Source organism: Ursus arctos, unplaced genomic scaffold (assembly GCF_023065955.2).
Source record: "Ursus arctos isolate Adak ecotype North America unplaced genomic scaffold, UrsArc2.0 scaffold_14, whole genome shotgun sequence".
In the NCBI taxonomy this organism is placed as follows: domain Eukaryota; kingdom Metazoa; phylum Chordata; class Mammalia; order Carnivora; family Ursidae; genus Ursus; species Ursus arctos.
Genome location: NW_026622808.1, coordinates 3,816,967 through 3,888,772, shown reverse-complemented (window position 1 = coordinate 3,888,772; position 71,806 = coordinate 3,816,967). Strand labels below are relative to the sequence as shown.

General features: G+C 45.8%; 1 protein-coding gene across 3 annotated transcripts; it reads right to left on the bottom strand.

The window, feature by feature from the left end:
• Positions 1-33,227: 33,227 nt before the first annotated feature.
• Positions 33,228-64,809, bottom strand: PMP22 (peripheral myelin protein 22). Of its 3 annotated transcripts, none has more exons than XM_048226898.2 (6): positions 64,572-64,768; positions 61,947-62,341; positions 60,138-60,249; positions 58,862-58,961; positions 42,452-42,592; positions 33,228-34,559 (listed from the first exon to the last, which is right to left on the bottom strand). In XM_048226898.2, the coding sequence occupies exons 3-6, from the start codon at positions 60,213-60,215 to the stop codon at positions 34,396-34,398; spliced, it is 483 nt and encodes a 160-aa protein (XP_048082855.1). In that variant the 5' UTR covers positions 60,216-60,249; positions 61,947-62,341; positions 64,572-64,768; the 3' UTR covers positions 33,228-34,395. The 3 variants fall into 3 exon arrangements, with proteins under 3 accessions (XP_048082855.1, XP_048082856.1, XP_026376819.1); XM_048226899.2 differs by lacking the exon at positions 64,572-64,768 and adding an exon at positions 62,636-63,026; XM_026521034.4 differs by lacking the exon at positions 61,947-62,341 and having other exon boundaries at positions 64,572-64,809.
• Between the last annotated feature and the right edge of the window lie 6,997 nt (positions 64,810-71,806).

Here is a 71,806-nt window from a genome sequence, read left to right as displayed (position 1 = left end):
GTGGGGCTCGATCCCGTAAGGCCGGGATCACACCCTGAGCCGAAGGCAGACGCTTTAACCGCTGTGCCACCCAGGCGCCCCCAAGTCCGTCTGTTCTAATGTGTTATTTCTTTATTAATTTTCTGTCTGGATGATCTATTCATTGATGTAAGTGGGGTGGTAAAGTCTCCTATTATATTGTATCACTTTCAGTTTCTTCCTTTTTATCTGTTCGTATTTGCTTTATTTACTTAGGTGCTCCTATGTTGGGGCATAAGTATTTACACATGTTATATCTTCTTATTGGATTGATCTCTTTATCATTATGCAATACCCTTATCTCTTGTCACAGCTTTTGCTTTAAAATTTATTTTGTCTGGGGCACCTGGGTGGCACAGCGGTTAAGCATCTGCCTTCGGCTCAGGGCGTGATCCCGGCGTTCTGGGATCGAGCCCCACATCAGGCTCCTCCGCTAGGAGCCTGCTTCTTCCTCTCCCACTCCCCCTGCTTGTGTTCCCTCTCTCGCTGGCTGTCTCTATCTGTCAAATAAATAAATAAAATCTTTAAAAAAAAATTTATTTTGTCTGGTATAATTCTTGCTATTGCAGCTTGCTTACCACTTCCCCTTTACAGAGGATATCTTCATCCATTCCTTGTCTTACGGTCTGTGTGTGTCTTTAGGCCTGAAGTGAGTCTCTTGCAGGCGGCATATAGATGGGTCTTGTTATTTTATTCATTCGGCCACCTTATGTCTGTCTTTTTTTTTTTTTTTTTTTAAAGATTTTATTTATTTATTTGACAGGACAGAGACAGCCAGCGAGAGAGGGAACACAAGCAGGGGGAGTGGGGGAGGAAGAAGCAGGCTCATAGCGGAGGAGCCTGATGTGGGGCTTGATCCCAGAACTCCGGGATCACGCCCTGAGCCGAAGGCAGACGCTTAACGACTGAGCCCCCCAGGCGCCCCATCTTATGTCTTTCTATCAGAACATTTTGTTCACTTACAATTAAGGTAATTATTAATAAGTATGTGTCTATTGCTATTTGCTAAGTGTTTTTGTAGTTTTTCTCTGTTCCTTTCTTCTCTTCCCTTTCGATTTGATGATTTTCTTTAGTGTTATCTTTGGATTACTTTCTCTTTATTTTATTTGTGTGTGTGTGTGTGTGTGTGTGTGTGTGTGTGTGTTACAGGTTTTTGGTTTGTGGTTTTCATGAAGATTGTATATAATAACCTATGTGTAGAGCAAGATATTTTAAATTGGTGGTCACTTAAATCTGACCACATTCTAAAAGTATTACATTCCCCCCTCCTATGTTTTCTGTTTCTGATGTTAGATTTTACATATTTTTATTCTGTGGGTCCCTTAACTACTTATTTTAGCCAGAGCTGATTTTATTTTTTTTGCCTTTTAACCTTCATTCTAACTTTATGAGTGGTTGTTCCACTAACTTGATTATATGTTTGCCTTAATCGGTGAGATATTTTTTCTTTTGCATATTGTCTTACTTCTAGTGTTGACCTTTTTTCTTTTCTTTTCTTTTCCTTTTTTTAAGATTTTATTTATTTATTTGACAGAGAGAGAGACAGCCAGCGAGAGAGGGGACACAAGCAGGGGGAGTGGGAGAGGAAGAAGCAGGCTCCTAGCGGAGGAGCCTGATGTGGGGCTCGATCCCGTAATGCCAGGATCACACCCTGAGCCAAAGGCAGACGCTTAACCCAGGCGCCCCTGACCTTTTTTTTTTTTTTCCATACTCAAAGAAGTCTCCTTAATACTTCTTTTAAAGCTGGTTTAGTGGTGATGAATTCCATTAGCTTCTGCTTCTCTAGGATACTCTGTCTTCTTTTCAATTCTAAATGATAAACTTGCTGGGTAGAATATTCTTAGTTATAAATTTGTTGTTTTCAGCAGTTGGAATATATTACCCCACTCCCTCCTGGACTGCAAACTTTCTGGTGAAAAATTAGCCAGTACTCTTTTTTTTTTTAATTTCAAAAAATTGTTGAATTTTTATTATACCTGTGGCTTCACTTAGAGAGATATAACTTGCCACTGAGATTTTATGACTATAGTGTAGATTTAACTTTTGTCTTATAATAAACACAGAGATGTTCGTGGAAAGAAGATACTTCCTAATCTTATGGAAACCAGAAGGAAGTAACTTATTACCAAGAAATAGAGGAAGCTACCTTTCATCAGCCTCCTAGTACAGGGGCTTTTAATCTTTGTCTCTTGTGATAGGCTTACCAGAATGAAGAATCAATTGTCTCATGGGATTTCCCTTATGTATAACTAATGGCTTTACTCTTTCAGCTTTTAAGGTTCTCTCTTTATCTTTATTTTTTAATAGTTTAATTTTAATCTGTTTTGGTGTAGATGTCTTTGGGTTCATCTTGTTGAAGACTCTCTGTGCCTCCTGGACCTGGATGTCTGTTTCTTTCTCTAGATTATGGAACTGTTCAGCTATTATTTCTTCAAATGAGCTTTCTTCCCCTTTCTCTCTCTCTTCTCCTTCTGGGACCTCTATCACGCGAATGGTAGCATGCTTGATGTTGTCCCAAAGGTCCCTTAAACCATCTTCATTTTTTTAAATTATTTTTTTATGTTTAGTTTGGGTGATTTTCACTACCTTATCTTCCAGATCCTTGCTCTGTTCTTCTGCGTCATCTAATCTGCTTTTGCTTCCCTCTAATGTGCTATTCATTCTTGTTATTGTGTTCGTCAGCTCTGGTTGGTACTCTCTTACATCTTCCATCTCTTTGTTAAAATCCTTACGTGTTCTCCATTCTTCTCCCAAGTTGGTAAGCATCTTTATGACCATGGCTTTGAACTGTTTATTGAACTCTAGATTGCTTATCCCCATTTAGTTTAGTTCTTATTCTGAAGTTTTGTTTTGTTCTTTCATTTGTAACAGATTTCTCTATCTCCTAGCTCCGTTTGTTTGTACGTATTATATATTACGTAGTTCAATTATATCTCCCAGTCTTTAAAGAGTGGCCTTATGTAGGAGATGTCCTTTGGAGCCCAGAAACACAACACTCTTCCTCACCAGAGCTGGGTGCTCCAAAGGTGTCCCCTATGTGGACACATGCACCCTATTGTTGTGGTGAAGCCATAACTGCTATTGGCATGCTGATTGCTAGGGTTATTGTCCTATTGACTACAACGCCTGGCAGAGGCACAGGATTGTTAGGGTCTCAGTAGGGTGTGACCCCTGCCATTAACGGTCTAGAGGGAGGATTCCAAAATGGTGCCCATCAGCACCAGGATTCCTCCTGACTGTGGAACACTATGCCTCAGGTGTGGTTTTTTTCCTTAGTGAGACTATGTCTCCCTTTTCTACCGATATTGCTGCCGTCCCTTGTTATGGAGGCTCTGTTCATCCAGTTTCTTGGTCCCCTTCAGAGGGAATCTTTCCATATATAGCTGTAGATTGGATAGTAGTTAGGATACAGACACGTGACCCACCAATACAATACCACCAAAAATACTTATTCCCAAGAGACTTCTGGATTTCGTAATGCAAAGGCATCATGCGTTTGAAAGCTATTTCTGGTGTACATTGTGGATACGACATCTAACTTTCAGAGGCTACATTTGTTCTAAAGGTTCTGTCCAGTGTCCAGTTTTAAGTAACACGTTGAGGTCTCTATGCTCAGCAGGGATAGTAAGAGTATCTCCATGAACACTGTTTTCATGTGGTTTAAACTGGTGGTTACTACTGACTCCGTACTCTTGTTCTCTGGCCGTCTTGAAGAATGAATGTGGTAGTTGATTGATATGAGCTGCATTGTGTGTGTCCCAAACTTTGTGTTGTTGAAGCCCTAATCCCCAGTACCCCAGGATGTGACTTCATTTAAAGATAAGGCCTTCAAAGAGGGGACTAAGTTAAAATGAGGTCATCAGAGAACCCCTTAATTCAATCTGACTGGTTTCCTTACAAGAAGAGGAGATTAGGACACAGACACAGGCAGAGAGAAGACCATGTGAAGACATGGCAAGAAAATGGCTGCCTGCACGTCAAGGAAAGAGGTCTCTCCTAGAAGAAGCCAATCCTGCCAGCATCTTGATCTTGGACTTTCTGACTCCAAAAATGTGAGAAAATCAATTTCTGTTGCTTAATTCACCCAGTATGTAACAGTTTCTTATGGTAGCCTTAGCAAACTAATGCACTGATACTGGTCAACATACTTATTTCTTACTTGAATTTACTAAAATTGACTTGGTTGTTGGAAACTAAGGACACTGAGTCTGCATATTATATAATTATAAAAATGGTTTCCACTTCTGACATGACTGAGTAAGTTCTTATTGAACCAATCTTCTTAGAGATTACAAGTATAAACTCTAAACAAATTAAACAAACAAAAATTAAAAACAAGAACTCCAACTAAAGACACTGGAGAGCAACCAAAAGCAAGCATGTTCTGGAAGAGATTTGACACTTGACAGATGGGAACAGCACTGAATGTTTCCCAGTTTTACAATTTCTAGCCTGAAAGCAGGGCCCAGTCTTTGCCATGTGGGGATGGCTAAAACTTGAATAGAAAATCTGCTGGGTTTTGGCCCACAAAACTGAAAGAAAGTGTTTGAGGAAAACTCGAGTGCTGGAAAGTGAGGAAGGAAACTTAGAAAGGACAGAGCCAGAGGAGGGAGCCCCAAGTTCTGTGCATAGACTTGGATCACATTTCTGGATAATTCCCAAGCCACACATGTATGGGACAGGCTCCAAGCAGCTTAGCTAAGGATAAAATAACAACTGAAATTTGAGCTGCTGCCCCAGAGACATAATTTGCTGTTTTAGCCCTACCAAATTAATTCCCTGCTAAAATAAACAGAAAGCAATCCTCTCCAGAGGAGTAGTTTAAAAATCCAGTCTACATAATACAACATTTATAATATCCAAGATACATTTCAAAATAATTTTACATATGAAAACAAACAAATGTGACCTATTCTCAAGAGTCAAAACAATCAATAGAAACTACTCCAATACGACCAGATGTTTGAGTTAGGATTTTAAACCATTATTATAACTATGCTCTGGGAAGTAAATGAAAATATACTAACAATGCATGAAAAGATAGTGATTTTCCGTAAAGAAAGAACAGTAATAAAATTTCTAAAGGGAAATTCTAGAACTAAAAAAATAATATTTGAAATAATTATGTAAATACATATGGAAAAATACAGAGACATACATGGGAATCTAAAAGAAGAAAGTGAGAAGCATCTTCACAAGGCAAATGTTCTTTTTCAGTCTAGATTGTTACACAGAACCTAGGAGAGAACACCTTGGCCCATGACCCTTCAAAGGCTGCCAGATACTTCATGAGAACGTGAATAGAAAAGATGGGATAGGTCTACTGAATTTGTTAGCAATAATTATCTAATTTTGACAAGATAGAACTTTTTTTTAAGTGAACGTCTACCACTACTATCATTTCTTTTGAAAAGAGAGACTTAGAGATGAAAAGCATATAATTTCAGATTAGATGACAGCCTTTCCCCATAAAGCTATAGTTGGCAATCTTACACTGATATGTCAAAAAGGGGGAGGGATGGAGAAGACGATTTATTTGAAAAACACTAATGCAATAGAACTACTAATTGAAATGTTATTTAATTGTACTGCATCCTATGTAATTGTTTTCTTGATACAAACTTGAGATCTAGGGACCCCTGGGTGGTTCAGTCAGTTAAGCATCTGCCTTCAGCTCAGGTCATGATCCCGGGGTCCTCGGATCAAGTCCCACGAGTCCTGCATCGGGCTCCTTGCTCAGCGAGGAGCCTGCTTCTCCCTCTGCCTTCCACTCCCCCTGCTTGTGCTCACTCTCTCTTTCCCTAAATAAAATCATTTTTTAAAAAATTGAGATCTATATTTTACATTATCATGTTTCGATACTTCATTTTTATTTTAATCCAGTTAAAATGTGAAAATCCAGTTTCACATTTAATGAAACAAAATCCTTAATACCATTTCACTTAATTTATCATTTTCTAAGTTAACAGAATTTTCAAGAAGAAAAACTCTTTCTTAAGTCTCATTGCCTATGGGATGGGAAGAAAGCAAGGGACAGCAGGAATGATTCAGATGATACAGGCTGCAGGAATGGAGCTAACGATACTCCCCAGGCAGTGGCTTTACACGTGTGCTCCAGTGTAGCTCAGAGCCCTGGAGACCAGTGCGAAGCCTAAGGAGTTAATTGCCTTGGTGAAAATTTTGATATGGGTCAGCCATGAGGGAATATTTAGTACCCACTGATCTAGTTCCTGAGGAAATATGACACACAGGTTCTGACTTGGTCTGTGAAATATGTAAACCTCAAGCTCGCATCCTAGAATTCAGCTGGGCCACCAGGGCTGATTAAAACCAATGAATTAGAGTCCAAGGACTTCCGGCCCAAGAGCGCTTCCAACTTTTCTCAGGGTCATGCATGGGATCCGTCAATCTTCCCCTGCCTACCAGACCTGAAACTGAGGTTTTAATTTTCCAGCATCAGCCAGGCCCACTTTGCTCAAGAGGCCTACATTTAAAATTTGTATTGCACTAAACCTCCTGAAATGGATGATTGCTTAATTTGGGGAAGATATATAGAAACTCTCCTAGGCCAGTCACCTGTAGCATTTATCTATTGCCTCGTCATTATCGTATCTTCTCATTCATGTCATCTAATTCTGATGATTTTCAGCCCAAATCAAAGTGTTTACTGCCTTCATTTTTTAACTTTGACAGTGGTTTCATCCTTACGCAATCTCACATTGTTGCCATAACTCACGTTTTATAGATGTCATGCCATCCTGAGTCTTATTAAAACACCAACTGGAAGATTTTGTTTTTTGAAAGTCTCTTCATTCCACAGGGTAATTTTGTTTTGAAGGAGAGAGTTGCTTTATACCATATTGCTTCTTTTCTTGAACAGCTATATATTTTCAAATGAATGTGATTTATGTGTTTTTTCCAACTTTTCAAAGGGTGTCGATCTAGTATTTGGAGTAGAGATGGATTGTTTTCAGGAATTGCTTTTTTAATAGTTTTACCCTTCTGGGAGAAAACAACTATTTAAATTGACTCCAGTGTCACTTTGCCAGATCAGAGACCCAGCAGCATGAAGCAATAAGGGAGCTTTATCCCTTAGTCATATAATCTCTCTTCATATTTGTTGTGGTAGCTGGAACTTGTTTCGCCAATAATCCCCAACTCTCAGTAATACCAGCTCCCCTTGTGCGGACCCATCCGTGGTAGCACCTGTGTTTTATGCTGGCCAGGACCACTAACCAAGTACGTGCTGGAAGCGAACACTACAGAGCGTTTCCAGCTGTGTGGTCTCCTGGAGGTGTAGCTAATGTTTGCATTCCAACCTCTCCTTCCATGACCACGGGCCCCAATGTCCACCCTCTTGACCTCTCTGATCTACATTAGAAGGCATTAAAGGATGCTTTCTTAAATGAGCCATCGTTTTGCACATGTAAGACGTACATTAGTTGAACATTCTCTTAAATTCATTGGATATTGAGCAACAGTGCTTCCCGGTTCCTAGTACGGGATGGCGTGCTATGTGGAGACAAGTTTTTCTTTATTTTTCAGTAAATTCGATCATCAAAAAAAGGAGAATTAATTATATGTGACCAAGTCTCTATCTTTACTCAATTATAATCTACAGTGCCCATATGATTTTGTCTGACCAACACCCCCCCTTTTTTTTAAGGAAATAACCCCTTCTTTTTTTTTATCCATCTAGGTTAGAGGGTTAACCCCATTCCCACTATTACAGAACTGAACATGTGACCCAGGCCTGATCAATCAGTTTTCCAGTCCCCACCCATATTGTTCCGGGGTGAACACCTGACCCAGGCCTGGCCAGCGTGCCCCCTCAGAACTTGGCTTTATAGGAGCGATCAGAAAAAGATGTACCCCCCTCTCTGGAGTCAGGAGCTCTAAGGGCCATATGGGCTGCTGGCTGCTGAGGCCATCTTCAACCTAGGGGAGGGAACTTATTAGAAAGTTTCTAAGCAGAGGCAAGAATTTTCAGGAGATGGGGAGAGACAGAGTTCTGATGATGTTGTTAAACCTCTATTATCACATGTGCCTGTGTTGGAAAAAAATCAGTCTTTTCTCCTGTGCTTCTCTACTCTCATACAACTACCAACTTACAATACTTCTTTTTTTTTTTATGATTTTTTATTATATTATGTTAGTCACCATACAGTTCATCCCCGGATTCCGATGTAAAGTTCGATGATTCATTAGTTGCGTATAACACCCAGTGCACCATGCAATACGTGCTCTCCTTACTACACATCACCGGTCTATCCCATTCCCCCACCCCCCTCCCCTCTGAGGCCCTCTTCTAACACCAGATATGTGGGGGTTTTCCTCCACCAAACAATTCTCTGAGATACCAGCTAGGTGTCCTAAAATTTAACTTAATTTGACACTTTGGGCCCATGGGGAGGGCCCATGGGACAAATTACCTCCTTGGGGCTGATCAGAAAAATTCCCGACTGACTGGTTCAGACTAGATTTCTGGGGGATTGAAACTGCAGTTTGCTTCGGTATTAAGTCTTGGTTTATTGACTTGGGGCCTTAACCTAAGTGACACCATTTTGGGCATGTAGTTTTCTTCTTAACAATATTTAAGTCTGGTTTCTTAAGCCACCCAGGGGAGTTACTTATTTCTCCCTGGTATCTCCCACTTATAGATGAAGTATGCATCTTAATAAAGTTGTTTGCTTTTCTCTTGTTAATTTGTCTTTTATTCAGTGGTCTCAGCTAAGAACTCATAATGGTGGAGGGAAAATTATTTTTCCTCCCTGACAAGAATAATACATCCCCTAGCCAGGGCATTGCCAAAAGAAGTCTTCAGTCCCCATTATCGTACAAAGGGTTCCCTGGAAGTGCCAGGATACTGAGAACTCAGAAGAGGAAAGGAACAGAGTGGGCAACTGTGCTAGAAGGGGAAAGAAAGACAGAAGACAATACACCTACTAGATCAGCAGAACTCAAGCCCAGCCATGCATGCCATTTCCTTTGTGCCCTCTACTTGATATTCTCATCAAAAAGAGATTAAGAACTTGGACTTAGAGCACCTCAAACGTCTTTTATGTAAAATACTATCTAACATTTACAGATTCAGGCTATTACAAAGGAATAAAACATCAAATCCAATAAACAAATGTAAAACCCACCGTTTATCTAGCTTTACTCCATAATTGTCTAGGAACAAGGTATGCTTTACTAGGCATATTCCATGACACAAGGCCCAGCCTCATATCACTATTGACTCTTAAATTACCATACAATACTACTTTATATTAATGTTTTTTCATTTATCTCATCTGATTTCCTCTGTTTTGTTGTGAGATAAGAGGGAAAATTTGATGGGGCGCCTGGGTTGCACAGCGGTTAAGCGTTTGCCTTCAGCTCAGGGCGTGATCCCCGCGTTATGGGATCGAGCCCCACATTAGGCTCTTCTGCTATGAGCCTGCTTCTTCCTCTCCCACTCCCCCTGCTTGTGTTCCCTCTCTCGCTGGCTGTCTCTATCTCTGTCGAATAAATAAATAAAATATTTAAAAAAAAAAAAGGGAAAATTTGATTACTCTCCTTTTTCAGCTAAGATACCCAAGGTAGATCTTCAAAAACTGTTTATTGGATAGATAAAAATGAAGAAATTGCAATTCAGAGATGGTATGTGTGCTCTGCTCCAGGTCGCACTGGGCATGAAAGGTGGAATCCATATGTTCTGGTATCAAGCTGGGATATTTTGCCTGCAAAATCAACCAGCCAGTCCTCCTGCTGAAGGATCAAAGTGAGCCCCAGATCTGACCAGGGTCAGTCCCAAGGTGACATTTTCAGGAATCACACAAAGGAGCAAGTAAATTCTTTTACAGCTCTGGGTCCGAGTCATATCTTGGGTGGGGCCTGTGGCATAAATGATGACTTTCAGCCAGATCACCATGCAGAAAAGAGGGAGGGCAGGAGAAGTCTGTCCTCTGGAGAGCTGGATCTCTTGATCTTCTGGAAGACGATACTTTTAATTTTCATCAGTGCAAGACTATGTCCCAAACCAGAAGGGGTTTGCCTAATTTATCATGCTCCCTGGCCACACAATGGGACCCCTGACAAGCAGAACATTGGGGAGTGAGAGAAATGAACATCGTGAATGCTCATGAATTGCAAATGCTTCTTCCTTAAACGACGGTCTCTTGCTTGGGACCATCTGCTTGATGTAACTGGGTCCAGGTCCTCGGGCTAGAAACATCTGCCACTTTAATAATTTTACCTCTTAATTAAAGCACAACCATAGGGGGCCAAGCATAGCTATGACCCCGGACATATCAGATGTTAGCCATACAGAGTGGAGAACGCATCTCCCTTGATTCAGCATGAATGAGAACACATAGGTCTGTAGTTCACCCAACGTACGTGTTCCCTACTGAGATAAAACAAATCCAGGCAAATGAGTCCCCTTTCCCCATTGACTTGGTGTAGTGCTTCCAAAATACTTTATCTTCAGATTTAATCGCTCTTGCACTGGTAGGGCCTCCTGACCAGTTGTCTTTATGCTGTTCTGCTCTGCAGCTTCTTGTCAGGGAGTTAATGACCTATAAATAAACACTTCAATACACTAGGAGAGATGCTATTTAAAGGAACGCTGCACAAATCCTTTTGTACCACGAAGAATTCTTTTATAATGCGAATAGTCACCCTTTAATTGATCTATTTCATAAGTTCAGATTTTCATACTAATTTCACATGCATCATCACAGAAATAACGTGTGGAAACACTCCAGTGCGTACACAGTAAAGCACTAAATAAATGGTAGGTGACACTACTCTGTCTCACTTTGGGATGCACCCACATTATCTTGAAGTTAGGTCAAATTGTAAGCTTGCCACAGAGATTATGGGTATATACCTGTCTACCCTTATCCCATTAGTCTACGGTCTCTCTACGAGCTAGACCTTCACATTGCTCTTATTTTGTTTCTCCTCTAGCTGTCTTGTACTGAGTTCTGGACCTTGGTAGCAAATGCTGCCAAAGAGATTACGTGAGAAAGAGAAGCCATCATTTCTATATCATTCATTCATTCACTCATTCAACGAATACTTATTCAGCATTGTTTTGTGCACTGAGAATGTAGCCATAAGCGAGACAAGGTAATGTCTTTGTAGAGCTCTATTCAAGTAGAGTAGAGAGAACTAACTATATAAACAGACTGCTCAATAAAATGCCAGTAATAAACATTACCTAAGAGGAAGAATGAAGCAGAAGATAGAGATGGAGAAGATATTTTAAGTAGGTTTGATCACAGAACACCTCTCTTAGGAACCGAGAAGAATGCTGAAGTGTGCCATGGGGGTGTCATGGAGAAGATACATCCAAGTGGAGTGGCCCTGAGGTCAAAGTGTGTTTGGTATCTTCGGGGAACAGCAAGATGGGACATACTGGATGGGACAGAGGAGATGATGGTAGGAAGCGAGGCTTAAGAGGTACATAGGTGTTAGAGCATGTCAAACCTTGTGAGTACCAGGGAAAGGATGAACGCCATGTCTCACTGGATCGTGAAAGAGAAGACTTATTATGTTCCTTCCAGTTCCTTCTCTGCAGGAAAAGAATACAATTGGATGATTATGAAACCCACAACAGCATTTACGAGCCTCAAAAGCCACCCAAGCTTCCAACGTGTCAATGAAGACCCTAAAGACCCAGCACCCTCATTTGACAGTTGTAACCTGAATAAATTCTGGTATTTTCTATGATCCAGGCTCAAGGAAATATCTGGCAACAAAAATAATTAAAAAGTCATTCAAATATTTACTTGAAGAAGTGTAAGGGAGATTAAATGCATACTGAAAGACTGCTTAAAGCCCCTCTCTTCTACCATTTGCTCACACCCCACCATGGCTTTATTATAGGTTCTTCTTTCCTGGTTTCCTCAGCTTTCTCCCCACAAATCTCACAAACACCCTGAAATTAGGTAGACACACTATTATGTCTTAGCAAAGAGCTCCTTCACCCAAATGCTCCACACAGCCTCCCAGCAAGAAGGCATCAATCCTGCCCCCAGAAGGTATTCTGCCCCTGCCTGCTGGCTGTGTAATGTCTGCAACGGCCGAAGAGACGCAGAAGCACCACACCCCAATCCTCCTTCCTTCGACACTTCCTGGAGAGTATTGTTCTTCTCCCCTTCCAATGACTTTTCTCTTGGGAATACCTTGCAGAGAATCTGGAACAGAAAATCATTCATTCTGTTCCTCGAAGGAGAAAAGACTGTGCTCAGAACAGGGAAGCAACATGTCTAAAGAGTAAAGCTAAGATCTCCCCGTGCTTTCAATATAGCACTTTTCCCAGGATGGGTAAAACACAATGTGTGTGCCAGATGCCAGGCTTTTACACTTGCCCCATCTCATGTGGTCTCCAACAGAGGAAAACATTCAGGCTCCGAAAGGATGATTTTACATTCCCAGTGACACCCAGCTGCCATGTTCAGAGTCTGGATTGGAAGCCATGGCTACGGAGCTCTCATCAAGTTCTCTTACATCTGGGCTTCTAATTTCAAGCCTGGTGCTCTCATACTAAGACAAAGGAAGAGATTCACTGTCTTCAGACTGTCAAAAGCGAGGCTCCCTTTTTCCCCCTGAGGGCGGAATTTGGGAGAATAGTATTGATTTCCTATTATCTGCTTTGCGAGTCATCTGTGTCTCACAGTTTATCTCTTCCGGGCTTGTTTGTTTCTGTGACTGGAGAATTCAGCCATGGTACCATATTCAAGTGAATGGGCTAACGTGAAAATCAAGCATCCCTATATATTCCACAGTTATGTAGGTCCCTTACCTACCTATCTTTCCAGAAGTATTCTGTGCATCTACAAATGACAGATTGATGTATCAGTGATAGAGTACTAAACTGATTTCCATCTTGTGGTTTTACAAAACACATAATGTTTCATATATTGTGTTTTCTAGAATAGTGTATCTTAGCTCTTGTTTCCTGTTAGGACACAAAGAGCTTTCTCATCCTTTGTGGGAGCTAAATAGTGTGCCATTGTGTGAATGCACCAAAACAATTTAACTGGTCCTTTGTTGACGGACATGCATATTACTTTCACAACTCAACTGTTACAAGTCTTGCTGCCATATTTAATTTCACATCATTTCTCATATGGGCAACTACATCTAGCATACACCAAGTAATTTACCTAGCTTAGAATTACTGCGTCAAGAATATTTTTGCATGTTAATAAATATTAAATTGCCAAATTGACCAGGGACTGTACCAATCTACACAGCAATCAGTAAAGTATGAACAGGTAACAACGTTTTTTCCTGAATTAAAAATCTTACTCTACGACAGACACCAAATCGTTTTCTTAACCATGCATAGGGCAGGTGATTTCACATCAAGCTTGAGAAAGAGTTAATTGTTTTGGAAAATCTACTAAAAAATCAACATGGGGCGCCTGGGTAGTGCAGTGGTTAAGCATCTGCCTTCGGCTCAGGGCGTGATCCCAGCGTTCTGGGATCGAGCCCCACATCAGGCTCCTCCGCTAGGAGCCTGCTTCTTCCTCTCCCGCTCCCCCTGCTTGTGTTCCCTCTCTCGCTGGCTGTCTCTCTCTGTCAAATAAATAAAATATTTTTTAAAAAAATCAACATAAATGTGTATACTTTATAAAACATTAGTATTTATGAAGAAAGGGAGAAGTGTTTTACTATCTAATTTCTAAAGAACTGCCCAATTCTGGGCTTTTAAGAGGACAGATATTAATAGATGATGTTTCTTCTTGCTAATGAAAGAAGTAGGGTGGAACGTTTTCCAACTTTGATGAAAACTATAAAGCCACGAACCCAAGGACCTCAACAGGCCCAAGCACAAGAAACATGAAAAACTATGAGGCACATTATAATAAAATTGCTCAAAACCAGTAATAAAGAGAAAATGCTAAAAAGTAGCTGGGGGTGGGGTGAGGGTGGAGATACGTTACCTACAGAAGGGCAAAGATAAGACAGACAACAGAATTTTTGTATGATACAACGCAAGTGGGAAGACAATGGAGTGCCATCTTTAAAGTAATGAGAGAAACTGATAACTTGGAAATCTATACACAGAATAACCATCTCTCAAAAACAAAGTGAAAAGAAAATTGTTGAAGGCCTAGAAAAGCTGAAGGAATTCATTTCTAGCTGACTGGTGCTACAGAAATATTAAAGGAAGTCCTTCAATCAGAAAAAATAACAGTGCCAGATGGAAAACAGATCTCTAAAGGGATGAAGAGCACTAGAAATAGTGACTGTGTAAATAATATTTAAATATAGAAGATATTTTCTTATTATTTAAATGTTTTTAGAAGATCATTGAGGACTTCCATTCTGGGCAAAATGGTGTAGATAAATGTTATCTGTCCCAGTCCCTTCCCAATAAGCACAACGACAAATCCCGGAAATAACACAAGAGACAGCCAACGGAGAATTCGGACAGGTGGAAAGGGAAAGGCAGACTGTTCAGAACCCCAGAGCTGGAGGAACAAGATAGTGGAAGAGCGTCAGATGACCCCTCCTCCCCAAAGCCCTTCACATAACAGAATAAGGTCATCCAGCATTTCCCAATCCCCAACCTACAGCAGAAGATATCCCAGGTAAGTTCATTTCGTCCCCATATCAAAAGGGGTTCCCGGTAACATTACCAGGAAGCTTAGCAGAACTGTCAGGGGAACTAACCGATCAGAAACCCCCATCCTGGAATTCTTAAATGACCAGATAGTAAATATTTTAGGCTTGTAGACATATAGTTTCCGTACCAATTACTCACCCTTAACATCGTAGTAAGAAAGCAGGCATATACAACACATAAACAAATTACACTGTGTTCCAATAAAAATTTATTTGCAAAACATGACTGGCCTGCAGTCTGTAGTTTGCCAATACCTACTCTAGATAGGGTGACCTGAAAAAGAGGGAACACAAGGAACCAGCATTGGGAATGAGAAGGATAACAGCCTGCATTATATCATGCAGGTAATAAAAGTAAAATAGGAAATTTATAAGCAAGTTTATAAATTTGATAAATTACATAATTCAGATGATACGACCAAGTGTTCCTTGAAAGACACACACTACCAAACTCATTCAAGAAGCAATAGAAATCTTAATAACGCTATAAATATTTTAAGAAATTGAATTTGTAGTTAAGCTTTCTCACAAAGACATCTTTAGGCCCAGAAAGCTACCATGGTGAAAATGTATCACATATTTAAAGAGTAAATAACACTAATTCTATACAAACTCTCCAGAAAATTGCAAATGTACGCTTCCCACCTCATTGCTTGAGTCCAGCAATATTTGAATATCAAAACCAGACGAAGACATCATAAGAAATGAAACGTATACACCAACATTCCTCATGAACATACATCTAAAAATTCCAAAGTATATTTTATCAAATTAAATCAACAATATAAATCAAGACTAAGTATATTTTATCCCAAGAATTCAGGGTTGAGGGGCGCCTGGGTGGCTCAGTCGTTGGACACCTGCCTTCGGCTCAGGGCCTGATCCCAGGGTCCTGGGGTCGAGCCCCGCATCGGGCTCCCTGCTCCACTGGAGCCTGCTTCTCCCTCTCCCACTCCCCCTGCTTGTGTTCCCTCTCTCGCTGGCTGTCTCTCTCTGTCAAATAAATAAATAAAATCTTAAAAAAAAAAAGAATTCAGGATTCGTTTAATATTTGTAAATCAATCAGTGTAATCTTCCATATTAACAAATAAATAGTAAAAAAATATGATACACTTGATAGTTGCCCAAAAAAAGCAGTTGATAAAATTCAACATTGATTCTTGTTTTAAAATCAAAACCAGGGGCGCCTGGGTAGCGCAGTCGTTAAGCGTCTGCCTTCGGCTCAGGGCGTGATCCCAGCGTTATGGGACTGAGTCCCACATCAGGCTCCTCTGCTGGAAGCCTGCTTCTTCCTCTCCCACTCCCCCTGCTTGTGTTCCCTCTCTCACTGGCTATCTCTCTCTGTCAAATAAATAAATAAAATCTTAAAAAATAAAAAAATAAAATAAATAAAAGCAAAACCAACTACCACCACCACCAAACAACACAACACAAAACAAAACTCTTAGCAAAGTAAGAACAGAAGGCAATTTCCTTAACCTGATAAAGGACATCAAAGAACCATGTATAACTATCATCATACTTAATGGTGAGAGACTGAATTCTTCTCCCCTATGATGAATAATGAGCCAAGAATGGGTGCTCTCACCACTTCTATTTGACATTGTCCCAGAGGTTCCAGCCAGTGCACTAAGACCAGAAAAAGAAATACAGGGCATCAAGGTCAGAAATGAAGAAGTAAAACAGCATTTATTCACTGATATCATGATTGTTCACATAGAAAACCTGATGGAAACTACAAAACTACTAGAATTAATTAGTGAGCTTAGCAAGGTTGCAGAATATATGCAACAAATAATTCAATTATATTTTCATACACTAACAACACATCTTTGGAAATTGAAACTAAAGACTATTACCATTTACAACAGCATCAAAAATGTGAAACACCTAGGGAAAACTCTGAGAACATGTGTATAAAACTCAAAGCATCATTGAGAGAAAATGAGGACCAAATAGAGAGGGGCATTTGTGCATGAGTTAGGAGACTCAATTTCTTGATGTGCTGGTTTTCAACCAGTATATCTTTTTTTTTTTTTTTGGTAGTTTCAAGTTTTTATTTAAATTCCAGTAGGTAGACACACAGTGTGATATTCGTTTCAGGAGTAGAATTTAGTGATTCGTCACTTACATGCAACATTCAGTGCTCATCACAAGTGCCCTCCTTAATACTCATCATTCATTTAACCCATCCCTCCCCCCCGCCTCCCTGCCAGGAACTCTCGGTTGTTCTCTATAGTCAAAAGTCTGTTTATGGTTTGCCTCTTTCGTTTTTTCCCTCCTGCTCATATGTTTTGTTCCTTAAATTCCACATATGAGTGGAATCATATGGTATTTGTCTTTCTCTGACTGATTTATTTCACTTAGCATAATACTCTAGCACCATCCTGTTGTTGTAAATGGCAAGATTTCATTCTTTTTGATAGCTGAGTAATATTCCTATATATATATATACACACACATACATACACACCACAACTTCCTTATCCATGCATCTGTTGATGGACATTTGGGCTCTTTTCATAATTTGGCTATTGTTGGTAATGCTGCTATAAACATTGGGGTGCATGCAGCCCTTCGAATCAGTATTTTGTGTTCTTTGGGTAAATACCTAGTAGTGCAATTGCTGGGTTGTAGGGTAGTTCTATTTTTAACTTTTTAACTATTTTTAACCTCCATGCTGTTCTCCAGAGTGGCCGCACCAGTTTGCATTTCCACCAACAAGAAGGAAGGAGGTTCCCCCTTCTCTGCATCCTCGGCAACATCTCTATAGAATCTGTAAATATTTGCTCCTAGTCTGTGGTTTGCCTTTCCATTCTCCTAACAGTGTCTTGTAAAGAGCAGAAGTTTTTAATTTTGGTAAAGCCCCATTGATCAATTGTTCCATTTTGCAACCCAGCGTGGCAGTTTCTTAAAAAGTTAAACATATGCCGACCAAAGGAATCAGTCATTGTATTTCCAGATACTTGCCCAAGAGAAAAAGAAACATATGTTCATTCAAAGACTTGTACACAAATGTCCCTAGCGGCTTTATTTGTGATAGTCCCAAAATGCAATCAACTTAATGTCCACTAACAATTGAATGGATGAACAAAATGCATTAGTCATACAATAGAATACTTCCTTGTCCACAATGAAAAGGAACGAATTCTTGGTACACTCAATAAATATATTTTTAAATACTTTCAAAAGTGTACGATGAGACAGATGAAATTAATTTCAAAAATGTATTATATTTAACCCAATATATCTAAAATGTTCTCATTTCAACGTATGATAAATATATATAAACACAGTGGTTAAAGCCCATGTAAATTAATTATAACTAAATAAAGTTAAAAATTCACTTTCTCATCTCACTAGGCACATTTCAAGCGCTCAGTAGCCACCGGGGGCTGATGGCTACTGTAAGGAGAGTGCAGGTCTAGATCACTCGAGAATATTCTAAAGTTTCTCTGTGGTCAGTATCTATGCAAAAACCAAAGGTCAACTTGATCCTTCAAATACATGCAACCCACCGACAACAAATGACTGGAGCTTCCATATATAGCACAAAAAGGCAGATAGTTATCTCTTTTCTCCTCTCCATGACTTAACCTTCCATTTTTAGAAAGAGATGCAAATGGCATTTTGAGAACAGCTGGATGTGTTCAGTTGGTCATAGTCCTTTGGACCCATTCTCCCTCATCCCTGTAAGCCTCCAAGTTCCCTGAAAATAGTCATTTATTTTTGCAACCTCAGGTTCCCCTAGCCTCCCCACCTCTCATTCTAAGAGGGGTGCAAAAATATCTACAAAAAATATCTTGGGGCGCCTGGGTTGGTCAAGCATCTGACTTTGGCTTAGGTCATGATCTCAGGGTCCTGGGATCGGGCCTTGAGCTGGGCTCTACACTCAGCATGGAGTCTGCTTGTCCTTCTGCCCCTCCCCTACTCATGCTCTCTCTTTCTCTCTCTCTCTCTCAAATAATAAATAAAATCTTTAAAAAAATATCTCATAACTCAACAATCCTTCCTCTTGCAAACCCTGTTTTATTCTCTTCACTGCAGACGTCTAGAACTTCCTTCCCCCTAAAGGGCAGACTATATAAAAGGTTATGGGAGAAAACGAGCAAAGTCAATTTTTAAAAAATAAGGTTTTACAACAGCAAACTTTTCTCTTGCAGAATCAGGAGCTGAGTGACTCTCTGGAGAAATCCGGTGAATAGAGGCCAGCGTAAGATAATCCATTAAGCCCAGAGCACATGAATTAAAATCTGAACCTTGATGTTGAGAAGTACGCTAATTTCTCTAGTTTGTATTAGACAAATACTGATAAGATTACGTTGTGGTACACACCACAGGGGTTTTTTCCCTCTCGTTTTTCCCTAATTAAAAAAAAAAGTTTCTCATGACTTGAAATGAGAACAATCATTGGAGCTGCTTTGTTGGCTTGGTCAAGGGGACTGTCAATGCGGGCTTCATTTTCTTTTTTTTTTTTTTTTTAAAGATTTTATTTATTTACTTGAGAGAGAGAGAAAGAGGGAAAGCACAGAGGGAGAGGGAGAGTGAGAAGCAGACTCCCCACCGAGTCTGATGTGGGGCTCGAATCCCTGGACTCTGGGATCATGACCTGAGCTGAAGGCAGACGCCCAACCGACTGAGCCACCCAGGCACCCCTATTTTCTAAGACATTTTCTTCAACAACTAAAAGTAGATTGTTGGGTCCACTCTCCCAACCATGTCCGTTCCCGCCCCCGAGACACACAAACCCCTCAAGGCTTTGGGGAAGAGGAGAAAATGGTATGGTAGTCCTTAATTCCCACTGATACTACATAATAAAAATATGTCCAGGCTATGAAATGGGCAAAAATTATATATGTTTCAAGTATAACAACTGCCTAGTTCCGTGCCCCGCCATTGCCAATAAGCTGCTAAGGGTGAAGCAGAGCTGGTAGGAATTTGGGAAGGAATTAGAGGTCTTAAATGAAGGAATTTAGGACACCAAAGACAAACCACATCTAATAAAATCAACAATGCCAATAACACCTAACATACATTAGGTGCGTGTTATTTGCCAGCATTATGTCACTTGAACTCAACCCCGCCACGTAAATACTGTTACTGTCTCGGAAAGGTTGGACAATATGTCCCACTTACACAATGAGTGAGTGCAAGACCTGGGGTCTGAAGGTAGGGTGCCTGATTCTGAACCCCAGGATCTTAATCCCCACCTCATTTGTGCTGTCTCTGAGTCTCCATGGCTCTTAATGGCAACTCCAATCAGTCCCTAAAACTGGTCGTTTCGAGAACGAAAAGAACAAGTAAACACCATTATTTGGCATTATGGAGACAACCACAGGATTGAATCTATGATGAGTAGGCATCCTTCTCCCCCTAACTCAGAGAAATCCCTAAGAAGCCACTTTGATTCCATTCCCCAGACAGTGCTCAGAATGCGTCATTCCCCAAGAGAAAGGATGAGCCCCAGGCTGAGGCGTCACTGCCAATTCTCACCAAGGATGGATCCCACCCTTCACTTTACTCATCTGAGGCTTTGTCTGAAAACTGCACAATGATTAAGGTGTAGGTGGCTGTGATTCCAAGGGACACACCAACCACCCATTCAAAGCCCCTTGGTGTGTTAATAAGTATATATCCAGACTCCTGGGTGGCTCAGTCTGTTGGGCATCCAACTCTTGGTTTCGGCTCAGGTCATGATCTCGGGGTAGTGGAATCGAGCTTTGCACTGAGCTCCAGGCTGGAAGGAAGTCTGCTTGGGATTCTCTCTCTCTCCCTCTCCTCTGTCTCTCCCCTGCTCATGCACCCTCTCACTCTTTCTGAAATAAATGTCTTTAAAAAATAATAAGTAAAGGGGCGCCTGGGTGGCACAGCGGTTAAGCGTCTGCCTTCGGCGCAGGGCGTGATCCCGGCGTTACGGGATCGAGTCCCACATCAGGCTCCGCTATGAGCCTGCTTCTTCCTCTCCCACTCTCCCTACTTGTGTTCCCTCTCTTGCTGGCTGTCTCTATCTCTGTCAAATAAATAAATAAAATCTTTAAAAAAAATAAAAAATAAAAAATAAAAAATAATAAGTATGTATCATTTAACTGCAAAATGAGTGCAGTAAGTCCACGTCCCCAGGACAGATGGACAGGTCCTGAATACTCCATGCTTTATGGTCAATCACCAGACACCAAATCCAGAATCCTGAACGCTGGGGTCTTCCTGCTCTGGGGTGTAGCCATAGAAACAGTAATGTGGCTCATTTCAAACAAAAAAACAAAAAAATCTTGTGTTTACTGTGCAAATAGAGCTGGATTGGAAAAAATATGAAAATGAATCCTGTTCAAAATCTTTCGGGTATGAGTTTTGAAGAAGGGAAAAGAACTAGGAAGAAAATGGTCCCTCCATTGTATTACCCAAGCAAGGGCTCCCTCTACTGGAAATCTGCATTGAAACCCGTGAATTGTAATTGATTCCTTGAAATGCCTATTTCGTAGTGGAACAAGAAAAGCACCCATAATTTAAACTTCGAAGACTGACATCACCTGTCTACCTAGGTAATGATAGCCTTTCAAATTCCTTTGAAGCCAAGGGACTGATTCAGTAAAAGAATATTCATTTGCTTTAGGGTGAATAAGAGGAATATAGAAAGATGCTATAAATCTTAGGAAAATGCTCCTAAAAGAATGCTTTTTTGTTGTTATTGCCATTCTTAATTTAGCAGAGCTATAAAATTATCCTGGGAAATGCCTAATGGAACCCAAAGGAACAAAAAGAGTGAAGGGCATGATTTTTCCCTCAACACCCTGACGGGCAATGAAGGAAATGTTTTTTGGCTGCCATCCATCTGAGATGTGGACTCACTTGTATAGTGCTCAGAGAGTTAGGTCTTGACTAATGGTGTGGGCGCCCCCAAGGTGATTGCTATACCTCTCCAACTCTTAAACCTACATGCCCGCCCAATATGGATCGGCACACTGAAGATTTTATATACTAAGTCGCTGATGTAGTTATAACGCTCGGGCATTTTAAAATCTTATATTGCCTTCTTCTTGGCTCTGTTTGGAATATTTTTTTAAAGGACCAATATAAATTCCAAACAATATCCATTTGAAATTCTAAACGTGTAGCGTCAAATTTTGGAATCCACGTATTAGATTGTGAAGGACCCAGTCTAAGAGGCATTACCGATTGTGTCCAATCAATAGGTCAGTCAGTTGTGAATTGTCTTATAATTCCCAGCAGTCATTTGCACAGAAATGTACACCACGTGAAAACTGCAAAATGCACGGAAAGCCAGTTTTCCCATATAGTGGCCAAGAAAATAAACTGACGTTCTCTCTGGACAGACTGAATTCGTAGCATTTTCATCCTACACACACACACACACACACCCTAATAACACACATGCAATCTGACCGGTTGAACAAGCTTGAACATCCCAAAGTAAAGAATCACAATGCAATTCAATAAAAGTCACTGAATACCTTCGGTCAACTCCACGAGAAATTTGTCAGCATGAGCAAAGTCTAAAAGACTGTAAGTGGAAAGAGGGTAAGCAGTGTTCACAGATAATAACTTCTTTGAGTGTGAGTTAAGGAGTTTATTCACTCTCACATTGAACTGGAGATCCATGACTCTGTTAACACTTTGATTTTTTGTTACAACCCAGTGTTGCTATAGAGAAATGTTCTCCCTCCCAAAGAAGATCGCCTTATTCTGCTACATCTGTTATAATATCGCGGATAATAAATAAAAATGTGTGAAGCTGAAATGAATAGAATTATACTAAAATACTGTTTTACGGCCAACTTTTTTCATTTGACAATGCATTCTGATTGTGTGTCCATTTTTATAAATATTCTCCTGTTACAGCATTTCATTTGTAATCGCTGATATACCATTTTATGGATGCATCGCAATTTATTTAAAGTTTCTTATTTTTCCAAGTTTTCTATTATAAGTAAGTCTGAAATTAATATCTTTGAAGCTGAATCAGCACACAGCTTTGATTATTCTCTTAGACTAAAATCCGTAATGTAGAACTATTAACGCAAAGGATATTTTCATATGTAACAATTTTGATGTATATTAATAAATAGGCTCCCAGAGAAGTTCTACCAGTTTATAATTCTCTATAACTTCTCTTTTCCAGTTTAGTAGACCAAAAAAAAGGAGGGGGGCATCTTGTTTATTTTTGGGGGGGAGAGAGAGAAGGGGGAGGGGCAGAGGGAGAGAATCTTCAGCAGGCTCCACGGCCAGCGCAGAGCCCCACACAGGGCTCGATCTCATGACCCTGGGATCATGACCTGAGCTGAAATCAAGAGTTGGACATTTAATCGACTGAGCCACCCAGGTGCCCCTAATTTTTATTTTTTGATCCATATTTAGCACCTTTTATTATTTTTTATTCATAAATTGCCTGATTATATCATTCACCCATTTTCTATCGGTATGCTTATTATTTTTTATTTATCGGCAAGGCATTTTTAGATGCAGCATGAAAAATAAGAACTCACTGATACGTGTTAGAAACATTTTCCCATTCATTTACTCATGCAACAAATATTTATTAAGTACCTAGTACGTGCAAAGATAAACCCCATAAGCAAAATGAGAAAAAAATCAGGTGGTCTTTAAGGGATGAAAAATATGCCTGCTCATAGACTCCCAAGATGGCAGAATGAACACCCACAGACAATATTGTATATAACATTATGCGGAGAAATCTGTAAGGGGGAGTGGGAGAGGAAGAAGCAGGCTCATAGCAGAGGAGCCTGATGTGGGGCTCGATCCCATAACGCTGGGATCACGCCCTGAGCCAAAGGCAGACGCTCAACCGCTGTGCCACCCAGGCGCCCCTGAAATAAAGTATTTTTAAATAAATTAATAATAAGAACTAGCATTGTCATTAAATTCAGAAAAACTAAAATGACATCTACTACTACAGCTCTTATCTGGCATGTTCTGAAAGTTTTAGATAATCGATAAGGTGATCAAAAAATTAAGAACTACAAATATGGGAAGGGACAAAGAGGCACAGTACCTCATTTTTCTGTTTTTGCCCATGCATTGCTTATCTGTGTGAAAAGTCTATATAATCAATTGGAGAAATACTGAAAATAATCAGACAATTCTGCAAGGGAACCAAGTATAAAACTGGTTAAGAAAAGTTCGTAGTTTTCCAGCATGTCCACAATAAGCAACAGTAAAATACAGTGGAATTAAAATTATTCACAAAAGTCAGAAAACACATAAATGTCTAAAAATAGAACTCATATAAAACTGTAGGATCAGTATAAAGAAAGCGAGATATGTTCCTAAAGGATAAGAACTAAATGATTCGCATTCATTCATACTCTGTACATTGTCAGGGAGAGAAAATTCTCCCTCTAACTGAGGTCTTCCGGCTGAACTAAGAACGAAATTTAGACAAGACCGGTTAGCAACAGAAGAAAAATCCCAAGTTGTATTACACGAGCATGGAGGTCCAATAATGAAATGGACACCCAAAGAAATGACAAAGGCAGGCAGTTTTTATACATTTTAGGCAAAGAGACAGTAAATTTGTGAGAAATGTACAAGAGAAGGGGGCGCCTGGGTGGCTCAGTCCTTAAGCACCTGCCTTCGGCTCAGGGTGTGATCCCAGGGTCCTGGGATCGAGCCCGGCATCGGGGTCCCTGCTCCGCTGGCAACCTGCTTCTTCCTCTCCCACTCTCCCTGCTTGTGTTCCCTCTCTCGCTGCCTGTGTCACCCTCTCTCTGTCAGATAAATAAATAAATAAATAAATGAATAAATAAATAAATAAATAAAATCTTGAGGGGAAAAAAGAAAGAAATGTACAGGATAAGGAAAACAGGTGTTTGGAAGTTTTAATTAGTAAGGACTTCTAAAGCAGAATTTGGGCTGAGTTAGCATATTAGCAAAAAAGTAGCAAGGTTTGTTTTTACAGCTTTCTCGGCTTTTAAAGTCCCTATCCCTGGTGTTAAGGATGTCTTTTTACTTCTTGATAGAGGGAGGGAGCTTTTCACACTGGAGATTTATTTCCTGCTTTCAGGGGGATGGAGGAGGGTCTGAGTGTCCTTCCTACATGGGCTCTTAAGTAACTTCTATTTAAAATAATCAATATGCCAGGGCACCCAGGTGGCAAAGTCCGTTAAGCGTCTGACTCTTGATCTCGGCTCAGGTCTGATCTCAGGGTCCTGATAATCCAGCCCCATGTCGGGCTCCATGCTCAGCATGGAGTCTGCTTGAGATTCTCTCTCCCTCTCCCTCTGCCCCTCCTGCTTGTGCACTCTCTCTCCCTCAAATAAATAATCTTTAAAACCATAAAATAAAAGAATCGATATGACAAAGTGGCACGTTTCGGGGCAGCCTGGCCTTGGCCCCTACAACCTGCATGGGAAGATACCGATTTTCTCCCAACTAAAATTTATACATTTAACATAGACTTTTTCAAAGTAAATAAAGAATTTCTGTTTTTAAAATAAAAGGGGCTCCGTGTACAGCAGCTTTCAGCAGATCTATTCTCCTGGCTACGAGCTACTGAAAAATCTGGATAAAATTTTTCAAAATCTGTTTGAAAGCATCATTGTGATACCAAGGCCACCAGCATTTGACCCAGTAGATCAGCGAAAAGGAAACCCTGTGAGGTATGTCCACCACTAATTCCGAATTTCCCCTTAAGGGGTTTGCCAATTAATAAGCAGCAGACTAAGAGATTAAAAAGCTGTCAAAAAGCTAGGTATTTACCCCAAAAATATAGACGTAGTGAAAAGAGGGGGCACATGCACCCCAATGTTCACAGCAGTGATGTCCACAATGGCAAACTGTGGAAGGAGCCGAGATGCCCTTCAACAGATGACTGGATAAAGAAGATGTGGTCCATACAGACAATGGAATATTACTCAGCCATCAGAAAGGATGATTACCCACCATTTGCATCAACAAGGATGGAACTGGAGGGAATTATGCTGAGTGAAATAAGTCAAGCAGAGAAAGACAGTTATCATATGGTTTCACTCATATATGGAACATCAGGAATAGCACGGAGGACCATAGGGGAAGGGAGGGAAAACTGAAGCGGGAGAAATCAGAGAGGGAGATGAACCATGAGAGACTATGGACCCCGGGAAACAAATCTGAGGGTTTCAGAAGGGAGGGGGGTGAGGGGATGGGGTACCAGGGTGATGGGTGTGAAGGAGGGCACGTGTTGGGATGAGCACTGGGTGTTATACTTAACTAATGAATCACTGAATGCTACATCAAAAACTAATGATGGAATATACAGTGGCTAACTGCGTGTAATTAAAAAAATAAAAAATAAAAAATAAATTAATTGACCATAATAAAATTAATTAATTAATTTAATTAAATAAAAATAAAAGCAGATTGCTAAGGGCAGAAAGACTAAGCCATTCTCAGCACGTTGAAGAATTGCAGACAATTGAAGTTTAGAGTTTACTAAGCCAGGAGGTGACAAGATCCTGCAGAGAAAAGAAATGGGAAGAAGGGCGCATGCTCCCTGAGCTCAGGGCCATCCGCCCCCCACCCCACCCCCACCCCGAGCATTTGCCCTTCTGGAAATGGTCCCCTCCCTGAGCTTGAACCCCTGGCAGAAAGCAGATGCTAAGAGGGGTTTCTAATCAAAACTCCATTTGTATAAATTCCCAAGATTGAACTATTTCTCAGAAGAGCTCCAGGATGGAAAATAAATGTCATCCAAACAATCCCCTGGGAAAACCCGAGATTCTGTGAGTGAAAAAATATGTTAACTGTTCATCTTCAACATCCTGCCTTGCTTTTTAGTGCTCAGAAGGAATAAGAATCTTGTCCCTTCAAAAAAAAAAAAATAATAATAATCACCGAGACCACGAAAATAGAAGGTATATTACTTTTCAAACAGAGAGAACAGACTCAGTGAGAGAACTACCAACAGCTGGAACAGACAGCGGTCTCTTTTCTTTTTTATCAGCAGCTTTATTGGGATATAATTATCATAGGGTACAACTGACCCACTCAAAGTGTACAATTCTTTGGTTTTTAGTATAGTCACTTGTGTGAAAAGATGTGCAAACACCATGACAATTTTAGAACACTCTCATGACCTCAGAAGGAAACTTGGTACCATTGAGCTATTACAGCCCTACCTTCCCATCCCCCCTTCCCCAGCCTCAGTAGCCACTGATCAGCTTTCTGTCTCTGTAGCGTTCCCCATTCTGGACTTTCAAAGAAATTGACTTACGTAGTATGCAGTCTTTTGTCCCTGATTTCTTTCATTCCACGTAAGGTCGCCAAGGTTCACCCGTGTTGTAGCATATAGCGGAACGTAGCTTTTTGTGGACAAATATATTCTGGCAGGTGGATATAGAACATTTTGTTTATCCGTTCATCAGTCGATGGACATTTGTGTTGTTTCCACCTTTTGGCTGTTATGAATAATAACACCCAGGTACAAGTTTCTGCGTTTTGTGTGTTCGTGTCTCTCAGGTATATTTCTAGGACAGATCGCTAGGTCATACGGTAACTCTACATTTAATCCTTTGAAGAACTGAGAGAATGTTTTCCAGACCATTTGCACCATTTACATTGCCTCCATCAGTGAATGAGGGCTAAAATTTCTCTACGTGCTCACCAATGCGTATAATTATCAGACTTTTTGATTCTATCTAACCTCGTAGGTGTGAACTCGTATCTCCTTGTGGTTTTGATTTTCATTTCCTCAATGCGAGCATTTGTGGGGGGGAGTGTTTACTTGCCATTTATATTCATTCCTTAAACAAATGTCTATTCAAATCCTTTACCCATATTTTAATTGGGTTATTTGTCTTTGGTATTATTGAGTATAAGCATTCTTTATTAATATATTCCATATCAGATATACGATTTGCAAATATTTTCTTCTATTCAGTGGTTTGTCTTTTCACTCTCTTAATAGTGTCCTTTGTAACACGATAGATTTCATTTTGATGATGTCCAATTTATTGGTTTTTTTCTGTTGTTGCTGGTGACCTTGGTGTCATCTCTAAGAATCTTTGGCAAGCCCAAAGTCATGGAGATTACTCCTAAGTTTTCTTCTAAGAGTTTTATAGTTTTAGCTCTTAAATTAAGTCTTTGATCCATTTTGAGTTAATTTTTTATGTGCTGTTAAATAAAAGTCCAACCTAATTTTTTTTTGCGTGTGAATAGTTAGTTGTTCCAACCCCATTTGTTGAAAAGACTATTCTTTTCCCCAGTAGATGGTCTTAGCACCCTTGTCAAAATTCAGTTGATCATGGAACAGGATCAAATATATGTGGGCTTACGATACATGATCATAGATATGTGGGTTTACTTCTAGACTTTCAACCTGATTCCACTAATCCATATGTCTATTGTTTGGCCAGTACCATGCTGTCCTGATTACCATTGCTTTTAATAGTAAGTTTTGAAATCAGGAAGTGGGAATTCCTCCTGCTGTGTTCTTTTGCAAGATTGTTTTGGTTATTTTGGATTTCCAATCATTCCATTTGAATTTTAGAAACAGCTTTTGAATTTCTAAGTCAGCTGGGATTTTGATGGAAATTGCCCAGAAAATGTAGAACAATTTAGGAGCATTCCCATCTTAACAATGTTAAATCATCTGATCCATGAACATGGGATACTTTTCCAATTATTTAGATCTTCTTTAATGTCTTCATCCATATTCTATGATTCTCAAGCTATAAAGTTTTGCATTTGTTTTGTTGTTAAATTTATTCCTAAGTATTTTATCCTTTTTTTGGATGCTATTCTAAGTGGACTTGTTTTCTTATTTTCACTGTTTAATTGTTTATCGCAAATACAGAAATACAATTGATTTTTATACATCGATATTGTATCCTGCCTCTTTGCTAAATTCATTTATAAGAATTTTTTTATTGGATTACTTAGGATTTTCTATATACAAGATCATTTTTCTGTGAATAGAGATAGTTTTAGTCTTCCATTTTAATCTTGATACCTTTCTTTTAACCTAATTTACCTAGTTGTCCTAGCTAGAACCTCCAAGATAATGTTAAATTGAGGTTATAAGCACAGACAGACACCATGGTCTTGTTCCTGATTTTAGAGAGAAAGCATTCAGTATTTTACCAATAACTATGATGTTAGGTGTGGGTTTTTTACAGATGTCCTTTATTAGGTTGTGAATATTCTCTTATTCCTAGTTTGTTGGGTATTTTTATCATAAAGGAGCATTGGATTTTGTCAAATGCGTTTTCTGAGTCTATTGATTGGGATGTCATGATTTTTGCCTTCTTTTTCTTTTCTTTTTTTTTTTAAAGATTTTATTTATTTATTTGACAGAGAGAGAGACAGCCAGCGAGAGAGGGAACACAGGCAAGGGGAGTGGGAGAGGAAGAAGCAGGCTCCCAGTGGAGGAGCCCGATGTGGGGCTTGATCCCAGAACGCCGGGATCACGCCCTGAGCCAAAGGCAGACGCTCAACAACTGAGCCACCCAGGTGCCCCCTTATTGTTCTTTTCAACAACATAATTTCCACTTGTCCCTTTTTCATAATTTCCATCTCTTTATTGATATTCTTTATCTGATGCAACATTGTTATCATACCTTCAATTACTTTTTAAATCATGATTTCCTTTAGTTGTGTGAAAATGTTTACAGTGATTACTTTAAAGCCTTTTTCTGATAAATCTGACATCTGGTCTCTCTCATAGATAGTTTTTCTGCTTTTTTCTTGTGTATGGGTCATACTTCCTGGTTTTTTTGCATGCCTCGTAATTTTTTTGTTGGAAACTAGATATTTTAGATAATATATTGTAGCAACTAGATATTTTAGATAATACATTGTCCCTCCTCTGGAGTTTGTTACTGTTATTTGTTTGTTTAATTACACGCACACCTCAGAGATATGATGGGTTCAGTCCAGACCACCACAATAAAACAAATATCACAATAAAGCAAGTCAAATGTTTTTTCTTTGTTTCCCTGTGCATATAAAAATTGTGTTTACACTGTTCTGTAGTCTATTAAGTGTGCGATGGCATCATGTATAAAAAACCTAATGTATATACTTGAATTTAAAATACTTTATTGCTGGGGCACCTGGGTGGCTCAGCCGTTAAGCGTCTGCCTTCGGCTCAAGTCATGATCCCAGGGTCCTGGGATCGAGCCCCGCATCCGGCTCCCTGCTGGGCGGGAAGCCTGCTTCTCCCTCTCACACTCCCCTTGCTTGTGTTCCCTCTCTCGCTGTCTCTCTCTGTCAAATAAATAAATAAAATCTTTAAAAATAAATAAAATAAAATACTTTATTGCTAAAACACACTATCATCTGAGCTTTCAGCAAGTCATAATCACTGGTCACAGATCACCATAATACATATAATCATGAATATTTTGAAATATTGCTAAAATTACGAAAATGGGACTCAAAGACACAAAGTGAGCAAATACCACTGGGAAAATGGCGCTGATAGACTTGGTCAATGGCACCAATAGACGTGCTCAAGGTGCTGATAGACTTGGTCAATGCTCAATGCCACAAACCTTCAATTTGTAAAAAATTCGAGATCTGCAAAGTGCAGAAGCCCAGTAAAATGAGGTATGCTTGTATTTAGTAACTGACTACATTATTTTAGTGAGGTCTCTTTCCTCATGACAGTGCTCGGCCTCTGATGTTGTTCCTCCAGGAGGCTCAGCTTTGGAATGCTCGCTGTCACCCCAGGGTGACAGGGGATTCAGTAGGCTTCTCTTCCTCTCTTCCAGACCACACCCCACTATTAGATTCCAGTGATTTACTGCTGGTTTCTCTATTGTTTTTAACAATGCCCTGGGTCATAAATTGATCTACCAATTAATCCAGTCAAATTCTAACTCCTTGGAAGGGATAGTTTCTCAAGCCAGTGTCTGATTTTTTGTTCTGATCCCAGGAGGGTTCCTCCCACCCGTACTATTCCCTTGTGCTCTCCTGCAAACCAGCCAGCCTACAGTTTAGCAGGTGTCTTGAATCTCCCAAATGCCTCCACCATTTTTGAGAGCACCTTGAGGCTTGAACTTCTTCACCCTCCGGTGCAGGTGTGGTCTGTTCCTGGGAAAGAGAGTAGAAGCTATCTGTTTTGTCTGTGTTTCTCCACCCACACAAAAATCTCTGAGCCAGGGCTCAGTGAGGTGGGTATAGCTACCCAGCGAAATTCAATGCAGAATTTTGAAAGAATGACCAAGCTCATTGAAAATAATGAGGTATGTGCTGATGTAGAAAGATCTCCAGTTTATATTATTAAACGAAAAGAACAGCATGGCACAGACCAGTGTGAGTACTTTGATCCATTTCATGTACATTTTTCAACTACTTAAATGGGTGCCTATATGCGGGCACTGTCTTTCTTCGTGGAGGACATTGTAAGGTATGTCTTATGGGTTATCTTGGGAAAGAGACTATGGGCAGGTTGTAAAGAAGCTTTCGTGGGTTATTTTTCCCTGTAGATGTCTTTAGGATGCTAAAATCCTAGATATATATTACTTTTTTTTTTTAATGCCAATAGCATTAACCTAGGTGGGGAGATCTGGGCCACTTTTGGTTTTCTTCTTTATTCTTACACATAGAAATTTTTAATTGTTAGGTCAAGGTTCTAGAGGAAGGTTTGTGGAATGAAAGCGTACTTTTCAAAGTACAAGCTTGTGAAGTGAAGTTCCTAGTTTTCCCAATCACCTATGTGTCACGTGCACCTGGTGGCCATCTTGCCAAGTCATAAGCAGAGTTAGCCGATCACTATTGAAAACCTAGAAAGGGGGAAGCCCTCCTGTCACAGCTGTGCAGAGACACAAAAGCATGAGGTGTGTGAAGGTGGCTTTACTCTGGCCCCTGCTCCTCGCAGTGTGGTCCGTGGACCAGCAGCATCAACGTCAACTTAGGCATGACTTGGAGATGAAGAACGTCAGTCCCCACCCCAGACCTACTGAACCAGATCTGCATTTTAGAGGCTTCCCACCTGATTCGTTAGCACACTGAAGTCTGAAAAGTCTTTGGACAGGCTCCCATCTTCTCATTCCCCCCACTGTGCACTGTCATCACCTGCAGGGTCCTTTAAACCCACCAAGGCAGGGTGGGTCCCAGCACAGACAGAAGGAATCCACAGCTCTGGGGTGGCCCTTGCAGGGGAGATTCTAATGTTGGGCCTGGGATTGCGAATTCCCCCAGAGCAATCTATACCTCCTTGCAATACACCTCAAACATCGCATCTGTGATAACCACTGATTTACAGTGGGTTTTCTATCTACTGCTCACGATACTAAGCACTGTATACATTCCATGTCTTTTTTAATCTCTACAAGCCCATAAACTGGGCATTGCCATGTTCATCTTACAGATGAGAAAATGCAAACTTAGAGTTTGAATAACCTGTCCAGCCTCCTGCAGCTGGTAAGGGGAAGAGGGCAGGTTCAAACTCAAAGAGCCTAATATAGTTGTTTGGCTGTGCCTCTCACTAAAATATTACCCTTTGTGATTAAGAAGTATGTGATCCTGGGGCGCCTGGGTGGCACAGCGGTTAAGCATCTGCCTTCGGCTCAGGGTGTGATCCCGGCGTTATGGGATCGAGCCCCACATCAGGCTCCTCCGCTATGAGCCTGCTTCTTCCTCTCCCACTCCCCCTGCTAGTGTTCCCTCTCTCGCTGGCTGTCTCTATCTCTGTCGAATAAATAAATAAAATCTTTAAAAAAAAAAAAAAGAAGTATGTGACCCCAGGGACACCTGGATGGCTCAGTCGGTTAAATGTCCGACTCTTGATTTAAGCTCAGGTCATGATCTCAGGGTCCTGGGATGGAGCCCTGGGATGGGCTCAGCGCTCAGCGAGGAGTCTGCTTGAGACGCTCTCTCTCTCTCTGCCCGTCTCCATTTGTGCTCTCTCTCTCTAAAATAAATAAATTAAATCTTAAAAAAAAAAAAGTATGTGATCACTTCTGGATCTCTGGTGCCCAGTTCAGTGTAGGTGCTCAATGAGAATTGGAGCCACGTCAGTGCGTTGTGAGCTCAATGTTTTGCACGTGTTCAATATAACGTCAATGGGTAAAAATATCTTCAGGTGAGACACAGCCCAGAACCTTGGAGCTAGATGACATGCTCGGCCCATGCCCTTCCTCAAGACCCCATCGGGAACTTAGTGGATGTTTACCAGTGTTTTATCGCAAAGTCTGGCCTCCAGTCATCATCAGATGATTCCTTCATCTGACCTCCCCCTTCTTTTACAGGGTAAGGGTCTGTGCTGCTCATGCCAACATTCCCCACATGTTAGGCGAACACATGACATGCCTCCGAGGTCCCCCGTGTGGTTCATCAGAGAAGAGAGCACGAGAGAGAGGGCTGAGCTAAACGAACACTCGAGTCCCTTCCAGCCCATTTACAGCTTTTGTTTCAGCTGCAATTCCTGGCCCTCCCTCCCCAATGAGCGGACGTTTGCTCAGGTTCATGCAAGGCACGATGTGCTCCCTGTCACCTGCAAGAAAGCCAAAATGCAACCTACACCAGGAGCTCAACCCTGCTCTCCGCCGAAGCGGTTCCCTCCGCTCTGAAAGGCACCCCACCCACCCATGCCGAGATCGCCACAAAATCCCAAGAGAGATCAGTGAGTTACTCTGATGTTTATTTTAATGCATCTTAGTCCACACAATTGGTATAAAATCAGAAAAAGCAAAGCAAAAAAAAAAAGAAACAAAAAAACAAAAACAAAAAGGTCTGGAGTCTTAGCATCAGAAGGGCACCGTATATAATCTACAGTTGGTGGCCAGTACAAGTCATTGCCAGACAGTCCTTGGAGGCAGAGAACAGTCTAGACCCGGCTGGGCCCTGGGAACGCACAGTCCCGGGCAGGGGGTGGGGTCTAGAGGCTGGTCCCCATGCTCCGACCGCAGGAAGAATGTGGGAGCGCTAAAGGCTGTGTTTATTATTGATGTATTATTGTAACACCTGCCGCCTAGCTAGGTACAAAAGCAGTTATAAACCATTTATATTACAGAGAATTATTCAGGTCTCCGTTCTACTTTATGTCGTAAAATCGTTAATTGAATTTCCAGTGAGTAGTTTAGATGATTAGTGATAATCGAGAATGGTAAATACATAGCACCATTTCGTAGGCTTGTCACCGATTTCTCATCGAGACGTGGGACTGAGACACCCACCGTCGAGGGCAAGTATCCCAAAGCCACAAGCCGTGTTTTTGCCGAGGGCTCCAGTCTGGGGGTTTCATCCATGTAAGTGTGAGGCTTCGCACGGAGGTGTGGGCGGCGCCCGTCTCTGGGTCACCCACAACGTAAGGGCTTTTGGCCTTTCGGGGTTTCTACCCACACTCTGGTTTCCTAAATGAGGTGCAGTGGAAGGGAGGTATCTTCTTTCCAATAAACAGGGAAGGGGCAAGACGGAGTTATTTCATGTCCGGGCAAAACAGAAAGAATGAAAAACAGAACAAAAATACTGAGCTCGATTATACGGTTAGGATGTAAAGTTCTTTGCTACTTCTTTAAGATTCAACACAGGGCTGATGGTCAACATAAAAAGCAAACAATACTATGTACATATATGTAAAAAGTGTTATAAATAGGTTTTATAAACCGTAGATATTATATACATCTTCAGTCAACACTAACCCCCCCCTTCAACTGCTTTCTGTTTGGTTTGGTTTGAGTTTGGGTTTTTTTGGCTAGCTCTTTTTTTTTTTTTTTTTTTTTCCTGGTTTCTGGTTTCCTTCCTCCCTTCCCCTAGGTATGCTCGGTGCCTCAGACCAGCTGTCTGGGCGCCTCATTCGCGTTTCCGCAAGATCACGTATACCACGCCGCTGAGAAGGGCCAGGGGGAAGGATACCCAGGCCAGGATGTAGGCGAAGCCATAGGAGTATTCAGCGGCGAAATGCCATTCCGGGTGCCTCACCGTGTAGATCGATGCTGCGCTCATCACACAGAGACCTGGGGAGAGAGGGACAAGCAGGGTGAGGGGGAGGTCACAGCGAGGGGTCCCCATCCACCACCCCCAGCGCGGATGCCACAGGACCGTGGGTACCTGCCCACACCACTCGCTGCTCTTGACGCACACACGCTCACAAACACACCCCAGTTGCCCAGTCTGTGGCAGACAACGCTGGTGCAAGACGAGCGTATCCGATTCTGGAAGAATCAGCTGCCAGGTTAGGAGGAGGGGTCTCAAAGATCTAGAAACATGGGAAGTGATCTGCTCTCTGGTTCTGATCTCTGTGACCCAGACCAGCATCTCCGCGGTCCCTTGTCATCTTTTTTGCCCCATCTCTGTTCCTTTAACTGTCACCAATTCCTAGCGGACTGCAAGAATCTGGGTTGCAAGCTAAACCTGCCCAGCTCTTTCCAAGGAGGGCTGGGTGCAGGAGCCCCTGGAAACCCGCGAATAGCTCTACAAATGAGTGCCGGTGTCATCTGAACCAGTAAAGTGAAATGACATTTTGCCAGTCTCTGAGTCACGTGAGGGCCAGGGCACGGGGCTCCAGGCAGAGCCAGGGGTCCCTTAGCAGGACTGCCACGTAACGGATCAAGCGAGCAATGCCTGTGGGCATCGCTAGGCATACAAAGGAATATAGAGAGAGGAAAAAGAAGAGGAGGAGGAAGGACGCGATATGAGTGGGAAGCAGAGGGAGGAAACTATCCTTGCACTTGGTCCCTTCCAATGGTTCCTTGGTGCCCCCAAGGTTGGGGCTGAAGCCCAACAAAGAGAGGAAGTTACTGGATACACAGATAAATCAGGTGATCCTTCCCTCGCTCACCTCTGCAGCTCTTTGGTGTGGGAAGGACAAGAAAACCCACCAGCTAGGGGCTCTTGAAGCAGGCAAGTTCAAGAGTGATGGTCCCTGCCCACAATGGCAGTCGGCGTCCCCCTGCAGGGAGGGGTCCAGTGATGTCAGCACCCCAGCCCGGAGCTATACAAAGCCTGCTCTGTTCCCTCTGTTCCCTCCTGAAAACAGGGTCTGTGAGAGGCTCTGAGTGACTCTATTATAAATCCAGCATGCTCTGTGGGATTCCTGTGGTTCCAAAGCTCCCAATGCCCCAGACCACCTACATCTAACCTCACTGCTATTTGGGCTGCTGTTCGCGGGACACTGCAACTTTGTTTGGCAAAGTGCAGAAGTGGGAATATGGTACATTTGCCACCCTGATAAGACCGTCCTTCTCCAAGTCAGAGGAGGAAAAACTCCCACTCGGTTGGCCCCCGCTGAGAAAGCCACACAATGGTCCTGGAACTACTGTGGGATCGGATCCAGGGCCTGCTACCTACAGAAAGTTCGGGAGACAGCAAAGACGCCCGGTGTGAGAGGGGAAACCAGAGCTGGCAAACCGTCGTTCGGGGAAGAAAGCTGTTTCGATCTGCCTGGAACAGGCTTTACTTGCCCTGAGGCCCGGGATCCCCAATTCTCTTCCCCAAGAGCCCCCCATGGCTCACCTCGGCAAAGTGCAAATTCGTGTCTTTAAGAAAGATTGCGGTTGTCTACAAATGGCTAACAGACACACGAAAAAATGCTCCACATCACTCGGCATCAGGGAAATACAAGTCAAAACCACAATGAGCTACCACCTTATACTGGTCAGAACCGCAAAAATTAGCAAAACAGGAAACAACAAATGTTGGCGAGGATGTGGAGAAAGGGGATCCCTCTTACACTGCTGGTGGGAATGCAAGCTGGTGCAGCCACTCTGAAAACAGTATGGAGGCTCCTCAAGATATTAAAAATAGAGCTACCCTAGGACCCAGCAATTGCACTACTGGGTATTTACCCCAAAGATGCAGACGTAGTGAAGAGAAGGGCCATATGCACCCCAATATTCATAGCAGCAACGTCCACAAAAGCCAAACTGTGGAAGGAGCTGAGATGCCCTTCAACAGACGAATGGATAAAGAAGATGTGGTCCATACAGACAATGGAATATTACTCAGCCATCAGAAAGAATGATGACCCAGCATTCGCATCGACATGGATGGAACTGGAGGGGATTATGTTAAGTGAAATAAGTCAAGCAGAGAAAGACAGTTATCATATGGTTTCACTCATACGTGGAACATCAGGAATAGCACGGAGGACCATAAGGGAAGGGAGGGAAATCCAAAGGGGGAGAAATCAGAGAGGGAGAGGAGCCATGACAGACTGTGAACCCCGGGAAAGAATCTCGGGGTTTCAGAGGGGAGGAGAGTGGGGAGAGGGGGTAACAGGGCGATGGGTATTGAGGAGGGCACGTGTTGGGATGAGCACTGGGTGTTATACTTAACTAATGAATCATGGAACACTACATCAAAAACCAATTATGTACAATACAGTGGCTAACCGAACATAATTAAAAACTAGTAAAAAAGAAAGAAAAGATTGTGGTTGTCTCTTGGGCAATACTGACCTACCTAATGAGGTAAGGGTTATGAAAAGAGAAATGTGACCTAGGGAGCAGCATGCGAAAAGGCCAGGCCAATGCCTGTCATGCTGGCAAGGCTTCCAAATGGGCCATGTGTCTCACCGGCCACCGCATGAGAAAAGGGCCATGAGAGCTGTATAGACCAGCCATGCCCAGATTTCACTGGCAGAGAGCGAACATTCTATCTGGGGCCAAGAGGGACAGAGGGAGGCAGGATTCACAAGTGTGGTGACTGACCAGATGGCCTAGTTTATACGAAATTTGACCGAGGAGCTGCTCAGAAGGAAACGAATTTGAGCTTTGCCCCGACCCGCAATGAGCTGAGATACTTACAAAGCCCGAGAGTCGATACACGCTTTGTAATTACTGTCGTCGGGAGACTGATGTTTTGGGGAATATGTTATTACAAGGCTGTCTGTCTGTACAGCAGAAGTGGCCTGGGATATAGGGTAGCTGATGCCACACCGTAGTCCTGCCACGTCAAACATCTGTCCCCATAAGTGGGTTGTAACTCGTTTCCTCACCCACCAGTAGGTGGGGGCGCGGTGAAGAAGGTCCCCCACGGGGAAGGGGAGTGAGGGTGCTGCTGTACAGGCAAGCCTTGTGCCTTCCTTCCCCACCGACAAGCAGTCTGTGCTTTGGGAGTGCCGGGGACGCCCCGGCAGGGGCCTGAGTCCGGGAGGGCAGTCAGCTGTCAGTGGCGGCCATAGACGCTGTCCAGACAACATTCGAGAGTTTCTCCCTGTCAGGACGGCTGGATCTCTAACCAGCCCCCTAAAGGCCCCTTGAAGAGGAGGCCTCAAGCCCCGTTCACAGCAGTAGCAACCACAAGTGAGCGATCAGAGCCCAGAACCTTTGGAAGGGAGCAACCAAGGGGCCAAAGGCAAAGCAAGAAATGGCGGGAAGTCTCGAAACTTCCCTATCTGCATTCCATTTGGCTCAGAACACAGGTAATGAGCGCCTAGTATGTGCAGACCCTGTTCTGGCTGTTGAGGGCACCAAGATGGATAACACAAGCCTCCTAACGTCAGGGGGGAGTGTCTTTCAGAAGCAGACATGCCCGTAGAAACTTCCAATGTGGTCTGACATGATTTCAAGAGTGGGAGACAGAAACAACCCGATGATGCCCTGAGAGGATGGACAGGCTCGGAGTCCAAACTGGGAGGTCTGGGGAAGCCTGAGGGGGGACGTGGTGCTTGATCTGAGTGTACGGGGTGTGGAAGAGATAGCCAGGGGAAGCGGGTCCTGACAAGAATCTCCCCTGACAGAGGGAGGGCAGCATGAGGGGAGGCGGGAGGGCCCTGAATGGCATGCTGAGGAAGTTGTGGTGGGAAGCACATTTTCAGCAGAGGGGAAACATGATCTGGGGTGTGTTTGGAAAGATCGCTTTGGCAGCAGCATGGGAAATGGATTTTGGGGTGGTGACAAGACAGGGGACGGGAAGGCACCTGAGCTGGCTTTTGCACAACTGTAGTGGGGTTCGTGAGGCCAAGAGAGAACAGAAATGGACACGATATCCACGCAGGGGTGGATTGGGTCTGGGGTGAGGGAGCGCAACATCTGGACGGTTCCTAAATGTGACATCTGGCTGCCACCACCTTGGAGCCACTCGGAAGAGGGAGAGCGCTGTGCTTTTCTATTCATCCCCCAAAGTCTTTGGTTCCAAAGCCCTACGACCGTATCAGTCTGTTTCATAGAAGAAACAGAACAAACAGCAAAACTCACTCAGGAGTCTCCTTTTACCGTCTTCTCTGTTCTTCGTAATCACAATAAATAGTTACTACACATGTGACCCGCGTTTGATTCTGCCAAGGGAAGACAATTATCCAGTCATCCAACAAGTGGGTTATTCAGGGCCTTCTATGTGGCGTGCCCGGAGCTCGGTGCTGGGTGTTAAGTAGTGAAATAAAAAGCCAAACATGGGGCTCTGTCTTTCAGGTCTGTTTCTCTACGAATTTCTCAATACTTTCTCATGGAGGGCAACCCATCCCGGCGGACTTAGGGTCAGGGTAACTACGGTCTGAAAACAGATGGTACCATTTCTGAAAATAAAAAAAGACTCCAAAATCCAGAGAGAGGATCAGAAAGGCTCTTCTCTAAGAAAGGGGTTTAGAAGAATCTATGGTTCAGGAATGGGACGAGTTGTCGGCAGAGAAATTTCTAGAAGACCTTATAGTGGGATTAGGGACAGCGTGATGGCTACACCAGCAGCTCCCAACCTGGCTGAACATCAGAACCACCCAGGGAGCGGCGCCACCCAAGAGCTCTCCAGGCATGAAGGCTGAGCACTGGCATTTTTTAAAGCATCCTCTTTTTAAAAAGGTGATTTTTTTTTTTTAAGATTGAATTATTTATTTGAGAGACAGCAAGAGAAAGAGAGTGTGTGCACGAGCAGGGGGAGGGGCAGAGGGAGCAGGAGAGAGAATCCCGAGCAGTGTGCAGAACCCACCATCGGGGCTCGATCCCACGACACTGAGATCAGGACCTGAGCCGAAACCAAGAGTCAGACGCTCAACCGACTGAGCCATCCAGGCGCCCCTGAAAAGGTGATTCGGATGTACAGCTAAGATGGAAAAGCAAAGAAGTGGCTGGAATCTCTCAACATGTCTCCAGGAGGCGGCCAACCTAACAAGTATGTAATCAAGGGAAGACAGCTCTTCAATGTGAGACGTGTGGCTTATTATGAAAAGCAGAAGGGGGTGAGGCAGCGAAGCAGACAGACCGATAAGCACCCACAGAGGTGTAATCTAGAGAAAGCAGAGACGACTCTTAAAGCTACAATCAGCCCCGAGAGCCCCCCGCACCTGGTACCTGCCTTTCCCGCACGCTCAAGTGTGTGATCTAAGGACCGAAGCTGGGCCCTCCAAAGGGAAGCTGGGCAGTGACCGTGCAGCCCGAAACAGCCCCCCCCAGACTCCAAAGATCTTCCAGTGGCTTCCATTTAAAATGCTATGGTGCAGGGCACCTGGGTCACTCAGTCGGTTAAGCATCTGCCTTCGGCTCAGGTCATAATCCCAGGGTCTTGGGATGGAGCCCCGCATCGGGCTCCCTGCTTGGCAGGGAGCCTGCTTCTTCTCCTCCCTGCTTGTCCTCTCTGTCTGTCTGTCTCTCTCTCTCAAATAAATAAAGTCTTTTAAAAAGATAATAAAAAATAAAATGGTTTGGTGCTTTGAAGAAGCATGGGAATCTATTAAGGGAAGCCCCTTCCTCTTTTAGTTGTCAACTTGAGTGGCAAGACCCGACTCAAATGCACCATTCTGGAGAGCCCGTGGTTGCCGGAGGACTCCTTTCAGCTCACGTGAACTGGAGCTCACAGCTAGGAACAGAACATTCTTCGGGCTTATAATTACAACCACTCCTGTGGCTGGACGTAGCTAATTCAAGACAACTTCCTATTGCAATAGGGGCCGCCAGGCTGACGAACTGATAAACCGAAAATTGGGCCCCATGAGAGATAAGAAGCTACATTTGAAGGGGAAGAACGAAGAACAAATCATGTGCTTTTAGATTTAGTGGTTTTTTATACCAGAATTCTAACAGGCTTGAATTGAGGTCAGAGGAGGTTCAGAACAGGACAGGTTAGCAAACGCACGTTGGAAAAGCAGTTTCTGCCTTGGATTTTGGGTTCTGTGGCAATTTTGGTGGATTGTGCGGTTCCTAACTCAATATTGAGCCCATGTGGAATGAGGGGAACTGGAGGCATTCTGTTGTTCTTGCTTGAGCTGGGTGACCTTGGGTACTCATGGTCCTCTCCCGGTCTCAGTTTATTTATCAGTAAAATAACACGCTGGTATGGGTCAAATACAAACATTTGATGAAAGTTCTGGTTCTTAAGTCTGGATTGTTTTATCTCGAGGATACAACCATTGGTGCAACAGATATGATCATCATTTGATTTGATATCAAACTGTAAATGGAGAGCCAAAAAAGAAATCCCAGAATACATTCTAGTTTTGTGTATTATTTCTGGAAGTGGAGTGACTAATGATAGCTCTGCTTCTAACACACCTAGGAAATAATATCTTACTCCATAATTCACGATTTAACAAAATTGGCAACACTCCAGGAGCCTGGCTTGGTGTAAGAAAACTATGCGAGTAGCAAAGCACTATTCGGTTTTGATATCCTCAAATGGTACCCATTGAAATGCTGTGTTTCAGGATTTAATGAGTGTTAGCTGCCCGGTCTATTTCCTTCTTCCAGGAAAGGATAACTCTCTGGCTCCTAGAAAAGGTCATCAACATTCAAACTCAGGCTGTGCCTTACCATACAGCCATGTGTAAGCCATTATATCCCCACATCCATCCATCCTTCCATCCATCCATCCATCCATCCAACCATCCATCAGGGACATGTGGGCTGTTTTCAACCCTCCAATGATGCTCCCGAGGACAGGGTGGTTCAGCACCATGGACATTCCAACAACCAACTAAGAGATAGCATAGCCCTTTGTCTACTCAGCCAGATACCAGAACATCTCACAGTACATAGATGTACTCTGGTATATATGGAGTTTGTGACTTATTAACATGGACTCTAGGAGCCACCACCCCATCTGCCTCTGACTTCTGTCCAGTGTTTGCTGACTCAGCCAACGGATAGACAATAGACAGAAGGATAAGAGTCAATGAAGGAAGGCATTGGCGAGAATCTAGAGACAAAGTTGGAAGATGTCACCCTCTATCATGGAAGCTTCTTGGACTCTGCATATTGTATGTATGGATAACCTGTCCAGTGGGGGAACGTGAAGGTAGTTTAAGGAGGAGATGGAGGAGACCTCTCGTGTGTTGTCACGGCCCCATGCTTGGAAATGATGGCACATGACACAGAGGTGCCAAAATGAAGACACAACAGGATGACAACAGTAAATCAAAGCCCACCGGAACTCTGGAGGGGGAGTAAAGGAGGGTAATAATTCACCATGGCTTCATCACTGCTTAGAGGGATGAGACACAGACCTGGGAACAAACTCAGCAACACATTGGGGCCACTTTCCATGCCGAAGTGCCAAGGATAACTCCTTGGGGCATAACATAATGTACAGGGATACGCCCTCAAGACTGGCCATGACTCTACTGATATTCTTTGCATTCACCTCTGATTATGTGTCCAGATTATAGCTTCGTGAACTGGAGTTCACACCAGATATATATATCCTCGTGATAGGCCTGGCTGGGTTAGGGACCTTCCTTCCAGAGCCCCAAAGTCCTATTTCTTATGGCTCTCGTTCCATGGCGTAGTGGAGAGTCCCAAATTCTAAGGTGAGGTACACACACTCACACACATACACACACACCTGTACTTTACAAAAACCATCCAAGGTACAGCCTCAGAAACCTCAGTCCTTCCGGGGCCCTGTCCCTCTACTGACTGATCATTCCCCAGCCTTGGACAGGCACAGTCTCCACATGAACTTGGTATCATCTCCAACTTACCGGCAAGGACTTGGAAGACTCCAGTGATGTAAAACCGGCCCCCTTTGGTGAGGGTGAAGAGCTGGCAGAAGAACAGGAACAGGGACAGAACACTGAAGATGATGGACAGGATCATGGTGGCCTGGACAGACTGCAGCCATTCTGGGAGGGGAGAGACACCAGGTTAGGACAAGCCAGCCAGGGCCGGGGGAGGGGCTGTGCCAGGAGGAACATGGCGCCCGGCACACCGTGACCCCTGGAAACCACAGTCCTCCCAGGTGGCAGAAGCCCTCTTTTATGAGCAGAACGCAGACCATTCACTTTTCTAATATCTACTTAATTGTGGCCCTTTTAAGAAAGGGCTGTATGAAAACAGCTCTAGTCCCTCTACCAGGAGTTAAACTCGAGTTAAAATATATTGAACTCCTTCCCAGTCTTTTTGCCAAATGTTAAGTCCACATGTTAAAGAGGGTCTGAGCCCCACCCACTGCCTTCTCTCTTCTTGCCCTCCAGGGGTTTTCAAGGGCTGGCTTATTGCAACCCCTATATTCCAAGAATAATTTAAAACCACTGTTCAAAATATCAGCATCCCCCAAGGAGAGGTAGGGATCGTGAGGCTGGCTGGGAAGCACAAACAGTATTGTTGCCAAAACCAATTTTGCAGTAAATTGGAAGACGATGCTGATGGAGTGCGCTATGAAAATCCAATGGCTCAGCCAAGCTTGTATCTTGATTAATCTCAACCCTAGTCATGAGCCTCCGCACAGAGCGGTCTGCGCTCACCGGGTGGGACACTGGATTCTACTTCCGCAGCTTTGCTGAACACCCTCCACCCCAAGCTTGGATCAAATCCCCAAGCTTCCAACTGAAATTCGGGCAGAAAAGAAAATCCTGTAGCTCGCTGTCTACTGCAAAGGAATGTTGTCTCGGGAGGGAAGAGAGAAGAGGACACAGCCTGGGCTCAGCACTACACAGGGAACCTACGGTGTCCGCCTAGGAGACCTGCGTGTGGCTTTGCCCACCTGTCATCCGTGTCCTGTCCTCCAAGTGCCAAGGAATCATTGGGGTGGGTACTGCTCTGAACAAGGCAAAGACCTGGAGAAGCCACAGGGCTTGATCCTCTCATCCCAGTAACTGGCTACTGTGTAAAAGCTTCGAGAAACACATCGATGCCCAACATGTACTCAAAGCTATGAAATCTGCATGGCTTCTAATCAATCACTGAATACAATGAATGTCCTTTGGACATTCAAGGAGATCACGGCAGAATTTTAAGGGCGCTGGCGGGGTTAACTGAAGAAATGTCAGAGATCACTAACCCAGCTCCTTTGTACTTGAAAGAGATTTCCGGAGATGTTCTAATGAGCCCAACTGGCACAGCCAACTCTGGGAGGCCCTGATTCCAGTCTAGTAGTCTTTCCACCATAACAGAACATCTGCTCCTTTTATGTTTTCAATGTCTTTGTCAATTAAGGTAAGAAAATGATGTCCCAGGTTGTGAGCCATCCTGACTTCATTTTTTATATGCCTCTTAATTAAATCTGTTTGTCTTTCCCCAGCCTAGTCATTCCTCTAGGGGAGCAGTCTGCAATAAAGTTAATGTAGCCGTAATGCTATTTTCTCAAAAGTAAACCAGTTATCCGGCGCTCTGGTAGGTGAGGCTGGAAATGTAAAGATACGTGAGACCCAAATCCAGAACGGAAACAGTGACTGAGTTTTTTGGCTGGGAAGCGTTCTTCCAGGTGCACCCTCCCAGGCAGTGTGGCTGGAGCAGATGACCCCCTGGATTTCCTCCTCCAGTTCTAAAACCTTTACCTTTACTCTTTACCTCCCCTACCACTAACAACAGACCTCACATTTAGAGAAAGCTCAAAATCTTTGATGCTAAATCTACAGGAACAGGAAAAATCCCTCAGACTTAGAAATGCAACGAAAGCCTTCTAGAAACTTCTTTTACCAACAATTTGAACTTCAGTCCCAACCCCATTACAATGGAGTTATTTTGCCTTAAGCTGTCAAATCAGATCAGAATTGGGGGGGGGGTCAAGGAAGTTTTTATTCAATGGGCATTTATTCGCTGAACACCTACTGTTTTGAGGCCAGATCTCTGGTTTGCTCTGGGGATACAACGTTGAAGAAGGTTTTCAACCATAGTACAATAAATAAAACACATACGTGAAGATAGTAAGTCCAACCACATCGTCAACCACAATATATGAAAATGGGTTCAAGTCACTTGTTCAAAGGTGAAGAATTTCACCTAGAATCACATAATTCCCATTGATACTGTGATATGACATACACCTAAAACAAACAACAGTGGAAAATCGAAATATTTTTAAAAGAGGAGCCACGCGAATATTAACAAAAAGAAAGTATAGTAATAATGGCATCAGACGACACGGAATTTAAACTGAAAAAGATGAAAGACGCCAAAGAGGGATATTTCATAGTGAGGAAAGACCCAGTTGACCATGAAGAAATGATAGTCGTAAACATTTATGCCTATAAAATAACACAGCCCAGAAAAGGTATAAAGTAAAAGATAACTGGGAAACAAGAAGAAATTGACAAAGTCATGATCACAGTGAAAGACTTTCGCATTCGTCTCTCAGAATAGACAAATCAAGTAACTTAAAAAATACAGTAGCAGAGAGATTGTTGATAACGGGATTAACCACTTCGATTACGAGACATACAGAAAATGTGTGTCCCCATAACAAAGACCGTGAATTATTTTCAAACCCACAAGGAACAGTCTTACACGCGACGTGTTAGGCGACAAGAAAATCTCCATAAATGTCAAAGGAAGCTAGAGTGATACAGGCATAAATCGAGGCGAACAGAAAGTAGGAACGAAAAACAAACTGGCCAAAATAAGATTGGAAATGTAAAAACAGTATTTGGACAAAGAAATCAAGATGAGAACGAAAACTTTCTTCAGCAGGGATTGGGATTGAGAGAGTAGATAGTAAATGTCAAAACTATGGGCTGTGGTCCAAGCAGTGCTTAGTGGGAAATATAGGCTCTTAGAGCATTTACTAAAAAATACAAGTATTGGCAAAGAATGAACTAAACTTTCCACTTAAGACGTTAGAAAAGGAGGGGCGCCTGGGTGGCACAGCGGTTAAAGCGTCTGCCTTCGGCTCAGGGCGTGATCCCGGCGTTCCGGGTTCGAGCCCCATGTCAGGCTCCTCCTCTATGAGCCTGCTTCTTCCTCTCCCACTCCCCCTGCTTGTGTTCCCTCTCTTGCTGGCTGTCTCTATCTCTGTCAAATAAATAAATAAAAAATCTTTAAAAAAAAAAAAAAAAAGACCTTAGAAAAGGAATAATTAATTGAATCCAAAATGAATTGACTCATTACTGATGAGAGCCATTTTTAATAAAATTTTAAAAGCACAAAAATACAATTAATTAAAGAATCATGTTCTTTGGTGGGGGGGGTCAATAAGGCAGACAAATTTTATTAAAGCACATAAAAGGGCCAAAGACACAGAAACATACTACGTTTCCAGATAGAAACACTCAAAGTCCTAAATATGCCACTTTCCCCCAAAGTAATGTACAAATTCAATGCTATCCTAAATAATATCCCAAATGGAACTTGACAAATGCTTTAAAAACTTATCTTAGAGGCGCCTGGGTGGTTCAGTCGGTGAAGCATCTGCCTTCGGCTCAGGTCCTGATCTCAGGGTCCTGGGATGAGCCTCCGAGTGGGTTCCCTGCTCAGCAGGGAGCCTGCTTCTCCCTCTCTCTCTGCTCCTCCCCTTGCCCATTCTCTCTCTCTCTCAAAAAAAAATAAATAAAATCTTTAAAAAAATAAAATAATAAAAACTTATCTGAAAGACAATAAGCAATAGTAGCCAAAAAATTTTTTTGAACGAAACACAGCAAGAAGAAAAAACAAAAATCCATAAACAAAACCAATGAGACAGAACATCACCTACCAGATATCAAAATATAGATAGGCAAAGTGTAGATTTATAGTATAAAGTTTCAGCAGTTCAAACAGTGTGGCATTAGCCATGAAAGAAAAAGAAAGCAATGGCACAGAACTGAGACTTTGGGAGTATACCTGGGAATTAACATATAAATTAACATATAAATCAGCAGAGAAAGAATACAACAGATACCGAGTGGGGACGGCTACCCATTTGTCAAAAGAGAAAAGATCTCTAGCTCACATCATCCACAAAGTTCGATTCTAGATGCAAAAGCTCAGTGTAGAATTATAAAGCCGTATAGACACGTGATTCACAAAGGAGAAAGAGGAAGAGCCAATAAACCTCTTTAATGGTATTCAGCCTCACTAGTACCCAGGAAAAGGCAAGTGAAATCCAGAAGGAATGTGATGCCAATGTTTACCTATCAGATTGGCAAAAATCAAAAAGGCTGATAATGTCAACAGCATACATGCATGAGAGATATCTCCGAACGCTGTGCAGAGGAATGATAATATAATCATCTCTCTGTGACTGGCAATTTGGCAGAATACATTTAAATTGTTAAATGTCAATAACATGAGTCCACAAGTTAATCACTGTATCCGGGATAAATACTTAAACAGAGCCTCAAAGAGAACGAATAAGGATTGCTCACTATACCACCACTCCTATGAGTGGAAATAAATTAGGGTAAACCCCTACAATGGAAAATTTTTGCAACAGTTCAAAGAAAATCATGAGTTAGAAGATGAATAGCCTTTGAAAGATCTCCAAGACAACGAAAAGACTGAAGTGTCCGCACAACGGAATGTCATATGTAAATACGCACCAAAAAGCTATATAAATATGTGTAAATATGGATACACACGCATGGATATGTGTGTGTGTGTGTGTGTGTTCATTGGAAAAAGAGCCAGACATGCCCACTGATATCCACAGCTGCCCCCAGGAGCTGGAGCTAGAATGGAGGAGAATTTGGTCTTTGGTCAATATCTATACCATCAGATTTATTTTTAATAAGGAGAATACTTTCCTGTAACATTTGAATAATTAAAACGAACTTAAAAGATCGCAAGGCAAAGTAGACACGGCACCCCCGAGAAGGATTCCAAAACTCAAAGAACAGCTGGAATCTGGACAGGACTGGTCTCGCGCTTACAGAGAGTAAAGGGATATTTCCTTCCCTCAAATGCCATCAGATCAGAAGCGACCTACGGGAAGGGCGAGGAGATAAAGAATGGGGCCAGGAGGGAGCAGCCTCCCTTCCAGCCCCGACAGGCTAGCTAAATGCTCAAAAGGCCTGTTGGGATTATTCAGAAGGAAGCCCACGATGCCCTGAGGATTCTGAAGTGTAGAGGACATGGCTTCAGAGCCAGAATCCTTCCTCTGGATTGGACTCGAGCAGGAGAACAGGCATCCCCGCTCAGGGCATGGCAGGTGTTTGACCCCGTATGAGGACGCGCCAAGCCCGACCGCGGGACAGCCGAGCTCTCCAGTTACCGCAGCCCAGGGGATGGCTCTGCCACCTATTGCTGCTGACCCTCAGCTTAACTTGCACTTACCATGTGTTTGGCCTTGAATTTCTCTTCTCTGACATGCCCGACCAACTATCTCGTGGGGCTATCGCAATGATCAAACAAGCTGATAGGAAAACTCTGTCAAAGCCCGATATGAGTCACCCCGTTTAAAAAGCTGATGTCGAGGACCAGGGCAAGTAAGCATTTACAGACCGTCCCAGGGTACGGTTTCTGGGGTAGCTCCAGCCGGGTCACGTGGGTAATGTGAACCGGGGACCACAGTGTTCGTGCAAGCCATAGGATTAGGGCACCAGCCAGAACTCCAAAAGCATTTGCAAGTATTTGCACATTATCTGGAAAGAGGCAGATGGTGACCATTTTAGGCTCTGCAGGGCCCAGGTAGGGTCTCCGTGGCCACTCCTTGGTTTTAGCATCTTTGCGCAAAATCGGTCTTAGTCACTATGTAAACAAAAAGGTGAGGTCCGTCCATCCGATAACACCTGACTTACAAAATCAGGCTGTGGGCCAGGCGCGGCCTGCAGGGTGTAGTGGTCAACCTGTGCTGTCACAATTAAGTCAAGATGTCATTATCAGGGTAGGGTGCCATCTGATATAAGGGACAGCACCATCAATGACAAGCCTGTTTTACGCGGAGCAAACCTAACATGACACCAACACTCCAAGGGCCAAATCTGAGCTCCTATCCAAGCCCCAAGGGCAGGGAGAGACTTTCTCTCCAAGTGCAAGTTCGCAATCATTCGCTGAGCCCGTAATGAGCACCCACGGTCATTCTCTGGGCCCCGCTCAGTGGCTGGCCCCAGGTGGATGCCTGGGTAAATATTTGTGGAATTCCCGTGCAATGTTTTAATCTCCAACCCTGGTGCAGAGCATGGGAATTAAACGCCCTAAAACCCTCCGCAGGCTTGATTCAAATGAGAGTGCCAGGTCCAGGAGCTGCTGACAGCTTTCTGATGCGGGCCGCGGCTGCAGGCAGACCCAGCTCCCCCAGCAGATAAGGGCAAGCTTGAGTTACTCAATGATCAAAGCTTGCCTCAAGGTCAGAGTCCTGCTGCCGTGGCAGCTAAGCAGCGAAGGAAGGACATCTGCCCCCGCAGCTGTATTCTTAGCCTGGGGCCTGCAGTCCAGTGCGTCAGGGGCTCAGAGAGGATGAAGCACTTTGAAATATGCCAGATCATCCGGGCCCTTCCGCATCTTTCATTACCAGCACCGAGCCACCTGCCCCTCCCATTCCCCCCCCCTCCGCCCCTCCGGGAGTCCCGCTGGGCTCTGAGCTGCTCCTAAAAGCTTTCTGACTCCATTAGGAGAACGGGTTTTCTTGGAAGGGAGAGAGACGACAGGTGCGGGAGAGTCAGAGGAGAGGGAGGCCAGGAGAGAACACAGCCTCAAAGAAAGAGGCCATCAGAGGGAATGAATCCCAACTGCAAGAGATCGATCTATCAGATGGCACAGTAGTGTAACGCTGGACTGCTTGCAAAAGCACGTGACCAAAATAATAATAATGATGATGACGATGATGCTTTTAAAAAATAAAAGTTAAAAAAAAAAAAAGCACGAGACCAAACCTCCCCACCCACCTGCCACCACAAAGTGCCATTTTCCTGACTTCTCAGTATGAATGTCATTCCGGGAAGAGCTGACTGCCAAGAGGCCTCCGTCCCCAACAATGTGGCCTTTGCACTTAATGTTTCGCCCACCAGCCGGAGCGCGTGCAGGGCCCAGCGTGGGTCCCCCGCCCCAGGGGCTTCAGTGTCATCCCCATCCAGACCTGCTGACAGCTTTGAAAGGAGGTTCAGGTCTCGGGCTGGATGCAAGCCAGAGGGGAAAGCTGAGTGTGGGCTCTCAGCCCACAGCCCGCGGCCTGGAGCTCACAGACAGGAGGAAAGACACATGGCAGGGGGCTCTTCCAACACGTAATCATGGGGGGGCCTGTTAACCAGAGCACAACCCATGGAGAGAAACGTCACATCCAAGCGTGTCCGCTAAACCTAACACAGTCAGTCAATTAACCGAGCTCCTAGTTAACAGGTGCGATGGAAGGAGTCTTTCAGAGCCTAACTTGTATCTGTGGTTTGACACCAACAGTCTTATTCTGCTAACTAGTCCTGGGGCTTGAAAAGGGAATATAATATATGATATAGCACAGAAGCTGAAATTAGGAAGCTGTTGGAGGCTGCCCTTATTTTCCGGTTGGAAAACTCTAGTAACTAGAGGATCCGATTAGGCTGGGCTGTGTTTCTCAAAGAATTGCTGTGGGACCACTCAACCCACTGGCTGATTTAAAAAAAAAAAACAAAAACAAAAACAGAACGGATGGGTTCCACGGTCAAGTCCATTAACCTTCCTCCTTGGATGTTAATTGCTATTAAAGGCTAAGAGAATTCTTGCCATAAAAGAAGAAGCCTTCTTCGCTTTCGAATTTTCATGTTTTTCAAATTGACTCATCACACAACCTTCTTGTTTTAGGAACAGACCTCTTGGAACCGCTGGGTTTGGCCAGAAAAACGGCAGTCGAGGACAGAAAGGAATTGTTTATGAGCTGTATTATCTGAGAGAGTTCAGCGGATGAGGGGGGCTGCCTGTGTTATTTTCAGGATCTTTGGGTTTGAAAGGCATTCTCCATAGAATAATCATCAGAAGCCCCCTTTCCTTGTAATCCTGAAAGTATTTTCAAAAAGGCCAAGCATCGCGGCAATTAAGAGCTAGAATGGAGCCCCTACCCCACCAGCCACAGTAACCCCCCCTTCCCCTCCCCTACCACAACACCCTACTCTCCCCTGCATGGCTACTGAAATTCTACCTAATTTCCAACACCCAGCTCAGAGGCCAAAAAAAAAAAAAAAAAAGGGCAAAAAAGCAAGGACTCCTGAGGTCTACTGGGTTTTTCCCTGCAACACACCCCCGTGTTGAGAGGTTCAATAATGTGTTCGAAATCTATTGAATTAAAGGAGCTTACCGCCTTCCTTTAGGGTTAGAATTCACAGAAGCTAGGGAGGGAGGAGGGAGAATAGTGTGGTGAGGAAACGAGGTCCCCCACTCTCTGTCCATCAACCCGCCAAAGCCAAACCACCGGCCTAGCCCCAGAGGGGCAAGAAGAGGCTCGTGCCCGCTCTCTAGAGGCAGAACATGACACAGCTGGGACCTCAGAGGAATCTGGCCAACACCAGAGAAGCCACTGAAGGAAGGAGTCATCACCCAAACAAGGGGAGAGCCTCGAAGACTAAACTGGGGTCTCTGAATATTTGAGGTCAGCCTAGGGACCCTTGAGAAGTTTGAACCGGGCAACCTGGGCAAACCCCAGTCTAGCACATCAGGCAGGAAAGAAGCCGTCAGAAATGAGCGGACCTAAGAGGGGACAGACTTGGGTCTAACGCGGGACGACGCTTCATGACAATACATCATGCATCTCTCCCATATCACTGGCTACTCTTTCCGAGTCCCTTCTGCCACCTCCTTCCCACACCCCGTTTATTCACTGGGGTACCCCAACACTCAACTCTGAGCCCCATGCCTCTCTTCCTGCCCTCCCCTCTGCCACCTCACCTCGCACCCCTTTCTCCAGCCAGCACACTCAGCCACGCTGGACTCTTTCCATTACCTCCTAGAATAGTCTTCTTGTGATTCTGCCCGTGACTGGTCCCTCCGGTCTCCAGCCACAAGACCGGGAAGGAAGAGGCCTTCCGGACCCAGCTCCCCCGACCCTCGCAACTTTCTATGTCATCACTCTGTCTCCTTCAGAGGCCTGTCCACTCTCCGCACTTGAGTATTTATTGTATATTATGGGTCTCCCCCCAAGTCACCGTGAGCCCCACTAGAGCAGAGACTCAGTCTTTCTTGTTCAGCTCTGTGTGGTCGGTTTGTGGGTGCGCTCAATATATTTGAGGAATATAAATGAAGGGACCATGCTGTTAGCTCTTGGAAAATGAAAAAGGCTCTCTTGGGGCACCTGGGTGGCACAGTCGTTAAGCGTCTGCCTTTGGCTCAAGGCGTGATCCCAGCATTCTGGGATCGAGTCCCACATCAGGCTCCTCCGCTGGAAGCCTGCTTCTTCCTCTCCCACTCCCCCTGCTTGTGTTCCCTCTCTCACTGGCTGTCTCTCTCTGTCAAATAAATAAATAAAATCTTTAAAAAAAAAAAAGAAAAGAAAAGAAAAGAAAAGAAAAAGGCACTCTTGAGAGGTAGTGAGCTCCCCATCACTGGTAGGATGAACACGGGGTGGGCATAGTGGAGAGGGGTCTGACGCAAGGTGCAGAGGGAGAGGGATGGACTTGATGACCTCCCAGGTCCCTGCCAACATTGGGAGTCTACGTGTGTGTCCATGATGACACACTCAGGAGGCTTCGTGCCAGACATCCTTCTCTCCTGCCCTGAAAACCAACGCCCACAACCTCAGGCCTCATGACAGCCAATCCCCTCTCCTGAAATACAAGAGATGCTTTCTTGACTCTGCTGGAATCCTGGGAATGCAATTTAAATTTCTGAAAAAGCCAAGACTGGGAGCTTCAAGGGCCATGTGGTTCAGACCCAGGTTTGAACAAGCATGCAGAATTAACTCCTGGATGTTGGTGTCCGATGAGAAACTTCGCGGGTTGAAACATTAGCCTTCTGACATCACATCCCACCCCTTGAACCTCCCTCGCCTGCCAGGCCCTCCGCAACCCACAAGGGCCTGTAAAATCAAGAGCCGTTACTTGGACAGAGATTGTGGGTTGGCCCAGAGAGCCAAGAAGATTTTAAATTGCAAAACGCGAACCCATAAATGCAGAGGGCCTCCTGTGTTCTCTACAATCTGACCAAGAGCTGAGCCACAGACGAGGAAACGGTCTGATGCCCTTGCCGAAATGACAAGGCCACCAAATGGACAAAAAAAAAAAAGAGAGAGAGAAATCTGGAATCAGGGAAGACACAGACGACAAGTGACCACCAAGGCTCAAGCTCGGGGCTTCCGAGACTGGCAACATTTGTGTTTTTCTGATTTTTAATCCAAGGCCTCAATCTAATGCCCCCCACCTGATTGCCATAGAATGGAGAGGAAAAGCATCGCCTGCTTACTTTCTTGGCTTGAGATCCTGGCTCCAGCCCACTCTGGCACGGCGGACCTGCCTGGTGTCACTGGGAAATGGGGGTGCATATATGCCGCTACCCTGATACAGCAGAGGTGGCCCTGGGTGCTCTGGGGACAGACTGGAGGACGGCCTGGTTTTTTCCTTCATGCTTTTGTGTTCAGTATGGGCCCCTTTTTGAAAAAATGAGCCCTTCCAGCTCCCAGGGTCCCAAGCAGCCCGCAGCCCAACTCCGAACTCTGACCCATTCTGCTACCCACCAGGTCCATGCAATGAAACAGAGTTGGGAGAAAGCCTGTGTGTATTTGGACCTAAAATGTGCAGAATATGGAGAATTCAAAACAAAAAGCATTAGTTCGGTCAATGCAAGACACGTGTTTTGCCGAACCTTCTGGGTCAGTTGATTTTAAACTCCCTCATGGCCTAAGGGCTCCAAGGAGACAGGTGCCTTCAGGACTTGGAGAGAAGGCTTGGTGCTTCCCCCCTGCTCCCCAGATCCCAGCAGGAGCTGCTCAGATCTCATCAGATTGAAAAACCAAGGCTCTAGGAACTGGCCTCCTCTGTCTCTGGACGGATGTCTGTTTGTATGGACGCCGCCCCGCGGTCCCGCCTGCCAAGCCCTCAGGCTCCGCTTTCTTACTCAAGGCAGACAGAACCTGCTTGTTACTCAATACTAATTTCCTACCAGGAAATGACATTTATGGCTATTTGGAAAATTAAATGTGAAATAGGTGGATTCCTATGGGATTTTGCGTGGAAACAAAAGATCTCAATGAGGAAGATGGGCAAAGTGGCAATGGAAAAGAAAGCAATGATGAAAGGGGTAAGAATCCCATGTCTCGGGACATTGACCGGACATACCTCAGTGCATTTCTACTGTGTAAGATTTCTGACGTGTTCTGCCTTACAAATGATCCGGACTGCTGCTCCAACTTGGAATAAGATGGACAGAGATGCGTATAAAACGCAGCAGGTCTGAACGAGATTGTAAAATGTAGAAATGCACCCATATGCACCAAACTGCTGACTAGGGTCTGGAAGGATCTACAGGCCAGTGTGCTAATTCTACCCCTTGCCCTCTGTCTTCCCACCATCTGGAGTAGCTGTGCACCAAAGAACAGAGGAAGGGAGAAAGGGAGAGAGGGGGGACCTTGAGATGGGAAGTTCGTGGTCAGGGAAGTAAGAGGAGGCTAACATTCCAAGATGAGGGGGGAGAAGAGATGGGAGGTGAGGTTTCATGGGAACAGATCATTCAGGTAGATTCCTATGGGATTTGGTAAAGATCTCCATCCGAAGATTAAGACCAAGGAGAGGCCTCTGAAAGGCTTCAAATCCAGAGTCATAGGCCTGGCTTTGTATTTTTAAAAATATCACCCTGAATTCAACGTGAAACATGAGTTACAAAGAAACAGGCAAGGTGAGGGCTTAGCGGGCTGCCTCCGTGGCTCTGATAAGTCCTGCAGGCATGGCAACACACAAGGGAATGGCCAATGGTCAGGGCACAGTGGCGGGAGGCGGAGGGGGTAGGGGGAACCTATGAAGGTACAAGGAGCGAGGACGAAACACACCCAGGCAGGCTGCCGACATGAGCAGCATTCACTGAAATCCTAGAAACTGTCAAAGAGGTGGGTTTGGTGGGGGAAGATGCAGAATGACTAGTTCGGGGGTGACTCCGAGGCATCCCCGGGGGAAATGTCTAGGAGATGGCTGGATATGCAGGCCTGGAGTTCAGAAGAGAGTTAGAGGCTGGAAGAAAACAAAGATCCCAAAGACATCACAAAACAATAAGACTTAAACAAGACTTAATGACTGGAGACGGAGAGAGACAGAGGCAAGTCTAAGGGTTATACACTTGCCGATATGGGGCTCAGTCAGAACGGTGGGGCAGCAGATGGAGCCCAGGACACATGAGAGATGAAATATTTGAATAATCCTAAAATAACGGGGCTTTGCTCAGAAACTGCTTAGGACCCAGCAGAGCTATGGTAAAACAGTATGAACAGGTACGGGGCGGGGGGAAGGCCAAAGCCCCAGAGACAAGTGTCTCTGGGAGGTTTACTAGGAGGTTCTTGCTATGAAATTTCTAGGAATTGAGAAGCCACACTTCCCACGAGGCCAAATGACTACATTCTCGGCCTCCCTTGTTAACTAGGTGTGGCTGTGTGACTAAGTTCCTGTAAAAGCAAGAAACAAAAATGTGTGGTCTATCTGGAGACGTTTCATGAAAAGGAAGGGCACACATTCTTCTGCCCCTCTTTCCTGCACCTTGCTGCCTGAAGCGTGCATGAGATGGCTGGAGCTCCAGCAGGCCTTTAGTCCATGAGGATGAGGAGCAAATCTAAGAGATGGTAAAGAAAGGAGCTCTGGAAGGTGCCTGGGTCTCTGACAATTTCATACAAGTGCCATAAACGATCTTATTTCAGCCACTGCCTCTTGAAGATGTTCTGTTACATGCAGTCAATCTTAATCCTAACCGGACTACTAGCCGACTGGTCTGACACGTCCCCTGCATTGCTGTCCCCTTGCTGGCGGTCACGTCATTGCCCGGACAGGGAGTAGCCTCCTCCTTGCCTGTATTTATTTAAATCCTGCCCATCCTCTGGAGGATGGCTCAAATTCCACCTCCCACACGAGACTTCCCTTCCACTTCCTCCCCTGAACTCTGGCGCTGCCTGCCTGCCCCCACTCCTTGGGCATCTGGCCTTCGCTGCCTTCACAGTGATTCATCCCTCCTCCCTTATCCCCTGGCTCCTCAAAGAGGCTCGGTATCCCCAAGGGCAAGGTCCACGGTTTCCAAGGCCTCGTATTCCCTGGGTCCGAGAGGCATCCAATGCCAGGTCATGATGCATAGGCCCCGCGAAGGCTCTTTCACCTTCACCTACAGTCAGGTACAGGATGGACGCAGAAGGCATGTAAATACATTTAGAAAATAAGAAGGCAGGCAGAGTTGAGGGCAGCTCGTAAGAAATCTGAAACTAACATCAATCTAATATCAAAGGGTAGTGGGGCGGAAGATCAGAGACATCGCCTTCCAGCTACGTCACACAGCAGTTAACATGAGGTTAATGTGGCGAGCAAGGGGCACCATTCATGCAGAAGACAAAGTGCACGGGGACCCCCCGGAGAAGCGCCGGGCCCTGGCCCCACACCTTCAAACACAAGCCCCTTCAGAAAAAACCAGCAAGTCAGATCAACCAGCATCAGTTCACATAACACGCTTGTAACATGCTCTTCGCAAATGGATATCGATAGCGAGTTCCTTTTGATTACGTCGATAAAAAGTATGTTTGGAACATTCTGAGGGCAATCGCGGACCAAAGTCGGTGGCTCACGCCTTAATATAGTTTCATTTGTCTAATTTTTGTAATTACATATTTTTGCGCCCACTGTTTGCCATGGAAATTGTTCGACTGGATCAGCAAGGCCAAGGAGACTCAGAGGATTCCGCTCCCCCCTCCATCAGAGCTGACCCACCAGGAAGACATCAGCAGAGTTAACTGGGGAAGCTTCCATGGAAACTTCTGACTTAGAAGAAGCTCAAATCCAGGGGCGCCTGGGTGGCACAGCGGTTAAGCGGCTGCCTTCGGCTCAGGGCGTGATCCCGGCGTTCTGGGATCGAGCCCCACATCAGGCTCCTCCGCTATGAGCCTGCTTCTACCTCTCCCACTCCCCCTGCTTGTGTTCCCTCTCTCGCTGGCTGTCTCTCTCTCTGTGGAATAAATAAAGAAAATCTTAAAAAAAAAAAAAAGAAGAAGCTCAAATCCAAACAAAGCCAGCTGACTTAAGGGCGTGTCCAGATTCCCTCAAAACATCTGAGAAGGCAGATGGGGAAGAGAACCCATGCTCTGGGGTCTCCCTCCCCCCACCCCGCAAAGCAACCATATGGATTTGGAGCCCACAAGAAAGACCCCGAAGTCATTGTCAATGAACCCAAGGAAAGAGCTTGGCACAGAAAGAGCCAATTAAGGGATGAGAGGTCTCCTGATGAAAGTAACACTGGTCCCTCTTTGAGATGGGAGAACAGCCATTTACATTCACGGCAGGTGCAGCATAAAGGGTCCATAACAGGCCCCGAGGTGAAGACCGCTCCTCTTCTCGATTTGAGCACAGTTTAGACGGCTGCTCCTGTGCCCCCTTCTGGACCTAAGAGTCCAGGATTCCGTGCCAACCCCACACGGCCAAATGCCACTTGGGAAGGCTGCCTGTGGACACCGCCCCGCCTCAGGGAGAGCCACCCTCTCGGGCCGCGTCACCGCTTGTGACCACCAGGTGTCAGTAGCGAGCGGCGCGCCTCCTATCCCAGGGCTTCACGGAACTCGAGCCAGACCCTGAAGGGGGGAGACACCGGATGCTGCGGCTTTGGGGACAAGCAGGGCTATGGCCACATTCTCAGGCACGCATGAGTACTTCATTCCATTTGCCCGGTTGCCAGCTCACCATGCAAACTCACGGTGCGCCCTCTGGGATGTTTTTAATTCAGTATCTTTCACGCACTCCGAGCAAAGAATCAGGACTGCTCCTGTCAATAAGGACGGAGGCCTTTCTTTTCTTCCCCCCAGGAAAGTGACAACATAAAGCAGCGTTTTCTACTCCTTGCCTATCCTCCCCACAGAAACTACCAAATCATCATTCTAGCACTTTCTCTTTATACTGAGGTTCGAGATGTTTGGTTTGTAATGCTTCGGTGCAGTTTCGGTATTACTGGGTGCCGAGCCCACGGGAGGCAAAGCCCAGCAAAGAAACTGCATCGTGCAAAGCCAGAACGAAGGGTCCCTTCACGGCCTGCTTTATTGCGCTGGGTCTAAACTGGTCTCTCTCGTTGGTTGTAGCATCTTCAACAGAGATAACTGGATCATGAGTTGCTTCAGCAACAATGAAAGCCGTACTCTTTTGGTCTTTTAAAACCCAGGATGTCAAGAAACCTCTCTCTGCCCATCCTACAACGACTTCCCTCTCCAGGCTAAGGACATATCTTTTGAAACGCGAGACCGTGCCAAGCCAAGCCGACCATGTCCTCAACGCCAAGCACTGCAGCCCCTCCCAGGGGCCACGAGGCCACGAAACACCCAGCCACCCAAAACAATGCACCCTCTTTACCTTGGCCTCTCCGTATCTAAAGACACAGGACTCCCTGCTCCCTCGTACTGCTCTCTCTGAGTACTTGAGCTGTCCAGTGGATGATTCACTGCCAATTATCCCCTTCACTCGAGTCCAAGTAAGCCTGGTTTCAAATATCTCACAAGCAAAGACACGGAGGACAGGGGAGAAACACAATCCTCTGGATGGAGGACCCTCCCAGGCTCGGCTTAGCGTTCTACAAATAGCTTCGAGTCCCCATCGTGCCACAAGGAAACACTCAAAGGTTCTGATGCTAAACAGCAGCAGGGGGGCCCACGACCTAGAAAAACAGTCTTGTAAATGGGAGGCCAAAAGCTGGACCAAAAACTACCCTTGGGACCGTCCCTGAACCAGGCAGAGGCAGGACATTTCTGGATAGAGACAGCCACCGGAACGAAGATGCTAGTTGGATCCCAATCCCAATGGGGTCAGCCTGAAGTCTTGCCATTGAACGACCTTTGCTGCTTATCTGCATCTGAGTTTCTTTGCCCACAAAGAGCATCACATCAGGTGATAAGGGGGAGCTCTAGGGCATCTTTCCAGATCCAGATAATGTCCAGTGATACCCAGGGTCTTGTCGTAGCCAGGGGAACTTCTGCCCCTCTCCTTTTGTCTTGGATTCCTGGTCCCCCCCGTTGCATTCCACCCCACCCCACCCCAGCAACAAGGTTGGAGCTGTGTCCTTCCAAGAACAGGTGTTTCCGGGTCTGGACTGAGAAACACGGCACCCACAGACCAGGACAAGCATGTGGCGCAAAAACCCAGTCTCACCGTTCGTGGATGATGAGTAACAGTGGAGAATGTTGCTCGAAGACAAGAGGCTACAGTTTTGCCAGAGGTCAGTGCTGTGTCCATTGCCCACGATCCATTGCTAGAAAGAACCAGACATCTTAAATCAGACAAGCTGCGGAGGAGCGAAGGGAAGGGAAGAGCAGCCTCATCCACCCATCTAGCTGGCTCGCCCCTGCCCTGCCCAGTGTCACCTGGCCAGAGGCCACAGTCATGCGGGAAAAAGGAGAGAGGTGGGGGTCTGGCTCAGACATGGTGTTGCGGGGGGCGGGGGGGGAGTGTTTGCAAGCGAAATGCACTTTGTTATTAGAAAAGTAGCACACGCGTGTAAGCGGATATGTGCAGAAGTACGTATAATAGAAGGAGCCTCGCACTCAGCCTGGGACACCTGTATTCAAGCCCCTCCCCTCCCTGATCTCCTGAGTGTTGTTCTGAGCCTCTCTCCTTACCCATAATTCCTATTAATCCAACAAGATTAATTAAGACGTTGTAAAGATGCTTATAAATGATAGAACAACCCACAAGCCCCCAACATCAGTATTTCTTGTTCCAATAATTATCTCTCAACCTTTGAAACAGAGGGGAATAGCGTGCCTGGAATTTGCCTTACATTAAGAAGTTAAAGCCACAGTCACATAACTGCCTGAAGTTTCAAATCGAATGTGCTGGATGTTTGATGGTTCTGTGACCCAAATTACCCTGACGACCTGTTCTTGCAGTGAAGGCGCTGGGTCCACATCCTAAAGCAGACCCAGGACTGTGAACTCTTTTCTGGAAGAGCCCATGTTAACCTTCCAATATCCAGCCCTCCAGGGGTGTTGTATGAACTAAGCCGCCCACCTGACCTATGACATGTGGAGAAAAACAAAACTCCATAAATACTCCGCTTCCTTCCTCAACGAATCTACAGCGAGAAATTAAAAAAAAAAAAAAAAATGCTGAGCACTCTCATCAAATGAAGGTCGGGGAACCCTGGCTCCGCACTGAAATTATCTGGCGTTAACGAGGCCTGCGCAGCTAACCCAGTCCAGCGATTGCTTCCTTCCTACCCCTGAATCTGCTCCAGTTTTCTCAAAACAACTGGAAGGGGGCAGATTGCCAGAAACTGCAGTCTGAGACTTCACGTTGTCTGCAAAGTAACACCGCGGCGGGGTACTAGAGGGAGCGCGGCCGGAATCGTCGCCCCGGGGAGACCGGAGCACTTGGGGGGGGGACTCGGGGTGCCCCGCCCGCCCCCCGCCGCCCGCGGGCCACTCACGCTGACAATCGTGGAGACGAACAGCAGCACCAGCACTGCGACGTGGAGGACGATGATACCCAGCAACAGGAGGAGCATTCTGGCGGCGAGTTGCGCTCGGCGGAGTTCCTGCCTGCCGGGAAAGACGGCCGAAGCTGGACGTGAGGCCGGACCAACTGGCGCGAGCAAGCGAGGGAGGAGGAGCGCGCGGAGGGAGGGTCCCCGCGCCGGCGGAATGCAGGGGGCTGGCACCGCGCCTGCCCGCCCGCCCGCCTGGCCCGGCCCCGGGCGCCTGCACGCCTCCCGGCGGCCGGCCGAGAGAGGGCAGCAGCCGACCGCAGCATCCCCGCCCCGCAGCCTCTGGGCCCGCCTGCGACAGACCATCCTTTGCTTTGGGAACAAAACAAGGGGTACGCACGTCTAAGTCACCCCCAGAGGAGAGGTTTCTCCAAAAGGACGAGCGGAGGCCAAGGCACACCTCCACCCACCCGGGGTTGCCTCCAAGCCCAACCCCACGAGGGGAAGGGGGCAGGAGGAGGACAGTGGGCCCCTTCCCCTACGGAGGGGGAGATGGGGGGGTCAGGGGGTAGGCGCCCAGATTTCTGCCAGAGGCCCGGGGACACCAGCGGCACGCTATGAGGGGGAGCGCGCGGCTGCGAGCTGGTTTCCCAGACCCGGTGCGCTCCGCATTCCGTTAGTCTCCGAGTTTCCACCCGCTTCTGCCAGCGCTGGGGAGCCGTCCTGGCCCCAGCTCGGCCTGGCATCGACCCGGGTGGCTCCGGAGACGAGGCGCAGAGCCGGGGGAGTGTGGGCAGGAAAGAGTGGCCCAGAGAGCGGCCCGATCCTGCGCTTCCCGCCCACCGCGCGCTTCCCCAGGAGGCCCCGGCGAGTGGGGCCTTGCGTTCCCGGGCTGGCTCCTCGCCGGATCGCCGGAGTCCCGGCCGCGCCCCCGGCACGCACAGCCGAGACGCAACCCCGTCCAGCCTCGGCGCTCCGGGACGCGCGCCCAGGAGCCTGCGTGGAGGGGGCCAGACGTCCGGTGGGAAGGGGAGGCGGAGGATGAAGGGCTAGGTCCCAGGAGAACTGCAGCCCGCCAGAGCCCGCAGGACATCTTCCCTCCGCAGTTGTGCTGTCCTAGCCCCTTATTTTACAGCCCTTGGGGAAGTGAAGAGCCAGGTGACCCGTTAGAGGATACCTATGACTGTGAAAACACGGCTGCACTTGGGGGGACTGTTTCAGTACAGGGCCCTGGGCCAGGGAGACGACGTTTCAGTAACTCAGCTTTAAAAGTACTCAGTACCAGGCCCCTCCGTTGCTCTCCATAAGCAACACATTCAAAAGAACCCTGGAATATACGGGAAGAAATAAGCCCGGTTTTCCGATGTCTTCCAGAAGGTTTAAATTAAATCCAGTGGCTCCTAGAGCCAGGGAGGGACAGAGAAGGACAATCGGAGATAGGTTATGTGGTTAGAAACTGGGGGACTACCGAGGTCCAGTAACCCTTCCCCAAGGTGTCCACCGCAGGGACCAATTTGCCAATGAGTCCCCAAGTAGGCGCTTCTCCAGCGAAACGAAAACTGCGCGGCCCCTGCCCGATATCCCAACACCACCACCCTCGCCCCTTACGACTTCGGGACCATAAAGCAGGCCCTACAAGCCGTGTAAGAACTATACCAGACAGACCGTGGTCTGTCTATCTGAGCTCGGAAAGACAGCTCGGAGACCTGGCCAGCCCAAAGCCCGCGCCTGCTCCGCGCTTACTGGCACCATCGACGGAAGATGCCCACGTTTCTCCTCCATCTCCTCCACTTTCCCTACCAAAGCACTTACAGTCCAAAGGGATGGTTGTCCCCGATCCTCAATGTGGCCTCCGGCACAAACTTGGTGCGTTTGCTCGGCTGCTGGCGTCCGCGAAGACAGCTGCGGTGCCGGGCTGCGCGCGCGAAGCGAGGGGCCAGAGGGAGGCTCCCGGCGTTCCCCTTTAACGGGAACAACGCCCTGTCTGCGTCGCTGCAATAGGGTGTGTCCCTGGGTCAGCGTGTGCAGGGGGGCGGGCCTCAGGGAGGAGAGAGGACAGGAGGGAGGGAGGGAGGGCCGGAGACAGTTACTCAGCCTTCAATCCGCCTCAGGAGAAAGTCGATCACTGCAAAACCGCTGCGACTTTTACTCGAAACTAGGCGGCCGCTGAGCTTTGTCACCTCCGCTTCCTCCGGCTCCCCGAGTTCCTGGAGACCAAGTGCTGGCCAATAAACTGGTCCCTCCGCCCCCTCGGCCACGTGGGAAAAGCCCTCCCGAGGTCGCCCCCGCCGGTGCCCAGCGCTGGGCTTTGGGGCGCACGCACGCGGACTGCGCCCACGCGGGGGCCAAAGCTGGATTCCTCTCCTCCGGGAAGGGGGAAGCTGGCACTTAAGCGCCGAAAGACGTCCCTGTCCTCTAGGGTCCCGGCGCGCCTGGCCTGCCCTAGCATTTCCCCTGGGCACCCCTGCCCCGCGCCCGCCCCGCGCTGTCAGTGTCCGCACCTAGGCGGTGTGCCTGGTTCCCGGGACTCGAGGGGACCCACTGGAGGGCCCTGCTTGGGTGAGAATCAGCGGGAGGAGAGAGTCCCGCCGACTACAGAACAGCGTGCCGGGCGGGGTTGGGGGGCGGGGGTGGTCTGGCTCCTCCTAGCCTGGGCAAAACCAGACCACAACCGGGGAAGCTCCAGGCGAAGTTCGCCTGGCCTGGCTCCCGGCCTCCGCTGGCGTCCCCCGGCCATAGGGTGGGGAGCTGGCCATTGGAGGTCGGGGAAGAACAGCCAGGGAAATCCGCTGATTCATAGTCGCCTGAACGCGGTCCGCCCAGCGTCACAGGGAGAGAGGCTAGCCCTTCTGGGCGTGGCACAGGTGGGCCCGAGGAAGGCTGTCCGATGGCAGAGCCTTGATGGAAACAAGGAGCCTTCATGTGGATTCTGAATGTCTCTGCTTACTAATGCTGCACGTTCGCACAGGCACACCCCCGCCTCCTGCTAGTGTCCTGTGTCATAAAACCTTATCGCTCTAAATGAGTCCCTCGATTCTGTACGATTATACTCTTTGAAAGTAGCTGCTTAGGGTAGCCAATTGCATATTCTTATCTTTAAGTAAAAGTACAGCATCTGAAATATTCCTCGAATAATGAATGGTCTTTTAAAAATCCTTGTATTATGAGATTAAAAAAGATGATGTGTAAAAACTTCACTCAATGCCCATTGTGTGGCAAGCACTTTAGCAGGACTTTATACATGTTCTGGGAGAGGGGGTATGGGGCAATGCTTGGGCACTCTGGCTCAGGGCTCGGACAAACCTTATTACTCAGGGTTATGAGCTTGAGTGAGCAGCTGAAGTTCAATGAGCTTCCATTTTCTCATCGAAGCTAGCAGGCAAGCAGGACTGGTAATGCCTATTTTATGGTGGTGAGTAAAGGGATTGAAGTGTGTGAAGCAGTTAGCATAGTGCCTAGAACATAGGGACCAGGACTCAATAAATTGTCACCATGGTTATTATTCTGTCATCTTTAGCCCTCAAGGCAAGGCAGACCCCCCTGACCTAAAATAGCTTAGAAATCCCACAGTTCTAATGTTCACATGCAAGTAGAAAAACCAACCAGAGGAACAGGGCTGTGTTCTCTCCTCCCGGGTCATTTTACAGGTCAGCAGTGCCCCAGGATTCATGGCCTGACCTTATGCCAATCAGACTTTTATTGTATTTATTTAACCAACATTTATGTGGTCACTATGTCCCCAGGACTATTCTAAGCACTTCACAAATATTAGCATACTGAACTCGGGATTTTCTTTCTCTTCTTTCTTTTTGCTCCGAGTAACCTTTTTGATGAAGTAAATACATCTAGAAAAGCACACACATCGTAAAGCATAGCTTGTTTCTTCCTCTGCCTTGAACTCAGTATTTTAGTCAATGACACCGCGCTATGGGTTTCGAACACGTGAACCTGAACCCTTTGGTTCAGCCCTCACTGCCTCTTGCCTACCTCCCGCCTGCCCGGTTCCCAGGGTAGAAAAGAAAACACTGCCCAGAGCAGTGTCGACCAAGCTTGGCCACACCCAGAGCCCGGCTAGCGCTTTGCTGCAGGTGGAAACTTCTCCCTGACCTGCTTCCCAATCCGAGGTCCCCTGCCAGGCGTGTGTGCAGATGGGAAACAGCTCCAGGTCGGTCCCCTTACTCCCTTCAAATCTGGAGGTGCTGGGCTTCCTAGATGCTCTCAGATAGTCAGTCCTTCTCACCTCCCCAGCCAGACTATACAGCCAGCTCTTCATCAGGGATTTAAAGCATCCTCTGACTCTCTTGTCAATTGCAACACAGCACACCGTCTCCCTGCAATCCCTTCCAGTTGTGATTTGCAGGGAGTGGGGCATCGGGCAGCTCTCCCAGAAGCATAAGCACACGCTACCCAGAGGGATAGTTTGCCAAGAAGACTCACCCGGCCAAACGGTGTAACCCCTTCCTCCACGTGGATTTCTTTGCAGTCACACGCGAGGGATGCCAAGGCAAGGCCCTCCCCACAGGGCGGCGGAGAGACCAGCAGGCAGACTCTAAGCCCCACTGCTTGCAACCAGGCTCCCTGAGATGTTCCCTGGTGGTGCTCCCTGTAACTGAAGCCAGACCAGGCGCCTTTCCAGTTTATTCAGGGGCTGGTCCAATGCTGGGATATGTCATGGTGGCCTGAGAGCATCTCAGCCTCTTCTACTTAAAGAGACAGCGCCCTGCTTTGTGTACTTGCCAGGGTACAATGATCCCAAGGGGCCCTTTGGAGCATGGAGAACCTGGGATCAACAGGGAAGGGACTTGAGGTACGTCTGCAACCTCGGAAGCCAAGCCTATTCCCACTGTGGCAGCCTGTGTGATAGCTGAGCGCCCCCAGCACCCCACCTCTCACCCTCCAGGGAATTCTGCAAGGAGGAAATGTACTGTGCGAAGGGTCTGTGCGCGTCGTGTCACATGTGTTACCTGCAGACTGAGTCTCATTTTGAATCGACATCATCATTTTAAGGAGCTCCGACATTGCACGGATAATGTTGACCTCCACGAGATGAGCCAATTCAAATAAACAAGGCTCTGTTGAAAACATTCCAGCCCGTCCGGCAGGACAGGCTAAGGAGAGCGCTTGCGAGAGTTATGGAGAGGCAGACAAACGAAGATGCCGTCTTCTTCAGGCTCTTTGCCCTTTATGCTCCTTCAAGCTCTCAGAAAGGGTCCTCCATCTCTAGCAAGTTCTCCTGGGTAGAAGCACCGAGACAAGGGCACTTGGTTTTATTGAAGGAGTCCCTTGGAATTTTGGCAATTTCCCCCACTTCTTATGTCGCGGCCGGGTGTTGGGGGGGACTGTAGTTCTCTAGAGTCTGGGGAAGTCTCTCTCTGCCACAAAGTTTCTTCTGCTCCACAGGCAGAAGGGGGTCCCAAAGGCCCTCTCTCTGTTCTGCTCCCAGCCTGGATCTTTCCAGCCCCAGTGAAAGAGTGTAACTGAGCCTTGGGTCTCATTAGGTCTGACTGCTCATTAAAACGACAGAGAGCTGTGCATACCGCTGGCCTGGGCCTGTGTGCCGAGTGGCTGACTCAGTGGTCTGGGATGCAGGTCAGGTGTGGGTAATTTTTAACATTCCTCGAGATGCTCCAGGGTCCAGCCAAATTGTCACAAGGCGTCAGATGGCCCCTGGTTTCCTTCTAGCTGCCTTCTGTCGTGGAGCCCAGATGGAGGTAAGGCCCAGCATGGGCTGCAGGGTTAGACGAGTTATGGTTCAGTCTTACCAGGTAACACAGGGGCGTGTGTGTGTATCTGGGGTGTGCGTGTGTGGGTGTGTGTGCATGTGTGTATGTTCTTTGTGTGTGTGAGAGAGAGAAAGAGAGAGGAGCTCCCTCAATCCTTCCCGACATAGAGGGTGAGGGAGGGCCCAATGAGCATGACTTTGGGCTTCCCCAGACAACCCCCTTCCTAGATGCCCCCCATGATCCTACCTGAAGGCCACAGGTCGAGGTTGCTGTCCCTCAGGCGGGACAAAGCCTGAGACACCTGACATCATTTCCCTCCAAGGGCTAAGAATTCAGAGATAGAAGCATAGGGCAGGGTGCAGGCGGGAGGCATGGCTTTTTCTTCTGGCTGGATAGTGCCAATCTGATCAGCCCTCCATCCTTCCAAGAGCTCCATGTTCCAGGACCAGCTCTCTTGGCCCTCCGTCTCTTTCGACCATGCCCATTGCCTGCAACCAAGCCCTGAAAACTTGTGGGCTTTGGGTAAGACCTCTTGGAGGAGCTCCTTCAGGCTTCACGGCAGCAGAGCAGCTCCCTGCTGTGCTCCCCCACCGGCCGATCCATCAGGCACCAAGACACTTGTCCCGATGCCAGGCTCTCTGCCTCCTCTTGGGCCTCTCTCTCCCCTGTTCTGGAGGCCCTCCTCGGCCAAAAGAAACCCCAGTCCCTCTGTGTTGACCAGTGCGTCCTCAGGGCCATGGAGAATATCCCCCAGGGGTATTTTACTTCTATTATTATTTCTGCCCATTTGATAAATAGGGACGATGAGAGTCAGGCAGACTGGGAGCCCGATGCGGGGCTCGATCCCAGGACCCCGGGATCGTGACCTGAGCCGAAGGCAGACGCTTCACTGACGGAGCCCCCCAGGCGCTCCTCTTTACAACAATCTTATGAACAGGCATCCTGGTCATCCTTTTTCCATGTAAGGGGAAACTGAGGCACACCAAGACCCTGAGTGTCTTTCTCAGGACACCCCACCCCACGAGGAAACCGCAAAGGCCAGATGTGAAGCAGGCATCCCAGCCACAGAGCCCACGCCCTGTACCCCGTGCTATCTTGTACCCTGACTTTGGCCTTCACAGAACATTCACACTTTGTCACGATGCGTGCCATACACATCATATAATCCAATTTCCTTTTTCCGCCAAAGATGCTGATTTGGTCTATCTATTTCTACACCCGCATTTCTTTCTTCCATTAAAAAAGCAGGAAAGCATCCCAACACCTCCAGTGCTTGCACCAGTCCTGTGAGCCCCCCTCGCAGGTGTCCGGCCTGCTTCTGTGGCAAGTCCTCTGTGTCGCAGTCCTGCAGATGACGTTTGATTTGGTAAAACGACCGCCGTCGTCCACAGGGAGTGGGATGGAAGCAGGCGCTGGAAGTGGGACCCAGCCCCTTTTTTCCTGCATTTCGAGCTGCGGAAATGCTGCCACCTGCCCGAACTTTACTCAACACAGGGGCGGGGGGAAGAGGGGTGTTGACCATCTTCTATGTGAAGAAGGCGAGGCTTGGAGAACTCACCATGTTTCTTCCAGCCACCGGCAAGTACGTGCCAGGGCTGGGCCCTGAAACCAGTCCGTCTGATTTCCAAACCTGTGATTTTTCCATCATGTGGACTCCCCCAAGGGAAAAAAAAAAAAAACAGAGGTGAGTCTTAATTGGGCATTTGTCCCGTTGATGACGTCGTCGTCAGAATGGCGGTGTCGCCAGGCACTGGGTCAATATCTGGGTAGGTGTTTACACCATAAATGAAGATTTTTCCTGTCTCACTGCGGCCAGCAGCCTGTGTGGGCGTTCTTGGCGAGGCGTGCACACATCTGGTCTGGAAAGGTCCTCAAAAGGGAGTTTACTGCCCCGTCTACACTCTTCTGACTCTTCTGAGCAGCTTAGTATTAAAAGCTCAAGCACAGGGGAGGGGGGGGGAAGGCAGAGGGGATGGAGGGAAAGAAAAGAGGGAGGGAGGGAGGGAGGAAAAAGAAAAAGAGAGGAAAGAGGAGGAGAAGGGAGAAGGGAAGGAATGGAAGGAGCCAGTTTGACTTCCCTGAGTAGCTCCCTATAAATACACATGTTTGAAATGATGGCAAATCCAAGCCCCCCAGAAGACGTTCTCTGTGGCCAAAAGAAGCAGGTAGAAAGCAGCCTGAAGACACACACACTCGAGCTGGCACCGGGCCCATTCCCTCAATAACCGTCTTTAAAAATCACAAATTTATCTTGGGACAAATTGCATCTTGAAGCCGCTTCACCTGTGGGAGCGAGAAAGCACAGAGCGATTATTCTGTGCCCTTGGAACGATACGAAGTACAAAGAATTCTTTGTTCCCGAACATTTGTTGCTTAGGAAAGCCAGATTCCGTGGATGCAAGCAGAGGGCGAGAAAGCGGACTTTTCTGACATGTCCTGAGCTAGCAGACAAGGGATCTGGGAGCAATTTAAGCAGGAGACGGTCTGAAACTGACCGGTGCTTGAGATGGAAAACCCTGAAACTTGCCTAAGACTCTGAACTCCTCAGGGACAGTTTTCTGTTCCAGGCTGGGGAGACGCCCATGGAGGTGGGGAAGGCCATCAATCTGGCCACATGGCCCGGGCTGGGATAAGAGGGAATGGACAGATTTTCTGGGCCCCGCAGACCAGGCACGATAGTGCCAAGGGAGGCAGCCCGGGCTCCCTGTTGGGGGTTGTCCTTTTTGAGGGAGGTAGATAGGAGAGCCCACGACAAGCCAAGGGAATGTTTGATTCAGGGAAACGAGGCCACACCAAGCCATGGGACACTACTCTCCTGCGAGAAAAACGAGGTGTGCACCAACCGTTCCGGAAAATGATGTGAGTGAACAAGCCCCAGGATGCATCGTTTCCTCGCGATGCGTCGTCCTACGAGTACCTCTGAGCCGGAGAAACAGCGGTTGCACTAAAAATGACCTTGAACACAGATGTTTTCTTCCTCTCTGTGAAGCACTTATCAAGTGTGAAACCTCAGCTTAAGCCAAGGAAGTTCACGGACAAAGGTCAGATCCTTTGAGAGGTTCAAGGCAGAAATGGGCAAAGCTTCAACCATGCGTACTCTTCCTTGTTAAAGACCCAGGAATATCTATCCAGGGTGCGAGTGGTAAGCCTGGGTCTCCTGCGGGAATTACCTTGGCATTCTGATCCGGGAATTAAAATTCTAGAAGTGTATCTCACAGGAGTGATGGATAGGCAACAATTTGGCCATTAGCACCCTGTTTACCGTGAAGGAAACTGTGAGCTTCCTTAATCTCAAACCATGGGGAAATGACTGGAGAAATTTGGTGCAGTCTTAAGATGAGATAATATGTAGGTATTAAAAATAACATTGAAGAAGGTTATGTAAGGAAATGAGGAAAAGTCAACAATGCATGGTTAGTGGGGGAAATTTAGGAAATAATACATCTATAATGTATTGGGTGCTTACCAGGCACTGTTCTAGCCCCCTCACTTAATACCTACAACAGTCCCAGGAGGGCTGGACATCTCTGACCCTTAGGGCACCAAGAGGTTAATGTAGTGCCGGGGGCACACAGCTGGAATGGTAGAGCTGGAATAGAAACATTGACCGTCCGAAGGCAAGACCCTACGTTCTCAACTGCTAGACCCCAACAAATGTATGCTTTCAGACACATCCCAAGTTCCACGGTGACAAAAAACAAAAACAAAATCTGAAAGCCTGCAGAGTTGGAGAATGCAGCCCAACCCTGTGCTTCCAAGTTCAACATCAAGTGGGAAAAATACATTTGCGTGGAAGCGAGCTTATCACAGGGCCGATCGTGACTAATGATCACCCGTCTTAGTCTTGTGGCCTCCATCAGCTGAATCTGTCACTTTCTGGCTTGAGTGGAGGAAGTGGGCACTGGGCCTACCCCAGGGAGGGGTCAGGAGAGCCACGGGCCAGGCCTTGCTTCATTTCTTGTGCTGTCTCCAAATGGAGTCACACGTCCAGACCCAGAGGTAGTACGACGGTATTGCATTCAGTTGTGCATTTACAAGGAAGCAGCTTGCATATCTTACAATGTTGATGGTATAATGTAAGCATTTATATGGACCATGCGTTTCATAACCTTATTTTGTACTTATTTAAATACATCAGGAGACAAACAGAAAAAGTAAAAAATAAAAAAGGAAGTGTCCCAGACCCTTATTGATCTTGAGGGGCCATGACATGAATGAGCCAACAGTCCATTGGTCTAGGTATGTGACTTTGAATCTGAGAATCCTTATGACTCACAGCAAAAACATGGTCAGACGTAGTTCAGATGAGTACAAGTGCACTGACCAGTTATGGTCCATTGACCAAGGGGGAAAGCCCTACATGGTTGTCAATGCTCTATCTCCAATCACACTGTCTTCCCTCTCTCTCTCTTTCTCTCTCTCTCCCTCCCTCTTTCTCATGCCTCATCCATCCATTATGGTATGCAATCATAATGCAATCAAGATACTATTACTATCTGAAGTTCACTACCTTGTGACCTCCTCAACCATTGGGAGATCTCAACCATTGGGAAACCTTCCAAGGAAGGTATTTTCAAGAGGATTCCCAGGGGGTGATCTACTCGATATAGTCTTGTGCCTTGCTCCTATACGATTTTGGATCATTGAATACAGAACTCAGTCTTGGGAACCCTTAGGCAGGGACTAGATTATGAAGCATTTTTAAAATTTATTGGACCATTGAACTTTTGTTCCCAGATTCTCGCCAAGACATAGGTTCCATGGAACTCAATCTTGGAAACACTTCTATTGAAACACTGGGCTGCACGACCTCTCCAGCTCTGATGTTCTAGTCTTTCCTAAATAGAAGAATGGTATTCCTTCAAACCGACTATAGACATTTCAGGAAATGAAGAGACAGATTTGAAGACAGGAGGCTTCAGCTAAGGACTCCAGGCCAACTAACTTTCCCCCAAGCAGGTAAGGGAAAACATGCACGGAGGTCAACTGAGAGCTTTGTCACTGTGATCCTGAGTAAGGAATTTGGTGGATGTCCTCTGAGGTCATGCCATGCCATGCCACTCCCAGTGGCCACTCAGCAACATCCCCCTCCCCTCCGCCTTGTTATATGTTTTTCTCCTTTTGGAGAGACCACAGTATTTCAACTCAGGGGGTGGCCCCATCATGGTCTTTGGAAGAACACTGCAAAAAATAGTCATGGTGTTACATGAGTAACCCAAAGTTGGCCTCTGTGTACTAGTCCCTAGGTTGTGTATTTCTCACAGACTGAGACCCATCAGCTCAAAAGCCTGCTGGTGTCTACTACAAATTTCTACATATCAAATTATTTTAAAAATTGCCCAAATCAGCACATTCTTATCCATTTCGAACCTGTCTGCTTTGCATACCCCGTGAAACCTCACTGCCTATCTGTAGGCCATTGACAACATAGAGACCAAGCTGCTATGGCCCTTCAGAGTTCCGACCCAGAGGCTCCTTGCCGCACTGGTGAGTAACATCGCCTACGCACGTAAGCCCCTTTTTGGAATCCGGTCTTCTAGGATTTCCTTCTCCCTCTTCCTTTTGGTGGTACCCTCTGTGCCCACCCACCATAGCCCCTGGGCAGTCTCATGTTGAGAGGGACCTCCCCAACCCAAGCACCTGTTACTCCCTCTGTTGGTCATATCTTTTCCCCCTAGACCCGTCCCAGAGTCCCTCAAATGAACCCCCACATACACATGGAGAGATGTGAGACACAGAAGAATCCCGGAGCCAGCACACAGAAACCCAGCGATGGCCCTAGGATTCACGCATGCAGAGAAAGGCAGAAAATCCTCCAGAGAAGCAGAAGCGCCCCAGGGGTATCATCACACAGGCCATTCCAGCTTCCTCAAATACCCAGCTTTATGGGTTTGTTTGTTTGTTTGTTTTCCAGAGGGGCTAAGGGTGCAAAGTGTTGACATGGATTGC

What these genes read in the sequence shown, in the direction of transcription:
- PMP22 (XM_026521034.4), bottom strand. Translation starts at nt 60,215, where the DNA reads ATGCTCCTCCTGTTGCTGGGTATCATCGTCCTCCACGTCGCAGTGCTG. An exon ending in TCGTCTCCACGATTGTCAGC is followed by an intron (nt 58,962 to 60,137) that starts GTGAGTGGCCCG and finishes GGTTCTTTCTAG; the next exon opens with CAATGGATCGTGGGCAATGG. An exon ending in TTACTCATCATCCACGAACG is followed by an intron (nt 42,593 to 58,861) that starts GTGAGACTGGGT and finishes CTCCCCTCCCAG; the next exon opens with AATGGCTGCAGTCTGTCCAG.